At 52.8% G+C, this 70,363-nt stretch overlaps 2 protein-coding genes and 1 long non-coding RNA gene across 3 annotated transcripts in view; 2 read left to right on the plus strand and 1 right to left on the minus strand.

The window, feature by feature from the left end:
- AEN (apoptosis enhancing nuclease) overlaps positions 1-1,967 on the plus strand; it is a 10,275-nt gene extending 8,308 nt beyond the window's left edge. The window contains exon 4 of the mRNA XM_027571077.2: positions 40-1,967. Coding sequence (XP_027426878.1) covers positions 40-276 — 237 coding nt within the window. The 3' untranslated portion in view covers positions 277-1,967. The remainder of the gene's footprint in view (positions 1-39) is intronic.
- Positions 1,968-6,340: 4,373 nt separating this feature from the next.
- Positions 6,341-17,657, plus strand: ISG20 (interferon stimulated exonuclease gene 20). The gene is made up of 4 exons (XM_027571078.2): positions 6,341-6,579; positions 6,829-7,080; positions 16,081-16,281; positions 17,439-17,657. The coding sequence occupies exons 2-4, from the start codon at positions 6,853-6,855 to the stop codon at positions 17,523-17,525; spliced, it is 516 nt and encodes a 171-aa protein (XP_027426879.1). The 5' UTR covers positions 6,341-6,579; positions 6,829-6,852; the 3' UTR covers positions 17,526-17,657.
- Positions 17,658-23,298: 5,641 nt separating this feature from the next.
- Positions 23,299-24,559, minus strand: LOC113908700. Its single transcript, XR_003515575.2, has 3 exons — positions 24,446-24,559; positions 24,006-24,321; positions 23,299-23,431 (listed from the first exon to the last, which is right to left on the minus strand). It is a non-coding gene; the product is annotated as an uncharacterized LOC113908700 (long non-coding RNA).
- Positions 24,560-70,363: the final 45,804 nt, after the last annotated feature.

The following is a 70,363-nucleotide window of genomic DNA, read 5'->3' on the forward strand; positions in this document are numbered from 1 at the left end:
CCGAGAGGACGCGTTCGGTGATGAGGGCTGTCGTCGCAGGCCGGCCAGCACGGGCACTCGTCCGTGGAAGACGCCGTGACGGCCATGGAGCTCTACCGGCTGGTGGAGGCGCAGTGGGAGCAGCAGGAGGCCGTCAGCCTCCCGCCCCAGCCCGAGGACCGAGAGCCGGACAGCAGCACGGACATGGAGCAGTACATGGAGGACCAGTACTGGCCCGAGGACCTGGCCCAGGGCGCCCGCGGGGGGACGGGGGAGGCAGGGGACAGAAGGGAGTGAGGCGGGAGAGGCCCCCAGGCAGCCTCCGAGCGGAGGAGTGGGGCGCGGGGGGGCCAGCAGAGCCCTGGGCATGGCACCGCGGGCAGGGCAGGATGTGGCCAGTCGGCTGCTGGCGTCCAGGGAGTTGGGACCATCTGCCCTCTTGGCTCCCTCTGCCCAGGGCCGTTGTGGGCACTTACCCCCCACCCCACCCCCAGCCCTGTGGTTTGCTAATGGCACTTTACAGACACTGTGAAAATGTCAGGGCGGCAAGCTTGGAGGACCCAGTGGGAGGAGGCCGTGCTGGCAGGCCTTCCCCACCCCCGTGCTGTGCTGTCCTGGCGGGTGGTGTCTCCTCCCTGTGGTGGTCACTCAGCTCCGTGACTTGGGGTAAAGCTCTCTGCTCTTACTTTTCCTCTGCCTCTTCCTCCACAGGCGTTGTCAGGTTCAGAATGAATATGTCCCTGAACCTGTAGAGTTGAGGCCACTCTGTGGGACATTCCCTTCCTTTCTGTCTGAACTAGAACTCTGGCTGTCGCCATAGTAGGAACCCAGCTAGGCTGTGACGGACAGCAGAGCGCCCAGGCTCGTGGGGAGGTGGCACCAGGACTCACCAGGCACTGTTGTGAGCGGGGGAAGGCGGATGGGAACTTTGGGTGGAGAGGGTGGCGTATTAATTTTGACCCAACTCAGGCACAAGCCTGAGAAACAAGACAGAAGTTTGAGTTCTGGGACCCCTCTGCAAGGCCACCAGTGTGTAGGGGGCGCCAAGGACGTGTCCGCGGGGCGAGGGCCAGGCCAGGGCAGCCATGTCCACACACGGGCTGGTGTCCCCTCAGGCACTTTGACCCACAGTTGCTGTGGTCACTGGGTTTTCTCCCAACTTTCTGGATAGGTTCTCTGTCAGGATCTCATCTGCCACCCCTTTTTCCTTCTTTCCCAAGGGGCAATTTGGGAGTATTGAGGTTAACCAAGAGCTCAGGTCCACACTGACCTTTGAGCCCCATCTTTGCTTGCCACTTAATAGCTTTGAGACCTTGAGCGAAGTCTCACTCTTGAGCCCGTTTCCTCCTCTGTAAAATGGGGATGATGCTACAGCCTACCTCATAGGGTTGTCCTGGGGATCAAGTGCTGAGTGCTCAGCACCGTGCCTGGCACGCTGTGTTTTCTTTAGGGATCCGTTTCAGCCTCTTCTGGGTATAACATCTGAACCACGCCCCTGGAGTTGAGTGACTTTGCGACAAGGCTGTCCTCACTTGGCTGCTCCAGTGGGGGCGGGCTGATGACATAGCATGGAGGTTCCCGGTCCTCGCTGTGCCCTGCAGCTGGGCGACCTGTGTACACTCAGCATCTCCCTCCTCTGTGTGCAGGAAATGACAAGGGTTCTTATGTCAGTCTGACCCCAGCAGCAGGGCCAGGAACTGAGAGACACTACTGAAACCACACTACTTCCAAGTTGTCTGTCACCAGCTCCCTCCCCGACTGCAGGGCAGGGAGCCGCCTGAGGCATTGACCTCTGCTGGCCTGGCTCCACGCTTTGTTCTGGAGTCCTTCAAAGTGTGTAGTCGGCGCCAAACTCCCAGCCCAGCCATGCCATAGTTTCTTTGGGCTATGGGTTGAAGGGAGTTGGAGCTATTACCAGTGGGAAAATGTACTGGGTTTAAAATCAGCTTTTTTGTAAAACCCATTTGTTCTGGAATAAAACTCAATTAGAAAAGTGGGTGAAGGGGCGTTTTCTGGATTCTCAGGCTGCAGTGGGCTGGCTTGGTGGAGGGATGTGGGGTGCTGGGGCACTGAGTCTTGCTGGGTGCTTTGGCCTTTGAGGTGGGAGCTTTCAAGATGATGCTTTGGGATGTGACAAGAACATTCTAGAATTGCTACAGAATTTATGTTGTTTATTTTTAAAAGTTTTATAACTGCCTTATTGTAGAGCCAAAGTTTGTTTCTCCTGAAGCTATGTACTCACTTTTCAAGAAAATGTTTAGTTCTAATTGTGATAAAATACACATAACATACAAGTTACCATCTTAACCATTTCTAAGTGGTGTTAAATATATTTACACTGTCGTACAGCCAAATTCCTGAGCTTTTTCATCCTGTGAAACTAAAACTGCTCATTAAACACTGTCTACCCTCTCCTCCCTCCAGCCCCTGGCCGCCACCATTCTACTTTCTGTTTCTCTGAATTTGACTAGATACCCCATATAAGTAGAATCATACAGTATGTATCTTTGTGATTAGCTTATTTCACTTAGCCTACGGCCCGCAAAGTGCATTCATGTGTATGTGTCAGAATTTCCTTCCTTTTTAAGGCTGAATAATCATTTGGCTGCATAGACCACATTTTGTTGATCTCAGTGAACACTTGGGTTACTTCCCCTTTTTGGTTGTGAATAATGTTGCTGTGAATGTGGATGTACAGTATCTTTGGAATTCTGCTTTCGGTTCCATGGGTGTAGACCCAGAAGTAAGATTGCTGGGTCATATATGGTGGTTCTGTGTTGTAAGTTTTGGAGGAACTGCCATACCGTCTTTCACAGTGGCTGTACCAGTTTGCCTTCCCACCAACAGCCCATAAGCTTTCCAGTGTCTCCACATCCTCACCCACACTTACTTTTTTTGTTTTGTTTTGTTTTTTTTGGTAGGGTATCCTAGTGGGTGTGGGGTGATACCTCATTCTGGTTTTAATTTGCATTTCCCTAACAAGTAGATTTTGAACTTCTTTTTGCATGTTTATTGATATATAGTTCATTTTTCATTTTTTATGTCTTTTAAAAAATGTATCCCATTAGCAATTTTGCATGACCCACATGAAATTGCTGACGTTTGACTGGGACGCTTCTGCCTGCCACCCAGGATTGAGAAATTTACACATCACATTTTGGAGCATAGGCCTAGCAGAGACAGATGGCTGGACAGGAATTCAAAGGTCAGGGTGCCCGTAGGGAGTGGTGTCTGACCCACTGTTATGAATCATCCACCCAGCCTGTGCCCTGTGCCCTGTGCCCTGTGCCTGGGGCCATACACTGGCAGCCTCTGAACCTTGTACAATCACAGGTGGGCCAACTGAGGCAGGACGTGTGTCTTGTAAGGCTGAGAGGTTTGCCCTGAGTGACTCACCTGACCTGGGATTTGCCGGCATGGTCTGGCCAAAGGGTGACACCTGTTAAACTGGGGAAGCATCCCCTCTAGGAGCAGCCCCTCCCCCACCTGCCCCCTCCCCCCTGGCTGGGGTCAGGGCTTCCCACCCTGGGCTTTCACACTGCCTGTGTCTAACCTCAGTGCACAATACCTGGGAAAAAATTCAGTAGGTCCCAGGCAGGGCTCCAGGTGCTGGGGGCCTTGCAGCAAACCAAACAAATGCGAGCCGGAAAAGTAAATGAACAAGATACACGGTTATTTCCGATGATGCTAATTATTCCTACAGAAGAAATCCAGAAGGGAGAAGAGGTACAGTTTGTTTTGTTTTAAATTTTATATTATTATGTTAATCGCCATACATTACATCATTGGTTTTTGATGTAGTGTTCCATGACTCATTGTTTGTGTATAACACCCAGTGCTCCATTCAATACGTGCCCTCTTTATTTTTTTTTAAAGATTTTATTTATTTATTTGAGAGAGAAAACATGAGCAAGAGAGCACAAGCAGGGGGAGCAGCAGAGGGAGAGGGAGAAGCAGACTCTCCGCTGAGCAGGGAGCCTGACGTGGGGCTCGATCCCGGGACCCTGGGATCATGACCTGAGCTGAAGGCAGACGCTCAATGACTGAGCCACCCAGGCGCCCCAGTATGTGCCCTCTTCAATACCCATCACCAGGCTAACCCATCCCCCCACCCCTCCCCTCTAGAACCCTCAGTTTGTTTCTCAGAGTCCATAGTCTCTTATGGTTCCTCTCCCCCTCTGATTCCCCCCCTTCATTTTTCCCTTCCTACTATCTTTTTTTTTTTTTTTAACATATAATGTATTTGTTCCAGGGGTACAGCTCTGTGATTTGTCAGTCTTAGACAATTCACAGCGCTCACCATAGCACATACCCTCCCCAATGTCTATCACGCAGCCACCCCATCCCTCCCACCCCCCACCACTCCAGCATCCCTCAGTTTGTTTCCTGAGATTAAGAATGAGGAGGGGCGCCTGGGTGGCTCAGTTGGTTAAGCGGCTGCCTTCGGCTCAGGTCATGATCCCAGGGTCCTGGGATCGAGCCCCACATCGGGCTCCCTGCTCGGCGGGAAGCCTGCTTCTCCCTCTCCCACTCCCCCTGCTTGTGTTCCCTCTCTCTCTGTCAAATAAATAAAATCTTTAAAAAAAAAAAAAAAAGAATGAGGAGGTACAGTTTTAAATAGAGGCCAGAAAAGGCCTCAGTGGGAGGCCTGGGGGAGAGGGAGCAAACTGGGTAGGTAACCTGGAGGCAGAGCTTTTGAGATCCGGGTAGCACATGCCCAGGCCCTCTGGAACAGACAAAGCCAGTGTGATGGAAGGAGGTGAGAAGGGGTGGTGAAGGCGTGGAGAGGGGCTGACCTTTGCAGCATGACCGGAGACCTGATCCTGCCCTACTGGCCCTAGGACCCAGAATGGGAGGATGCGGGCTCGGTGGGGGGGGGGGGGGGGCGTTGCCTGGGCGGAGGCACCATGTGAATAACACAGAGACCTCAGGTTTAGGTGTAAACAGTGATGGAAGATGAGATTGGAAAGGCTGGTGGGGCAGGTGACAGGGTCTTGGAAACTGCACGGGAGCTGAGGTTTGCTTTCTTTTTTGGACAACAGGAAACCACTGTAGGTTCTTGAGCAAGAACCTACTGTCCCAAACAGTGCAAGAGATTAGATGTGGGGAAACGAAAGTCTTCGGATTTGAAGGACATTCAGAGCAGGGCACGAAGGCGGCAGGAAGACCCGGGAGCTGATGGGCAGGTGGGGATGGGGCAAAGGGGAAATGCGGGGCAAAGAACAGGAGGGGTGGGCATATGTTCTGTCTGAGACCTGAGGAGGCCAGCAGGGTGAAGGGTTGAGATGCGTGGGGTCCTAGGGGGGGTTGTAGAAGCAGAAACCTCACCCACCATTGGATCTTCAGGGGGTTACTTTTTCAATGCACATTCACATCAAGTAACACATTTTGCTTCATCTCCCTAAATCAGGGTCACAATCCTTTATGCATCTGAGAAACAAAAAGTCCCCAAACAGTCTGAATTCAAGCAAAAGTTGCTCATTCAGGATGGGAACCCAAAATAATCTCGTATCTCAAATTTGAACCAATTGAACAACAAACATGAGCAATGCCTTACCATTTAGACATACTTCAGGACTTGATTTTATTTTTGAGGCCTCTTCACGTCAGATGTCACTTGGTGAAAACACCAGGGACCTGGGGGGAATTCCTTTCCAAGCCACACATCTTGGTGACATCTAGGGGCAGTCAGATCCCACCACTCAAAGCTTACTCCTTGTGGGCCTGGGGCTGGAGGCAAGAATCTCACTGCAGTCCATGGTGACGCCTTCCTTATTGAAAGCTGGTTCTGTTTTTGTCCCAGCTGTAACTCATTCCTCTATTCAGTAAGTACCGAGTGCTCTATGTGTCAGACCCTGTCTTAAGAGGTAAGAGTTCTAGCCTGGGAGGGGGTCGTGTAGTTCCTGGGAAGTGTAGCCAGGCTGGTGGGGGCTCCTTCCGGGCTTTCTTGTCATCGTCCTCCAACAGTATCAGCCCAGCTGGAGGCAGAACCTGTTGAGGGCAGACAGATGGTGGATTCTGAGACACCCCTGAAGCCCTGGAGACCCTAGGGGCTCCCTCCCGGCCTCCTCGCCTTCCCTGGGTGGGGGTGGGCTAGCCCCACTCTCAGCCTTCTCGTGCCCTGCCTATTAATAGCCGCAATGTCCCAAGAGCCCCCCCCCCCCCCGCCCCCTGAGTGTCAGGTTGGTAGTGGTCCCGGAAGTTGTGGGACATTCTGTGGTCTCTGATCCTGGGGATGTTTATTCTCCAGGTAGGCGGAGGGTGAGAAAGGGAAGGGGAAGGTGTGGCAATCCGCTCGATTCCTATCAGCCACATCATCTGAGAAGGGGAAGGCTCTGAGAACTTGGTGGGGGGGGTGGCGCAGGGGCGAAGGTGAGCCACCAGCACAGGGAGGCTGCGGGCAGCCCGAGGAGCTGGAACGGCCCAGCCCGTGTACCCGGCCTCCTGCCCCTGACTTCGCCTGATAACAAAACAGAAACTGAAACAGGGTCGGGATTCCCGGCGTGAAGTCAGAGATGAGTCACAGCTCAGAGTGACTGCACTAGCGGAGAAGTGGTACCAGACAGACAGACGTGAGCTGAGGGCAGCAGAGGCAGGCAGGTGAGTGGGAGCTGGGGCGGTGTGGGGGGTGTGGGGGGAGAGGGCGTGGGGGGCGGCCCTTCCTGTCTCGAGGACCCGGGACTGCTGGGCTCGGGAAGCCGGGCGGGATGGGCAAGAGGCCAGCTTTGCCTGTTGCTGGGTGGTGTTCATGACAAACGGGCAGAGGGCACAGGCTGGTGGGGTGGTGGCCGAAGACACCTGGGGCCATGGTTGGCCCTTGGGTGATGCCCCCCTGCCTCCCCTCTCCAGTACGTCTGAGGGTCCCGCTGAAGCATGGCAAGCGGCATCGAGGTGGTGGCCATGGACTGCGAGATGGTGGGGCTGGGGCCCAGCCGGCAGAGCGGCTTGGCTCGCTGCAGCCTTGTGGACTTCCATGGCACCGTGCTCTACGACAAGTTCATCCGGCCCGAGGGGGAGATCACTGATTACAGGACCCCGGTCAGCGGGATCACGCCTCAGCTCATGGAGGCGGCCACGCCATTTGCCGTGGCCCGGCAGGAGGTGAGTGGAGGGCTGTCCGCCGGTCAGGCCAGCGCGGCGGGGAGGCCGCGGCCCGCCCGCCCGCCCCCGCCACACATCCACATGCACACTTCCCTGGCACCTTCCCCAGATGCCAAATCTGTGACCTGTGACCCCAGATGTGGCAGATTCCCCCCACCTCTACATGAGGGTGCACTAGGGCATCCCTGCGAAGGCCTTCTGCCCTCAGACAGCCTTAAACTCACACCTGGGGAAACTTCAGGGCATCTGGTCCACCCTGCTGGCCTTGTGATGGGGCAACTGGGTTCCACCCGATGTTCCCCACGGTGGGATTCTTTTCTCTCCCCTGGCTGCCCCTGGTCAGCCCCACGAGGAAATGAGGAAACAGGGCTCTCACTGGCTGGGCCCTTGGTAGGGGGCTCCTGGTCTTGGAGAATAGGCTGGAGCCCCTGGACGGAGGGGAGAGCTTGTGCCCAGACCCATGGTAGGCCTTCCATCAGCTTGAGGTCAGTATGTGGCCCCAAGATTTCCCACCCTCCCGGTTCACCTAGTTGTGATAACTTGTTCAGGTCCCAGTTTCTTTCTAAAGATTTTATTTTATTTATTTGAGAGAGTGAGAGAGAAAGCACAAGAGGGGGTAGGGTCAGAGGGAGAAGCAGACTCCCCGCTGAGCAAGGAGCCTGATGCGGGGACTCGATCCCAGGACTCCGGGATCATGACCTGAGCCGAAGGCAGTCGCTTAACCAACTGAGCCACCCAGGTGCCCGGTCCCGGTTTCTGTTTCTGTTTCTCTGAATCACTAGATGGAAAGCAAACTCAGCCTCTCTTGCACCAGCTTTAGTCACTTCTGGGAAGATTAGAAGGGCAAGTAAATTCACCAGTTTCTAGGCTGCCTGGGCTTGGGGGAAGTCCCGGAGGAACAGAGGACCAAGGTTTGGCCCAGGTGCACACACCACATGCCCGATTTAAACGCAAAACATAAGCAACCATAGCTCCTGTTTCCCAAGCACCGGTGGTCTGGAGCTCGCTCACACCTCACGGGACAACCACCAGGAGGGTTCTCAGGAGCTGTAAACCCAGAGTTAAAAGGGCCAGTCTTGAATCCTGGCTGGTGACTTAGCAGCTGAGTTACCTTGGGCAAGTTGCTTGGGCAGCCTCTCTGTGTACCCAGTTTCCAGCCCCTGAAACAGAAACTGAGTGTAATAATAGTAGCAATTTCATAGGATTATCGTGAGGACTGAGAAAGTGCCTAGAGAGAGTGCCTCTATAAGGACTCCTTAGCTGTTACAATCGTCTGTTATCCCCATATTACAGATGTGCAAACTGAGGCCTGATTGAACTAAGTGTATTAGTTTGCTGGGGCCACCGTAGCGAAGTACCACAGACTGGGGGCTCAAACAACAGAAATTTATTGTCCCACAGTCATGGAGCCTGGAAGTCCGAGCTCAGGGTGTCGGCAGGCTTGCTTCCTTCTGCGGCTGTGCGGGAGAGTCCATGCTGCGTCTCTCTCCCAGCATCTGGGGGTCGGCCGCCAGTCCTGGGTGTGTCTTGGCTTGTAGAAGCGTCAGCTCAACCTCTGCTTTCATGTTCGCCTGTGTTCTCCTTGTGTGCGTGTTTTATGCCCCTGTTCTCGTTTATAAGGACAGCAGTCCTGTCGTATTAGGGCCCTGATGGCCTCCACCAATTACATCTGCAATGACCCTATTTCCGAATAAGTCACATTTTGAGGTACTAGGGGTTAGGATTTCAACGTATGAATTCAACCCATAACACTAAGTGACTCGCAAAGGTTCACATAATGAAAGGTGGTCAGGATTTAGAGCTTAGGCTCAGACCTCTAGGGCTGTGTGTCCAGTAGGGGGCCGCCGAGCCCCATGTGGCTATGAGCGCCCCAAAAGTGACTGGTCTGAACCGTGATGTGCTGTAAGTGTAACATACACATGGGATTGCAAAGACTTGTATTAAAAAATTCATAAAATACCTCAATACTTTTTTATATCACTTACATGTTAAAATGATAGTATTTTGGAATATTAGGTTCAATGAAACATATTAAAACTAAATTCCCCTCTTTTTACCTTTTTAAATATGGTGATTAGATGATTTAAAATTACACATGTGGCTCCCATTATATGTCTACTGGACAGCACTGTCCTGTAGGTACTAAGAGGAGGCCAGGGAGCCCTGAGCTGGGGATGCGGTACGTCCGCAGGGCTCTGGAAAGACTCCGTGAGGCTGGTGGTATTCACAAGGGGTTTTTGGAGCCTGTGTCTGCAACCCAGTGGGCCGCAGAGAGCCATGGAAGATTCTTGAGCAAGAGCATGGCAGGATCAAACCCAAGTTTCGAGAAGACTAGACTGGGGCTTGCTGTGGAGGACAGACAGTAGTGAGCAGAGATGGCAGTAGGGGGCGAGTCAGAAGCCCTGGGAAGGCGTCAGCGGACAGTGGACTGGGAAGAAAAAACATGTCAGGATGGAGGTGGCCAAAGTCACCAAGCAAGGGAGGGCAACATAAGGAAGGGTGGGTTGGATGTTCAGGGGTCAGCAGGAGGCCCGGGGACACGGCAGGAGCTCCCCACACTCAGCTCCCCACTGAGCAGTCAGGTGTCTCCATCCTTCACCGTCTTCCTCTCCCCAGCCCTCCACTGCCTCCCTGGCAGAGCGGCAGAAAGGCTGGAGAGCCCAGAGTTGGCGGGGGGGAGAGGAGGCAGCAGGGAAATGCTGCTCACATTCCCTGGTCTCGACATGCAACCAAGTCCCTGCATGCCTTTGAGCACCGGCCTGGGCATCGGGCTGCCTAGGTCCCCATCCACATTCGGTGCAGAATGCTTCGAATCTCAGCTGAGATCGGGCCAGGCACGAGGCTTCCCGTGTGTAGCTCAGAGCCCTGCCCAGAGAGGGAGCCAAGAATCTAGAGACCAGGCAGACCTTTGAACCACACCTGGGGTTTACATCTCCTGCTCCATCACTCACTGCTTGGCGTGACCTTTGGCAAGTTCTCGAACCTTTCTGAATCTGTTTGCTCATCAGTGACAGGGGGTGCTAATGCCTCCTCCCTGGCCTCCAGTAGGTTGCATGCAGTGCCACGGCCTGTAGCCCAAAGCACAATGCCGGGCCCGCGGCTGATGGTCACTAGCTGTGCCCATGGAGAAAGAAGGGCAGACGCTCACATGATAGGTCTGAGTCCCCTTTCTGACTTCCCTTGAGAACCGTGGTCTTAGATTTGGGCTCTCATTTTCTGCCTGAACAGCAGGGATGCTGCTCCAGAGAAACTTTCCCAGGCCTGGCTCAGATCACAGCCTCCCCATACCACTGTTCAAATACCTCCCATGGCTCCCCATTGCCCAAGGTCCCCCAGCACAACACTCGTGGACCTCCAAACCCTACCGACCTGCCTTTCCTGCCTTCCTTCCTAGCTCAGCCACTCTCCAGCCACACCCCTACTCTCCCCCAGCCCCCATCCCTGCCCCTGAGTCAGCTACCACGCTGGCAGGCTCAGGCCAGAGGAGTCCTTTGTGATGCGCTCCCCCACCCTGCCCACCATCCCCACCTCCCCAAGTGGGCCTCTAGTTCTCCTTGCTGTGGCCCCTGTACTTTAAAGCTTGCGCGTCCACACACCTGGTCTGCCTAGTTCCACATGGCTGCGATGTATTTTTTTCTGCCCCCAGACTGGATGGTGTGCTTTGCGCACAGAAGGTACCCTGAGAATGTTTGTGGGATTAGAGTCGAATTGATTTTCACAAAATACAGGAGTTCCGGCAGCTGTGTGGAACAAAATTGCCTCTGCCCTCATGCTGGCCTTGGCTGCCAGGAGGCAGGGATGCACACCCAGCCTGGGGCCGGAGGGCAAGCACACTGTCCTTAGACGTGTGTGGATGGGTCTGTGGCCTCTGGCTTGTTGCTAAACTTCTCTGTGCCGGTAGGAGCATCTGTGACACAGGGTGGGTGAAGCAGCACAGGGGAATCCAGCACCATGTCCTGGCTCTGTTCTAAGCACTCTCCACACACCACTGCCTTTGCTCCCCACAAGAGTCCTGGGAAGTCGTTAACCAGCATCGCTACCCCATTTTACAGAAGAGCAAACAGAGGCACAAGGCTGAGCAAACTGTCCAAGGAAGGCGTAGAGCAGAGACCCAAATCAGAATTTGCTCCAGAATTTGCTCTGGGATATTCAGTCCCATGATCGACATGTATAAATGTGCTCTCGGAATGCTAAGTGTCCAGTGTATATAAGGGACGGTGTCAGGCCCAGCCTGTGCGTGAAGATGTGGGACAACGCAACAGCAGTCATTTGTTTCCATGAATAAGGACACAGAGGCAGCTCGATCCACTCTATCACCCATAGGTTCTAATCCCAAAGTCAGAGACGGGGCTCACGGGTCCCAAGATGCGCTGGGGTGGGGGGGTCCCAAAAGGAAGAAGCCTATCAGCCATTTATCAGACCCCCCCCCCCCCCAGGGCTGGGTGACACCTCTCAGGTGAGTCTAGGGCTCGCCAGGCCTTGGTTTCACGCAGGCAACTTTCAAACGCTGCTCACCAGCCTGTCTTCCTCCGACGGGAGCCGCAAGTGGGCCCTGCTCCTGTTGAGCCATAGACTAGCCCATGGCGGCCAGCAGGGCCCTGGGGAGCCACGAAGCCCCACCCGGCCCACCCAGGAGGGTTGTACATGGGATCCTGCTACTCCTACTCCCTTCTCTCTTTATTTTTTTGAAATGTGGTCACATTACTTTTATAGTGGAAAGTGACTGCCTGTTATCTTCTGAAACCTCTAGGTCTGACCATCATCTAGAGCGGTGGTTCCCAATGTGGAGTGATTTTGCCCCCCCAAGGGACATTTAGCAGTATCTGGAGACATTTCTGGTTGTCATAAGTGGGGCAGGGGGTCTGCTACTGACATCTAGTGGGGAGAGGACAGGGATGGTGCTAAGCCATCCTATAATGCACAGGACAGCCCCTTCCCCGGCCACACAGACACCAAAGAAGTATCGACAGTGTCCAAGTTGAGAAACTGCTCTGTAGAGCCCCACAAATCAGGCTGTCAGCGCAGGAGAGAACCCATAAGGAGACAGGTCCGGAGAGGGGCAGCGACTTGCTTAAGGACACATAGCAAAGCTGTGATTCAACTCGATGTTCGGATTCAGGGCTCTCACCTGGTGGGTTAATGCGGTTGTTGTTGTTTTTCTAACAGTAATTTTTAATCGGTTATAGTTTATTTTTTGTAAGTTAATGCTCTCTTAATGTTAAGCCAGTCTGTTGAATAGCATCTACCCGTGACCGGGATTGGGGAGGAATAATTACATTTTTAGTTGGCACACAAACCAACTGAATCCCATGAAGCCTTCCGGTTTAGGAGGGAAATGCAGCAGAAGGGAGCCCTCCTACAGCTGTTTCCAGTATAGCCACCCTTGCCTGGGCCAAGCGCACTGTCGGGGCCCCGCCACTGGGCCGGTATCTCTGGGGCCTGGCCAGTTGGAGGAGGATGACTTCACCATCCAGGGTTCCCCCAGCAGAAGCAGCCTTGTGGGATGCAGGCACAAGCTGGGGTGGGCACACCTGCAGAGTGGGGCAGGGGACCGGAGGAAGGAGGGGACCGGGGCCACTCCAGAAGGTGACAGAAGGGCCTGGCCCTCCGGATTTTTAACAAGGGCCCCAGGTGATTTTTCTGATCAGGCACATCTGGGAAATACTTGGAACGAGAGTGGGAATGCGGTGGCATCAGGCTGTCACCCCCCTTCCGTGTGGCACCGGCACACGCCACCGTGTCCCCCTTTCCCCATCGGTAAGATGGCATGACGATTCCAGCCTCACAGGGGCCCCATTCCTGCTTCAGCAAATCCTCAGAGAGCTGACGCGGGTCCGTCACCACTCTCCCCCCGACATCATTACCGCTGAACTAGGTTCTCAGCAGGTGGTGACAAGGACAACTGTAATGATAGGGACGGGGTCAGGCAGATCCGGCCACCTCGCTGCAGCTCTCAAGTCACCATCTATGTCCCCTGGGCAAGCCTCTCCACCTCTCTGGCCCCCAGTCCCCTCCCCTGTGGCGGGGAAATCGGAATCCTCGTGCTGAGAGCTGCCCCGGGGGAGGTGAGAAAGTCCCCTGGCCCGGGGCCAGCGACGAGAGCAGGTGGGTGAATGGCCCTCCTCCAACCCACTGGGCTCTCTCCAGGAATTTGAGACTCTGCCTCTGTGTCTGACACACCTGCCTCCTGACGCTGACTCAGGGCAGGTCCCGCGGCCAAAGCAGGTCGCACAGCCCTGAGGTCCCGCCCCCGGGCTCCAGCAGGCCCCCCACTTCCCTCCCCAGTCCTGCCTCAGGAAGTCCGTGGAGCCCTGGCTGCGAAGGGGCCGCTGGAGCCTGACCTTTCCCGGCCTTCACCGTACAGCTGGGGAGCCGAAGCCCAGACGTGGTCTTTGACCTCTGAGAGCACACAGCCAGGACCTGCAGTCTCTCCCTGCCCCGCGCCCGGCATCCTTGGCCTGCACAGTTGTGGGCATCTCTCTGCCAAATAGATTCTTCTCTTTTCCCGGCTTCCTCTTCCTTCTGCTTGTCTTCCCCTTGTATTTTATCTGTCTCATCTTGAGTCCCGTGGTGCTGACTGTAGCCACCACCACACACCCTGCCCCCTAACCAGCCCCCAGACCCTCGGGCTCCGGAAGTGATTAAGTTCCCAGGAATCCACCTCCCAGGGACTCGTCATCTTGTGCCTGGGACCCAGTGGCTGCCGTTTCTGGGATGGCAAACAGTCCCTCGGGGCTCTGTGTGAACTGGGCCCCGAGCCAGCTCCTCATTGGGGGAAAACAGGCCACATTGTTCGGGAATGTTAAAGGATGTCTGCAAGAAAGGGCGCGTGACCCCCGGCCGCCAGCGCGGCCCTAGGGCTGGCCACTGCGCTCTCCTCCACACGCAGGCCTTGAGCTGCTGCTGAGGCCGTGTGCCCTCGCCACTCACGTGAGCCCTGGATCAGCAGTGGCGGCACCAGCTGTCGAAATGCAAAATCGGAGTCCTGGATGTCTGGGGCTTCACCGGGTGACGCCTCAGCCCAAGCGTGAGCAGCCCTGGTGTCCATCCGACCGGCCCAGCTCCATTCCTCAAGTGAGCCTCCCCAGTCCCTAGGCTGACTGTGGGCTCTGTGCAGCGGTGGCCCTGACAAACCGACAAAACCACGGGAACGGGGAGGGGGTGATGGGCAGGCTGGTGACACTGCCTGCTGACAGGAGATGGACAGACCCCATGGACAAGTCGCCTCGTGTCTCTGAGCCTTGGCTTCCCCTTCTGTAGAGTGGCCACAGGGATCCTGTGGTGGCCAAGGGAGAGCATGCAATGCCCCACGTGATGTCCCAGGAGGCCACTAGAAGCAGAAGCGGGGCACGGGAGGGTGTTAGCCCTGTAAGAAGTCTTCCCCCAGGCACAGAAGACAGCGCAGAAGCTATTGGAGAGCTGTCCAAAGGGGGGCCTGAGCCCCAAGCTGCCCCTCCAGCTCCGCCCGAGATCCCCCCTCCCATCCTCTCTGATGGCAGCCAAGGTAAAGAGAGGGGAGTGGCCCCTGTGGCTCGAGGTAGGAGGTTGTCCACTGGGCCACCATGGGAAAGGAGTCAGGATAGAGGCAAGACGGTGGGCTTGGGCACGTGTGAGGGTACTTCAGGGGTTGCTCCCCAAAGCTCAGCTGTGTGGCTGGTGGGGGCCTGGAGCAGCCTCTCTGGGAGTGTGGTGGAGATGAGCAGCCTGCTGGCTTTGAAGGCTGGCTCTCGCAGAGTCACTAACTAGCTCTGTGACTATCCCAGTGATCTAACGGTGCTTCGCGCATCACCTCCAAACAGAGTGGCTCGAACAAAGGTCAATATTTACTTCACTCGTGCATCTGCAATTTGGACAGGGCTTGGCTGATGGGGCCAGCTGGGAGGCTCAGGTGTCCCACAGGCCCGGAGCCGGAATCATCGGAGGTTCACTTGCCCACTCATCCGGTGGCTGGCGCCGGGGCCCCTCGGGCATGGCTCTCTGCCTGCCTGTGGTCGCTCCAGCAGGTGGCTTCGGGGTAGCTCGGGGCTGCTGGGGGACTGGCCCCCAGAGAAGTCAGAAGTCACACAGGCTGGCCCATATTCGTTTGAGGCAAGGGGGATTGAGCTCCATCTTCGGAGAGCAGAGGTGCCAAGGGATCCGCAAACTTGCTTTAAAATCCGCAGAGTAACCTGGGGCAAATTATTTCCCTTTCTTGGTGCTTCAGTTTTTCTCCTCTGCAAAATGTCAGTCAAATACAGGCCTCTCTCATCGCTGTGTTAGCTTTTTATGGTTCTGTAACAAAGCATAAGCTGAGTGGCATGTGTTAGCTCGCCGTTCCACAGTTCAGAAGTCTGGCACGGGTCTCAATGGCCGAAATCGAGGTGTGCGCCTGGCTGCGTTCCTTTCTGGAAGCTCTGCGGGAGGGTGCGTTTCCTTGCCTTTTCCAGCTTCTGGAGGCCGCCGTGTCCTGGACGCCTGGCCCCTTCCTCCCTTGTCAAGGCCAGCAGCTGCATGTCAAGTCCTCAGGGCAAATCACTGACATCCACATATAAGGGCCCTTGCGATTGTGTTGGGCCACACGGGTAATCCAGGTGATCTCCCTTATTGGGAGGTTGTCTTCTACCTGAAGCCCATCTGCAACTTTAACTCCCTTCTGCCAGGCAACGCGTCTGCATCTTTGGGAGGTCATTATTGTGCCTGCCACAGTAGGGTTGTTGAAAGGATTAGATGACATACTTAGCCTGGCACATGGGCCGTGCTCAGCAATGGCCACTGCTATTACACGTGGAAGCCACTGAAGGAGTTGGGGACACGCCTTTGGCATGGACCTCAACTACTGAGCGTGAGGAGGGGCCCGGTCCAGTCTCCTCATTTTATAGAGGATAGGCTGGAAGCCCAGAGAGGGGGGACAGTTTGCTCACAGTCACACAGCAAGCCGAGGAGGGGCTGCTTCCTACCAGTTGCCCCAGATCCACGCAGAGGACCCTGCGTGAGGCATGGGCTGTGTGTCTTCCCGGCCAGATCCTGCAGCTCCTGAGAGGCAAGCTGGTGGTGGGTCACGACCTGAAGCACGACTTCCAGGTGCTGAAAGAGAACATGAGCAACTACACCATCTACGACACATCCACCGACAGGCTGCTGTGGCAAGAAGCCAACCTGCTATCCTGCAAGCGGGTCTCCCTCCGGGTGCTCAGCAAGCGTCTCCTCGGGCGGCACATCCAGGTGAGCAACCCCCTGCCTTCCCGGGCTCCGGGGGGCCCCCTCCCCCCAGGGTCTCCAGAACCCCCACATTTGGCCCCAAAGATGCTCTGCCCACCACCTGCCCCCCCCCACAAAGTCCTGAGCAGCCGTGGGCTCGCGAGCAAGGAGGGGTGCTGGCTTCGGGCTTCCCCGGCCCCCGGCCCCAGACAAACACCAGAGTGCGGGAGGTTTATTCAAGAGGTGACCCCAGGTTGCACTGGGAGAGCGAGGATGTGAGGCAGGGAAGGGAAGGCATCCAATAAAGGTTTTGTTCATGTGTTTTTAAACTCAAGCCAGTTGCCCCGGGATGACTGAAGCTTAACCCCACTGCAGGCCTCTGGGAAATCCCACAGACCTCAGATTTATGCAGGGAGTGGAGGTATTGACAGCTCCCATCAGGCACAGCTACTGCTGCTCCCGGGGCCCCCCACTCCTCAGCACCTCCAGGCAAAGGCGCCTGGGTGCTGGTGCTTGGGAGGTCACCGAGCTGGCAGGGCCCAGGGCGGTGGGCCAGACACTAACAGTCGCAGCTCCACGTGGGGGCCTTCCCAGTCAACAGCCATTTATCAGCACCTACTCTGGGCCAGGCTGGACGGGGTACTGGAGACGCACGGCTCGGCAGGGCTGGACCCTGTGCTTGAGCAACTCTTGGTGGACGGGTGGGCCGGGAGGAGGGCAGGTGTGCACTGGTCCGAAGGGTGAGTCTTCGTGGAGGGGGACGGGGAGGGGGGAGCAGGAGCCCCAGCCTGAGGTGTGAGGCACGCTTGGCCGGGCAACCGGGGATTGTGTAGGTCACAGGGAAGGGACCTGAATTTGGGCCCCTCTGTTAGCCTTGTGGCACACAGGACCAAGGACAGAGTGGTCAGCACACGGATTCACTGAGGTAGCACTTTAGAAACATCGTTTTGACCTATTTTTTATATGGGCCTGGTGCCCTGGAGCTCCCCAAGTGTCTGACAGCAAGTCTGCAGCACCCCCTACCCCCACTGGCTGATTAGCACCTGGAGGGCACAGCCCGGCTCTCCCACTGACCCACATCCGGGCCCTGGAACCTGGGGTGTGAGCGGGGAAGGCCCGGGTCACACGGGGTCTCTGCCTTCACCCCCAGCCCACACCCCTGCCTGTACCTATGTCTACAGAACAGCCGCTTTGGACACAGCTCGGTGGAAGACGCCAGGGCGACCATGGAGCTCTACCGGATCTCCCAGCGCATTCGAGCCCGCTGAGGGCCCGCCTGGTGGAGCGGGACTGGAGCTCCGTCTTCGTCCCGAAGTCTTCGTCTCTTCAAGACAGCAACCCCCTTGCTTTTAGAAAATGCGTCTTTAGCAGTAAAATAGCTCTATTTTTTTCCTACTCCATCATTGGATACTCCTCTTGCCTTTTTCTGAGCCGGGTAAGGGTGATGGGCCCCAGTCCGTGTGGTGCTTAGAAGACCATCAAGACTGAGCTGGAACGGAGTTGGGGGGGGGGGTGAGTGGCGGGAGGGGGGGTCGGTTTCCTGAATAATCTTGAATCCTGTGTATCCAAGAAGCAGCTGGAGGAATCTAGGTGGCATGTAACTAAAGCCTTGCCCCTGCCTCCCTTTTCCTGTTGCATTTACGCCCAGGGCAGTGGCACAGAGGCTCAGAGGTCCATTCGTGCCATCTTGAAATGGGTGCCACGGCTGTGGCACAGAGGTACAGAGAATGTGCTGACCTTCAGCAAGTCATCCCTCCTCTTGTAAAATGAGGAAGCAAAGGTAGTGGATTTTGAAGTCAGAACTAAGTTGGAGTCTTGGTTCTGCCATTTAGTAGCTAGAGTTGAGTTACTTAATTTCCCCGTGCCTCAGTTTCTCCATGTGTAAAATGGGAAATTCTTTTCTTTTTAAAGATTTTATTTATTTGACAGAGAGAGCACAAGCAGGGGGAGCACCAGAGGGAGAGGGAGAAGCAGGCTCTCCCCTGAGCAGGGAGCCCAACATGGGGCTCCATCCCAGGACTCTGGGATCATGACCTGAGCCGAAGGCAGACGCTTAACTGACCGAGCCACCCAAGCATCCCCTAAAATGGGGAATTCTAACAATTGATAGGGTTCTTGTGCAATGTTGCACACAAAGCCCCTAGCACCATGCCTGTCAGAGCTTAAACACCCAGCAAATGTCAGTAACGGGTGGTTACTGTCTGCATCACTCTGATCTAGGAGACCCCAGGGAGAGCAGCTACACTCTGCCGCAGGGGCCGGACCTCTGAAGGAAGGGCATGCGTAGCTGTGGGGAGAAGAGTCCACATCAAAACAGTAACTGCTCATTGGAATCAGCTGTAGTCATTATTTTAATCTGTGCCCGGGTGCCTCTAAACCAGAATTAGTGTGTGTGGGTGTGTGTGTGGGTGTGTGTGTGTCGGGGGTTGTGGGGGCAGCTGATTCTGATCAGGACCTCCACCGGTGATTTCGATGCCCAGGACATTTGAATCACCTGAGATGCTTTTTAGGCAACCCCGGTCCCTAAGCACAGCATTCTCACACAGGACAGAGCATCAGCATCACCTGGAGGGTGCTGGACCCCAACCCAAGAATTGCCAACTCAGCAGGTCTGGGGTGGAGCCCCAGAATCTGCATTTCTCACAAGTTCCCCGTTGATTCTGCCGCTGCTGGTCTGGGACCATGCTTTGAGAGCCACAGTGAAGCATCAGCTGATTGTCATGTGCGGCCACGGTTGAGAGCCACCGGCTTGGGGTCTGAGTACCACCAGGGAAGACTCCTGCTGCCGGCCCGGCCTTGCCCCCTGCCGTCTCCCCCAGCCGCCTGCTCATGCAGAGAGAGGTCCACAGCCCTGAAAAACGTGACCTAAATAGCCGCACTACATAGATGAGGGACTTGAGATGAGGTTAAGGGATTCAAATCCAGGCCCCCCCGACCCCAAACTCGAGAGCTGTTCACCCAGACTGCATTATAGTGGCAGTGCCTCCCGTTTGCACACTGACCTCTGGGAACCCGGGGGGCTCCCTCCCTCACACGTCTGCGAGATCAGGGAGGTGCAGCTTGCTCCCTCACGGTTCTCTCCTGCCCCACCGCCCAGCCGACTTCAGGGCTGTGGCCGGGCCCTCTGCGGCTGCCTTGCCTGGCTGAGACTGGCCACCAGGCGGTGCCCTTGGGCCGTCTGCGGTCCCGGGGGCCTCCACGGCCAAAGCAGCCCAGGGAACACTTAGGAGGCATGAGGTGTGAGGGGCTGTGACTTTAAAAATGGCTAGGGGCTGTAGCAGGGACCCTCTAGGCCACCCTCCCTCAGCCACTGAGCTAGAGTGAGTTACAGCCGGGCCTGGAAGGTGAGCCCCAGCTCTCTCGGACTCCCAGGCCGAGGTCTTTTCCACCTTGAAAGGAGGGGTGAACTGGGGTTCCCCAAGGAAGTCTCTAACCCAGCTTTCCGCTTCTGGCTGTGGTGCTTGGATGTCCACAGTGGGGAGACACCCACCCTGCCTCCCAGGGGGGCACTGAGTGAGGGTCAGGACCTGGGGGGGGGCATGTGCCGTGGGCCCTGGCCCCACTCGCGAGACCCCCCACCTTCTGTATAGCCAGTAGAGAGCACCAGCTTCAGCGTCAGGCTGACTTGGCTTGTGTGTCTCACCTCCGAGAGAGCAGGTGACCCATCCATCAGGTGGGGGGAGAAGAAGCTGGAGATCTCATACGCACGGTGCCCAGCCCCAGCTGGTGGGGAATAGGGACCCACAAATGGCCCCTGGCACCACTGATCATAATCAAAATAAAGGCCTGCCTCTGGCCTGCGCCGCGGGACTCCCGACCCCCCTGGGTCCCAGCACAACCGGAGTCGTGGCCTGCAAGTGGTGGTGTCGTTGGCCGAGGGTGTAAAGCGCGGAGGAGAGGAAGGTGATGTTTGCTGGGACGGACGAGTCCTGTCGTCCACAGAAGACCCGCACCCAGCGGCCCAGACCTGGTGAATGCCCAGGAGGCCCCCTCCTACCCAGGGGCTAGACTCGGCCTTGCACAACTTCCGCCTCAGTCTCCTCATCCGTAAAATGGGACTATTGGTCCCAACTCCCACAGCTCTCGTGGGAGCAGATGGGGCCAGGGAAGCAAAACCGCCCTGCAATCTGCCCCAGCCTATATAGGCTGCAGGTGGAATCTCCTTGCCCAGGGAGCACACTCCCTCCTGCTCTCCAGCCCTGGCAAGGGCAGGTCGGGCTCCACCCCAGGCACATAGGGAGAGGGCCGAGCTGGGCTCCGCCTCGCCTTGTTTTCTGCTCTCTCCTTCCCGAGCCCTTTAGCTGCCCCACTTTGCTCCCCCGGTTAGTTTCTCATCTCCAACCCCCCCAACCCTGCCCCACCATCCTGCAGACCCACTCCTGCTGGCATTGTCCCCTGCGTCGCCCTCCTGGACCGGGGGCCAGGGGGTGCGCTTCCTCACTTGGTCCCTTCTATCTCAGTTCACAGTGCACCTGCCCTGGGTGCCCTTCCCAGACCCTAAATACCCTGGGGGACTATCTCTGCTCCAGGGCAGAAAGGCCAGGAGAGTAACTCTGCTGTCCCGGGTGGGAAGACCCAGTCCCCGAGACCATGATGGGTCCTGGCATAATGGCAGCCCGAGGAGAGCAGAGGAGGTGCCTGCCGTGGTGGTTTCTAGCAGCTGAAAGCTCTATCTGGCTCATGACATGTGGTCTCACCCGAGCCCATGGGAAGGTCCTGCCACCTCCTCCTGCTGCAGGTGGGCCTACAGGGTGAGCCTAGAGGAGAAGAAGGGCCTGGGCAGGGCCTCCTCTAAGGGGCCAGTGCAGGAAAAAAAGGAGTGCCTGGGGCCTGACGTGCCGTGGAGAACTGGGAATGCGTGCCCAGCTGGACGGGGCAGGTGCCACTCAGCCTCAGCCAATTGTGGCCGTGCAGAAATGCTGCCCAGTGGAAAGGCCTGTGTCTGGCCCGTGGGCCACCAGTTTGAGACCTGAGCTTTAGTCCACCTCCCACCTGACTCCTTTCAGCCAGGGGCCTGGATATGTCCCAAGGCAGAGACTTCACGGTCTTGAAAGCGCGGCTCGGTGGGGTGGGGCCCCTGATTTAGAAGTGCAGCGCTTGCCTCACTGAGGCTCCCTCCCAGGATAAATGCAATTCCACTTGTACGTCGTAAACTGTCACCCACCTTTAGATCATTTTCATGTCTCTCACCTCTACCCCGAGTCTTTGACTTTCCAGGTTAGATGCCCCCAGTTTCTTCAGCGGTTTCCCCTTCTGTGGAGCCCCTCCCGTTTCTCCTCTGTCCACCCCGCCCCAGCCCACCCACCACCCGGCCTGCCTATCCCTTCTCAGCCCACTCCCCTCCAGCCCCATTCTCAGCGGATTCTTAGATGGGGGCAAGGTGGAAAGGAAACCAGGGCTCCACTGGGACAAGGGAAGGAGTGGCATCCTCCAGCCCAGGGCTGGCTTTGGAAAGATCCGGCAGAATGAATGGAGGCACCGAGGATGGGGTCACTTTTTGCCACCTAACCCTGAGGCATGGAGGAGAACTTGGAGGTGGCTGGGAAGGGCCGTCTTGGAATGGCCCCACTTCTCTGAGCGTACCTGAGTCACCTCTGACTCAGGCCCATTCGCTGCTGGAGTGAGGGGATTGGAGAGCTCTCTAGCCCCCCTCAAACCCCTTGGCCTCCCTGCCCTCCTTCGCCCAACCCGGCCTGGCCTGAGTGGAGGAAAGTGCTTCTATTCAGGGAATGAGTTCTCTGGCCTGGCCGGCTAACTGTCTTCGGGCACTTGCCCAGGCCCTGCTCCCCACCAAAGGCCCCGTCCAGAGGCCCGCTGTCTTGGAGGATCAGGAGCCAGCCCGGGTCTGGTTCCAAGAGCGGTAAGAAGGCTGCCCACTTCCTGCCCGGCGTGCTGCGGGCTGGGCTGGGCTCCGCCGCCAAGAGGCTTACTCACTTGTGGAACAATTTCTCCTCTATATGGAAAGAACATATGCTTTTCCTGCTGGGGGAAGAGAGGGTTTGGAGTGGCTTTGCCGAGACGTGTAGGAAAAGGCAAATGTTGGCCCGGCCCCAGCACCCTGATTTCGAGCCATGTGCTGTGTGTTCGGTGGCAGAGCCCGTTGGCCTCTGTCCCCAGGTGCAAGGGGAGGAGGCCCAGGGGATGCTGGTCGGGACCTCGGTTTTAGGACACTGAGCTAGTCCCTTGCTCAGGGCTGGAGGTCCTCATCTCTTCATTTTTCCTGTTCTGTCCTCCATGGTTTAGGGCTCAGACAGAGGGAGAGGGACACAGCCTCAGCTCTGCCAGCCAGTCCCAGCTCAGCAACCCCTCCCCGCCACCGCTGTGTCCTCCAACGGGGTCTGCAGCAGCTCTGCTTGGCTGCCCCCCACCCAGGACCCTCAGTCTGAAGGAAGAGCTCGGGCCATGGGGGAGCAGGTAGGACCTGGCTGTTCAGATCTCGCCGCACCCAGAACCAGCTGGAGTCTAAAGAAAGGAGGGGCAGATTTAAAATAAAAATTCTTTCGATATGAGCTAGCATCTTCCCTCTAAGGGACAGGAAAAGGCTAGAAGCGAGAGACCAAGGCTGGCTCTCTTCAGCAGAGAGGAAACCCCAGGAGCCTGGACCGCAGCGCCACCACCGGAAGGGCAGGACCTGGCTGGCAGCAGGCTGGAGGCCAGCTCCGGCTCACTTGCTTCTGGCCTGGGTGCTCCTGAGCAGTAGTCCCTCCGAGGTTCTGGTTCCCGATCTGCAGATACAATCCCCACCTGGTGCAAGGATCAGAGACCAGGATGCCAAGTGCCGGGCACAGACAGGTGCTCCATGAAAGATGGCCTCAAACAAAGAAGCATCAGGGCTCTGAGTGTGGGTGGGGTGCTGGCAACGGTTGGGGGGCCCAGACCAGCTGTTTCTGGTCCTCTGAGAAGGAGGCACCTTTTGTCCAGCCCTGTGGGGTCTGCCCCTTAAGCTATGAAACACTCCAACGAAATCAATGGAGCCTCCTGGGGTCCTGCCAGGGTCTTAGCAGTCTGGGCTGCTATAGCAGAATACCACAGACTGGGGGCCTTAAACAACAGACTTTTATTTCTCACAGTTCTTCAGGCTGGGAAGTCCAAGCTCCAGGTGGCGGCAGATCTGACGTCTGGTGAGGGCTCTCTTCCTGGTTTGCAGACAGCCATCTTCTTGTCGTGTCCTCACCTGGGAGAGACAGAGGCCACCTCTCTGGTGTCTCTTCTAAGGACACATCCCCTTCCCGAGGCTCCACCCTCATGACCTGACTCCCTCCTAGAGGCCCCACCACCAACACCATGGCACTGGGGATGAGGTGAAGGGCGCTGACGAGCAAGCTGGGGCACAGGGAAGTTAGGTGGCCAGAGTCCCTCGGCGGTGCAGGGGTAGATCTGGGACTTGAATTCATCTCTGGGGAAAAGATGCGTGGGGTTCGTCACCCGTGGAGGAGAACAATAAGCCGATCTCTTCACATCTGTGAAGAAACCCCACGCTGATGTGGAGAGGAAAGTGTCCCAGGCCAAGCGGAGAGTGGGGTCAGGCCTCAGGGGTCCTGGCCTTCAGCACAGGACACTGGAAAATGGAACGGAACCAATATTGTTTGCACATATATTTGCAGGGCTTGCTGTAGCATCTCCCAGTTTAAAAGCCAACAAAAGAAAACCCTTGCTCCTCCGCCTTCCCAGCTATCGACCCAGGCACGCTCTCTGCCCCAAGTGTCTTGAACACCATCTACACCCCACCCCTCTTTCCTTTTTCTCACCTCTCATTTGCTCTAAACCCCAACTCCGCCTTCTCTTCCCACCTCTCCATGGAAACTGTGCCCATCAGATCACCAGTGAACTCCATATTGGCAACTTCAAGATATCTTTAGGTTCTCATCTTATTAGATCTCTCCACATAATTCAGCTTCTCTAGAGTGAGTTTCCCTCCTCCTCTGCAGTTCCTCAGGACATGGGCCTTGACCATCTCTTCTCTTTGCACCTTCTCTCTCTCATCCAGTCTGATGGCTTTAAGACTCCTTTCAGTCAACAAATACGCATTATGTACCTGTTATGTGCCAGGCACTGTTCTAGGCACTGGAGAGAAGAGACAACAAAATATTTGGTTCCTGCCCTCGTGGAGCTTACATTCTAGTACAGGAAATGGACAAAATACAAATAAATATATAGTGTCATGTCAGCTGGCGATAACTATACTTACAGAAATTGTTAAAGAGATGAGGAGGAGCAGATTAAGAACATGGAGGGGCTTTAGGTTTCAGACAAGATGGCGGCCTCGCATGGGCCCAGAGAGGACTCTTTAGCTGTGTCTTCTTTCTCTCACACATCCGAGGCAGAGTGTTGCTCATCCCATCATTGTTGGAGGGCAGGAAAACAGAACAAGGCAGGGGTACCATCCCAACCCCAGCTGGGGAGGGGCTTTCTACGAAAGAGGGTGGTTGCCTCTCACTGGGTAGAAACTTCACTGTAAGGGCTCAGGGTTGCCGGGAGGTGGGTAGACACAAGGGGACAGGGAGTAACGAGCCCAGCACTGCTAGAGACTCCACTCTGAGGTGGGCCCCCTCCTGGTTTACCTGAAGGAGTGTGTGCGGGGGACCGGTGTCCCATCCCCAGAAAGACAGAGCCAGCCAGGGCAGCTGATTGCTCCCAAGAAGGTCAACGATGAGCTTGCAGGAAAGAACACTGAGATATCTGTAGAACTTAACTCCTATGCCAAAGGCTGCAAAGCTGAACTAATGGGAAAAGACCAAATAGGAACTTTAATCAAAATAAAGATCTACCAGAGGCAAAGAATACCCACACACATATCAAAGGACTTGTATCTAGAATATATAAAGAACATTTGCAACTCAAGAAGAATGTTATTTTTTTTTAAGATTTTATTTCTTAAGTCATCTCTACACCCAACATGGGGCTTGAACTCACAACCCCGAGATCAAGAGTTGCACACTCCATCAGCTGAGCCAGACAGGCACCCCAGAATTTTACTCTTATTAAAAGCCCAATTTTAAAACGGGCAAGACTTGAATGAATGCTTCCCCCCCTTCCCCCACCAAAAGATACAAAAATGGCCAATGAGACCATGAAACATACAATGTTATCAGTCAGCAGGGACATGCAAATTAAAAACACAGGATACCACGACACAGCCATTAAAATACCTGAGATGTGCAAGTCTGACTGCCCCAAGTGTTGGAGAGGCTACAGCACAACTGGAAGAGTCTCATATTCCACTGGTGGAAAAATCAAGTGGTACGACCGCTTGAGGAAAACAGTCTGGCAATTTCTTTGAAAGTTGCACATCTGCCATTTGACCTAGCCATTCTCCTTCTAGGGGTTTACCTGGGAGAAATGAAAGCCTTTGTCCGTATAAAGACTTGAATGCAGGGGCGCCTGGGTGGCTCCATCGGTTAAGCATCTGCCTTCGGGTCAGGTCATGATCCCGGGGTCCCGGGATCGAGTCCAGCATCGGGCTCCTTGCTCAGCGAGAGTCTGCTTCTCCCTCTCCCTCTGCCTGCCGATCCCCCTGCTTGTGCTCTCTCTCTCTCTCTCTCTCTCAAATACATAAAATCTTTAAAAGAAAAAATAAAGACTTGTATGCAAACATTCATAGCAACTTTATTTGTAACAGCCCCAACCTGGAAACAGTGTCCATCAGTGTGTGAGTGGATAAATAACTTGTGATATACAGTTACAATAAACATGAATGAACTATGAGGGCACACAATAGAAAGAGATCTCAGAATGATCATGTTGAATAGATGAAGTCAGATGCGGAAAGAGTCCATCCACACTGTGTCCATGGAGTGGCTTGTAAACAACAGAAATTTGTTTCTCATGGTTCTGGAGGCTGGGCAGTCCAAGATGAAGATGCCAGCAGATGCAGGGTCTGGTTTGGAGACAACAGTCTTCTCATTGTGTCCTCACGTGGTGGAAGGGGTGAGCCAGCTCTCTGTGGCCTGTTTTATGAGGGCACTAACCCCATTTGGGTGGGCTCCCCATTCATGTCCTAATCACCTCCCGAAAAGCCCCACCTCCAAACACCGTCGTACCGGGGGTGAGGTTTCCACCCAGGAATTTTGGAGAGACACAAACATTCAGTCCATAGCAATAGATATGCCCAACTTGATCAAATTGCACCCCTTATGCCGAAGTTTGTTGTACACCCCAATAGAGCTGTTAGGGAAAAATTAGAACACGAATAAAGAAGTAATGGGCAGGAGTAAGCAGTAGGTTGCAAAACAGGAGGGTAGGCTGGAAATCGGAATATGGAGCAGTTAAATTCCTAGCACCCGTCCAAGGCGCTCACTCAACTGGTACAACCCCTTGAGGAAAACAGCCTGGCAATTTCTTTGAAAGTTGCACATCTGCCATTTGACCCAGGGTGGAAAGCGAGACACTCACCCTGGTGGGCTGGGAGCATTCTGAAGAGTGACGCCTCTCACCTTTGTCCACCTTCCCATGCTCTACCTCCAAAATGCTTTCGGTCAGGATTTCTCTCTGAGGAAACCGACCAAGCCAATGGCAAAGACCTACAGATATTGCCATGGGGGCTCCCAGGGAACCAGCTGGACCCCTGCTTTCGTTACCCTACAGTGTGGCCCACAGTCAACAAACAAGCGCTTCCCACTCAATAGAAAGCTCTCCCAGTGAGGATTTTAGCGCCTCACTCAGCAATCTGAGGAGCCCACAAAGGATGGATCACTAGGCCTTTGAAGAAAGTGTGTCTACCTGAAAGTTACCCAAATGAACAGAAGGTGAGAACCAAGAAGGAATAAACCACAACACAAGGTGGGGCGCCTGGCTGGCTGAGTGGGTAGCACACGTGACTCTTGATATCAGGGTTGTGAGTTCGAGTCCCACTTTGGGTGTAGAGATGACTTAAAAACAAAATCTTTAAATCACAAAACAAAAAAGCACAATACAAGGAGGAAACTTTAAAAATAAGCAATTAATATTCTCAGAAAACTAAGAGGAGGCATTGCATCCCCAAAGAACAATATTTTATGTTGTTTTTTTCTGGCTTTATTGAGATATAATTAGTACACTTGAGTAAGTTTAAAGTGTACAACATGATGATTTGATACAGGTATATATTGCAAAGTGATTACTATCTTTGTGATAGTGATTTGCTATCTTTGGCAAGAGTTACCAATTTTAGGGCGCCTGGGTGGCTCAGTTGGTTAAGCACCTGCCTTTGGCTCAGGTCATGATCCCACGGTCCTGGAACTGAGCCCCATGCTGGGCTCCCTGCTCAGCGGGGAGTCTGCTTCTCCCTCTGCCCCTCCCCCCGCTTGTGTTTTCTCTCTCTCACTTGCTCTCTCAAATAAGTAAAATCTTAAAAAAAAAAAAGACTTAAAAAAAAACACAGGAAGAATGAGGAGGAGAAACCAATCAAGCAATGGTAATAGTTGGAAATATGAATGTACTCCTCTCAGAAGTGGGCTGATGAAGCCACAGGGAGTGGCAGGTGGTCATAAGACCCTTTACCATTTTTGTCTTTATTTCCTGTTTTGAGTCCCCCCCCCACCAAAGTTGGACTGTTTTCGCTGTTTGATAACAAATAGACATATTCTACTATGTACATAACTGATGTCATCCACTGTCATCATGATTCATGTTTTGGGTGTTAAAAACCACTTCTCCCCTTTGGAACTCAGGGTCAATATTTGGATGATCCGTTGGGACGAGGGTAAGACGTAGTAAAGGACCCCCTGCACACTCATCATCTATGGTCCCTTGACCCCTGGGCTCCTCTCCAGCTACTACTGTACCTCTCCCTCCCTCCTGGCCAGTACTTGTCCCCAGAGAAGCATATATTCACCAAGAGTCTCCTCCTTCTTCCTCTCCAATGCACCGGCTTCTGTCCTAAGGACTTTGCTGGAAGAGCTCTAACCAACCCTCACAATGCCTTCAAATGGTTAAATCCAATGGATTGATTGATTTTCAGGGCTTATCCTCTGCGACTGCTCTGCAGCATTTGACCATGTTGGCTACCCGGTCCTGGAAGTCTGTTTTTTTTTTTAGGACACGAGCCTCTCCTGATTCTTTCCAGCTTGTTAACCTACTCCTCTGCAGGTTCTTTCTCTGCCCACCCCTTCGAGAGCAATGTTTCCTTCAGCTCTTCCTCCTCAGCCATGCCCCCTTCTCACTCTGCCTAGTCTTCTGGGCAATTTTACTTATGTCCATAACTTCAATTGTCCCTTTAGGGGATGACTCACTAGCCTCTTTCTTAAATTCTAAAGCTGTCCAATGGGACTCTCCACGGGCACTTCAAACCCAGCAGGTCCCCAAATTCTGCAGAGTGTCATCATTCCCTTTTACCTTTCTCATGTATTTTTATCTTGCTTTCATGATTCCATCCATCTGTCCGTCCATCCATCCATCGATCCATCCAGTCGCGTAAGCCAGAAACCGGGGTTTACCTCAGCCCCTCCTTCTCTCTCCCACTTCCAGGTCCAAACATTCTCCAAATCCTAAAGATTCCATTTTCCAAATATCTCCTGCATTCACCGGCATCCTCATTGCCTTAGCGCATGACCACACCATCACTCTCCTGGGCCATGTAAATTTTCCTCCACTGGGCCCTTACCTACAGTCTCGCTTAGCTTCACTCCTTATTTCTTTCTATTTTTTTTTTTTAAGATTTTATTTATTTATTTGAGAGAGGGAGAGAGAGAGCATGAGTAGAGGGGAGGGGCAGAGGGAGAGGGACAAGCAGACTCCCTGCTGAACGGAGAGCCCAACGCAGGACTCGATCCCAGGACTCTGAGATCATGACCTGAGCCGAAGGCAAACCCTTAACCAACGAGCCACCCAGGCGCCGCTCTCCAGAAGCTTTGGATCTCGTGGGGCTTGATTCAGGGCTGCAGGAATACTGCTTGCTGATTCTAGCAGTAGCCACAGCGGTAGCACTCTGACAAACCAGAAGCTCGCTCTAACTAGACTCTTGGCACCTCCTAGTCCCTGTTCTTTTCCAGACCTAATTCATGAGACTTTTTCTTTTTTCTTTTTTTCTTTCAGGTCTGTGAGTTACCGGCTATTCTTCGAATGAGTCCCTTTTCTGTTAAAATTAGCCCAAATCTATTTGTTACTTATGACTGGGAAGATGGCTCCAAAATCCAGACTCATTAATAAGGCAGTGAGTGGCCTCCACCTTCCCCTGCACCTCCTTCTGTCATGATCCCCCTGAACCATTCACTCCAGGCTGCAGGGTAACTCGCCATACCCCAAACACACCACACCTAGAAAATACCTCCTCTTCCTTCCCCTTTGAGTCACAACTTGTGCCAGTTCTTCTGTGAAGCCTCCCTTGCTGCCCCCAGGCACTCCACCTTCCGGGGTGGGGGGGCCCTGGTACCCTCATCACATTTTACTGAAACTGCCCCCTTACGTGTCTAACCCTCCAAAGTGGGACTCAGTACAGCCTGGCACACAGTAGTACTATGCTCAGTCAAAGCCCCTCTAAGCCTGGCTCCTCATCCCCAAAATGGGGATAATGACACCAAGTTTCTTTTTTTCTTTTTTTTTAAGATTTTATTCATTTATTTGAGAGAGAGAAAGCACAAGCGGTGGGGGGGGGGGGCGGGTGGGCAGGGATAGAGGGAGAGAGAGAAGCAGACTCCCCACTGAGCAAGGAGCCCGACGTGGGACTTGATCCCAGGACCCTGAGATCACGAACTGAGCTGAAGGCTGATGCTTAACTGACTGAGCCATCCAGGCGCCCTGACACCAAGGTTCTTGCTTACAACCTACAGACAACATTTCTTAAGCATAGATGCTAGAAGGATGCTGGGTAGCTCAGAGAATTGCCAGGGAAGGACCAGGCTCAGCTCGGGCTCCGACCAGGAAGGAGGGGCAGCCAGGGCACAGCCAAGGGCACCCTGGTCCAGGCTCCGTGGCACTGGCTCACACTGGTCCCAGCAGGGGGACCTCTGGTCTGATCTTGTATCTCTGTGACACCTACTGCTTAGGTGTGTGTCCAGTCCCACTTGTGGGGGCAGGTCAAACATTTACCTGGCTTTTTCAGCTTCTGATCGAGAGGGAGGCCCTGTCTCCCACCAAGACTCATACAACGGGGACATCCTCAAATATGGGGGGACAGTTCAGGTGCTCAAGGTTTTCCCCTCAGTGACGACGTTCCTTGTGCAAAGCCAGAGGGTTGTAAGGAGGATTAAATGAGATGATGCATGACCCAGTGATTCTCAAATACTTCCCCTAAAGGCAGAAATGATGCAAGGTTTCCCTGTCAGGAGGTCCAGCCCGGAGCCTCGGGCTGCATGCTTGTGTTATAGTCATTCAGCAAGCACTTGCCGTGGGCCAGGAAACACATCACTGAACAGAAGAGACAAAATCCCTACTTGGTGGATCTATATTCTAGTGTTTACCTTTGAAACCTCATGTCTTACTTGAAAGTGAGTGCCGACTTTTGCGTTCTGTTTCATAATGGGACCATAATAATGCACCCATAACATACAGGGCTTGTTTCAATACAGAAGTAAGGGCTTCTTACCAGTGGGCTGGTGGCCGCCCTGCTATTTGCTTGAAGATACAGAGAACCGTGTCTTTAGGTGCCCATGTTTGGGCAAGTTCTGGTTGACACCAAGAACAAAACTTAAGCCAAGTCTGTGGGGTGGGGGGGAGGGAAGGGAAGCTGGGGAGCCCAGGCCCCATGGGAGTGGGGCAGAGAGTGAGAGAGATGCTGGAGGGATCTGGGGCCTCGCCAACCTCTGCCAGGGTCCAGGAACCATCTGGAAGCCCCTCTGACCGCCTGAGGCACCAGAAAGAACCACATTTTCTTGTGTGGGGGTTCACGTAAAGAACAGTTCCAGTTCTTTGGCAACGAGAGTGCTCTTGTGGGCCAGTGGTTCGGGGCTGACGGGCAGCTGGTCCCTGCATCAGTGTGGACTTGGACCACCGCGGTCATCAAGCGGCCCTGGGGGAGGGTGAGCTGTGGGCAGCAGTGGGCAGCCGGGAGCCCGAGGGGTGGGCAGGTTACAGCCAGGACAAGGGGAGTGACCTTCTTTGGCAGCAGTGCCAAGAGGGTGGCAGTGGCCCTAAGGTTTGTCAGGGCCAGATGTAGGTGGGAAGGAGGCCCAGAGGGACCCGCCCACCCCATGAGCAGCCTGGTTGCCCAAATGGGTGGTTTTGGAGGGCTTTGCGGCCTAAGGAAACTCACTGTCCTTCCCAAGCAAACCACTGGAGGGATTTATGAAAAACAGATGGTGGTTGGCGTGGGGTGAGGGGATTGGAGTTGAACTGAGCTTTCCGTCCCCTCCCAGCCCGGGTCAGTAGCAGACCCGGGAAAGACCAACTGGGGTGAACTCTTCCCAGCCCAGCCTGGCTCCAGGAGAGACCCTCAGATTAGAGCTCCCACGTTTGGTCAGCTAAAACAGGGTCCCCGCGGACTTGCTGTGGTGGGGCAGTTGTGGACAAAACAGCGACAAGAGGTGACACGTAAAGCGCTCACTGCATGCCAGGCACTGCTCGGGATTCACTGTTCCTCCTCGCCGTCCTCTGGACGGTGTATGCATTGTCCCCGTTTTCACAGGCACGGAGAGATCAAGCAACTGGCCCAAGATCACAGAGCTAGAAAGTGGGCAGAGTTGGGATTTGAACCCAGGCAGTTGGGTTCAGGATCTTAAACCTTGCCTGGCATTGGCCTTGCACTTCATACTCAAGAGGGGGAGGGCGGCCAATACTTTTTTCAGCACCGACTATCTGACTAGTGTCATCCCCATTTTATAGATGATGAAGCTGAGGCTCAGAGAGTACATCATGGAACTTGCTCAAGGTCATATAGTTACTCCCCGACACATTAATGGATCTGAATACAAGCCTGTCTCACTGCAAAGCTCAGCACATAATAGCACCTCAATAAACGCTGAGCCCCTCCCCTCTTCTCTGAGTCCAGGAGTCTGTCCTGGACTCATGTCTGTCCCAGTCTCACTGCAGTGCCCCACCCAGGGGTCCTGCCCAGCGTCCCCATCTCAGCCAGGCCACTTCCTGTTGGTGAACCAGCCAGAAAAAGCCAGAATGAACGCAGACCTTAGACAGGGGCTGATTGGAGCCTCCGCAGCCCCCACTCAGCCCACCCGCCTCCTTACAGGGACCTTCGGACGGGAGCCAGGCACGGACAAGGGCCGCATGGATCAGCAGCCGGCGGCTGGCCCCCGGGGCGGGCAGCCAGGTGCCCACAGCCGCAGGAGAGAAGGGCCCCTCTTCTCGCCACTCAAAGGTGGATTGAGGAAGGCTGGCTCCGTGATTTTTCCAAGAAGCTTGTCCAGAGCCAGAGAATGGGAACATCTGTGCCCTGAGCTCTGTTCTGGATGCGGCTCAGGCCACAGTCTGGGGCTGACGTCTGCTGGAGACAGCCCTGCGTGGAGGAGGTTCTGGCTTGCTGGCTGGTGGGGGGGGGGGGTGCAGGGGCGTGCCGGTCTGGCTGGCCAGCTGATGAGGGCAGCCGCTGGCCTCCACCCCAGGAGACAGGGAGCCCAGACCAGGCAGGCGAGCAAGGATGGGGCGGGAGGCTTGGGCGTCAGGGGCCTTCTCCATTGACAGTTTGTGCAAAACCGCTGGGGAGGCCGTGGCATTCGAGCCGGTGGACCTGGGGCCACGGCTCCTCCTCCCCAGGCCTCGAGACCCAAGGCCCCTTCCTTTCCCCTTTGCCTTTCGAGACAGGCATTTGTGGGCACCTCTTAACTCTTCCATCTGCCTAACTTCTCGCCAACGGAGTCTCCCTCTAACTCCTAACTCCTGTTTTCCCATTTGGTATATTTTTAAAATTTAAATTATATTTCCTTGAAAATGTAATATATCAAAGTCAAGATGCTATAAAAAGCTATATAGATCTTCCCCGACTCCCAGTGGAGTTACATCCTGATGAACCCATTGTAAATTGAAAATATCATATAATGAAAATGCATTTAATACACCTAACCCACTGAACACCATTAGCTTAGCGTCGCCTACCTTACGCATGCTCAGAACGCTTACATTATTAGCCTACAGTTAGGCCACGTCGTTTAACACAGAGCCTATTTTGTAATAAAGTGTTGACTATCTCATGCAATTTATCGAGCAGTGTCCTGAGAGTGAAAACCAGCATGCTGTGTGGCCATAGAAGGGCTCTCAGTGTAGCAGCTGCTCACCCTTGTGGTTTGCGTGGCTGGCTGGGAGCTGCGACTCACGGCTCCTGCCCGGCATCGGGAGACAGGATCGTACCTGTGCTTTAAGAATATCACTGCTCCGGGCGTCTGCGGGGCTCGGTCGTTTAGGTGTCCGACTCTTGATTTCTGCTCGGGTCATGATCTCAGGGTCGTGAGGTCGAGCCCCACCTTGGGCTCTGCGCTCAGCAGGGAGTCAGCTTGAGATTTTCTCTCTCCCTCCGCCCCTCCCCCACTCTCTCACTCTGAAATAAATAAATCTTAAAAAAAAAAGAATATCACTTTTACCTGCGGCTGCAACCTCCTCCTCCCCAACACCAGGTGACTATTCCATTAGATCCACGTGTGTCTTTCTGGTGCTTCTTTATGCAAATCAAGCAGATGCAGATCTACTTCTTTCCTCCCCCTTTAATTATATTAAAAACGACATGCTCTACATCATTCTGTATCTTCCTGTTTTTACTTGATATATCCCGGAGATCTTGCCTTATCTTTGGCTTTTGACAGTATCCTCCTTACAGTACTCCGTCTCGTGGCTATTCTATAGTTTATTAACTGGCCTCCTAAAGAGGAGCACAGGGGTTGTTTCCAGTCTTTCCAACCTGATTTTCAAATGAGATCTTGGGTGAGAGTTTGATTCATGCCAGGCTGCTCTGGTTAGAGAAGGGGTAGGTGAGGCTGACGCCCTACAGGCAACCTCCACCACCCCTGCCGGGCCTTAGGAGATCTTCACCAGGACCTCAGCACTCGAGGGAACCGCCTAAGAACCACGGCTTCAGAATCCCAATCTGCTTATTTTATTTTTTAAAAAGATTTTTATTTATTCATTTGAGAGAGAGAGAGAGATTGAGATCACGAGCAAGGGGGAAGGGTAGAGGGAGAAGCAGGCTCCCCCGACGCAGGGCTCAATCCCAGGACGCTGGGATCATGACCGGAGCCGGAGGCAGGCAACTTAACTGACTGAGCCACCCAGGTGCCCCCAATCTGCTTATTTTATAAATGAGAAATAGGTTCAGCACCAGGACAAGGCTGATCCATGGTCACAAGTTACCCTGTGGCAGATCTGGAAATAGAAACCAGGTCTCTGGGGTTCTGCCCTCCACACTAGTCCTGTTCCTATCCCCAGGGGTAACGGACCAGGGCCCTGGGGCCACGTGACTGGAGTCAAAGGCAGATGTTCCTGTGGACCCAGCCGTGGACCTCAGGCCGGCCTCTCTCTTACCCTCAGTTTCCATTGTCTCTCCCACTGCTTGGGGTCAGCGCCTCACACCCCCAGCAGAAGGGACTCTGGACGCACTAGAGGGAAGATGAGCTACCCAAACAGGACGAGGGAATCGGGGCTACGGAGCCGGACCCTTAAGTGGAAAGTCAGGAGCGAGCAGGAGCGAGGAAGTCTGGGAGGCCTCCGACTTCCGAGGCACATGTAAGCAATTTGTGTCTTTGAAAAGAATCACCGGAGAGTTTGACTACTGGTAAGTGACTGAGAAAACATATTTTATGAAAGAGAACTATATTTATTGCCAAGCCGAGGTTGAGGGCAGGGAGGGTCTGTCGAACCAGAAAGGATTTAACCAATAGACAGGAGCCTAGGAAGCCAAGAGGAAAACAAGCAGAGGGTGGACGGAAGCGGAGGGAGGCCAGGTCACACCTGCAAGGCTGCATCTCCAAGATGGGCGCAGACCAGGGGCACCAGGGAGAGGCAGGGTTCAGAGGGGACCAGGGGTCTCTGGCACCACCTCCCCCCATCCTGGAGATGAGGAAACGGGCTCCGTCAGCACAGGTTTGTGGCAGAACTGGGGAGGATGTGGCCTAGTTCCAGCCCCGAGGATGCTGCCGCCACCCTTGTCATAAGCAGGGTGTGGCAGTGGAAATGGAACCAGCCTGGGAGCCAGGAAATACGGGTCCTCTCTTTGACTCTGCCACATGCTGGGTGACTCCAGGCAGGCCCCGCCACCTCCCTGGGGGTCAGCGGTAGCTTCTCTGTGACCGGATGGTAGGGCTGAACGGGGGTGTGTGTGTGTGTGTGTGTGCGGCTTTTAAACTTTCTTTTGAGCTCCAAAGTGAGGAGACTGGACCTCGCCTTGGAGTTGTGACAAGTGGCCCTTACTCCCCATCAGCGGGGAGGGACGGAGAGCCACCATCACGAAGCATGAGCCCTTGGACAGAGAGCACCCCCCCTGAGCCCATTCCTCCGCAGTGCTCTTGCTGAACCCGGGGATGGCCTCAGATGGAATTCCTCATCATCCTGGGAAGCCAGACCCAGGGTTGCGTTCAATGTGATTTAGGAAAATAGAGGAACGTGAGATTGCTTGCACCCAGGCTCGTGGAATGAAATGTGTCCTAAAAGGCCAGTACGATCTTGCTTAAGATTTGCCCACCATGGGGCGCCTGGGTGGCTCAGTCGGTTAAGCATCTGCCTTTGGCCCGGGTCATGATCCCAGGGTCCTTGGATCAAGCCCCGCATCCGCATCGGGCCTCCTTGCTCAGCGGGGAGTCTGCTTCTCCCTCTCCCTCTGCCCCTCCTCCCTGCTCATGCGCTCTCACTCTCTCTCTGGCTCATGCTATCTCTCAAATAATTAAAATCTTTAGAAACAATTAAATTAAAAAAAAAATTGTCCACCATGGGGGCACCTCCCGTAAGCCCTCCCCATCCGCCCAGCCTGCCCTCCGTGTGAAGAATGCATGCCTCCTCCCAGTAGAAAGATAAGTGGCAGCAGGTGGGTCCGTTCCGGGCCCCTCACCCACGGTTCTGCTTGCGTCTGGTGACGCAAAGGACACAGTGCTCTGAGGCTTTGTGACTGGGAGTTAGGAAGAGGCTTGCAGCTCTTTCCTGGCTACCAGTCACTGTACAGGGCCTTTGGTCTCACTGAACATGCGCGCGCAGCCCTCCAGGGCTCTGAAAACTGAAAAAGAACTTTTAACACATGCATTTGGTAACAAAATGTGACCTGAACAGACGTGGGGCAATGTATAGTCTTTCTGTATTTCACTTAGTGTGAACGTTCAAGAGTTCAGCTGAAGAAACACTAATGCGTTTGATTACAAAGTGCTTGCAGACCCCGCCGGGGTGTTAACATGATGGAGAGTACGTGCACCATACTCCCCGTGTGGAGCAGAAGCATTCTGATTTCTGAAACACAGCTGACCTCGAGGGGTTTCGGAAAAGGGACTGTGGATTGTACTGCTAACCCCATTTTACAGATGAGGAAACGAAGGCTCCGGGGATTTAAGTGCCTTCCCAGAGAGCACACAGATAATGAGGTCACAGCTGCGGCCCTGAGGCCGGCATTTCAGCAGGCCCGCTGCCTGGGAGCCCAGGACCAAAGCTGGAGGCTGTGGGGACCCAGGACGCGCCGCAGAGCCCACGGCCTCCTTCCACAGTGAAGAGACACGGCTCTGGGCCTCTCCTCCCTACAGCCAACAGCAGAAAAAGCTGCCATCTGAAGTGATGCAGCCCCGCCTGGAGGACAGGCTCCAGGGTGAGCGGGGCTATGCCTCCGAGTAAAAGCAATGCAGTGGTGACAAGATGCGATGTGAAGTAGTAACTGTTTGAAAATTTCCCCCCCCTAATTTTGCCTTAACATATGACCTTTCCTCCTCTGGGAGGGGAGACAGGAAGCCAGCATTACCCCAAGGTGGAGTGTCTCGGAGGAAGCAAAGAATAGAAGACAATGATGCTTGACGTTAAGTTTCAAAGCTGTCGTCCAGGGGCTCGTCTGAAAAGGGCTAGGAGCAGTGCTTACCTGGGTGAGAGGATTTTTCTGGCCCAAGAGGCTGATGAGTAGCTTCCAATCCAGGGAGAAGGAGGGGGTTGGACGTGAACAATGGGGTGGTGCCTAGATGCTGATGTGGGAGGCTTTCCAGGGCATCCCAGGGGAAGGGGGGGTGCATGGAGGGACCATAGCCTCCCACTCCCCACCTTTAAGCACAGGATCTAAAAGAGGAGGACACCTGTAGCTAGGCCTTCGGGAGGTGGTAGCCCCGAGGATGGAGCCAGGACGGGGCTGGGAGGGGGCAGCAGAGCGGAGATGCCTGGGTGGATTCTGGGGTCTGAGTGGCCCTGAGGCTGCCCAGCAGATAGATGTCTCATCATCCCGGAGGGATGGTGCAGGAATGGATGCATAGCGTCCTTATGATGCAGGAATGTAACCAACTTTCCCAGTGCTGTGAGTGGGCCTGGAACATAGAGAGGGAGAACCACGGGCCTGACGGGTTTTCAAGTCATGACAGGGGACTCCATGGTATTGCTCAGGCTACTTGCCCACGAGAGTCCACCCGCCCCGGGGTGCAGCTAGACCTCACACAGGGGCCTCCTCCAAGGGGTGGGGGGATGGGAGTGCCTCCCCCAGCCCTGCTCCCTCCTCAGGAAATGCTGCCTGGTTCCAAAGGAGCTATTTGCTGAGAGGCGCCTGCAGGGCTTAAGGGCCAGCCTCCAGCCATCCGGGGCTTTGTGATTTTTGCTAATAATAAACCCTGGGGAAAAGCTGCGGCTGGAAAGAGAAACACAGAGCAAACCCTGAGAATCTGCCTGCGCTTCACAGAGCTCCTTCAGCCCCCAGTTGCTAGTGGGGGCCTGGAGCCGCCTGGCCTTCTAGTGGGCATTGTGAGGGAGGTGGAGGGGGTCACCCTCTCTGTCCCCCAGTCCGTTCCCCACTAACCTCCTTGAACTCGCCCTGTGACTCCCTGCTGAGGCTTAAAGACAACTCTGGATCCATTTAATAATGCCCCAGAGGGAAGGCTTGGGGAAGACGAGGCAGGGGGTTTCCAGCTGTGTGACCCTGGGCAAGGCTTGCCCCCCTCTGGGCTTTAATTCTCCCAACCAAAAAGCAAGAGGTTCGCCTGAGCTTCCAGAGCAGCCCCTTGTCCATGCTTATCTATGAGTCGATAAATGGTGCCCCCATCAAAGCACAACCTGGGTTTGGCTAAGCCCTGCCCAGCCCAGCTGCCGTGCCTGTTGGACCAGGAAGAAGTGAGCCTGGGACATAATGGTGGGGGAGGGGGAAGGGAAGAAGTGGAAGGCCGGTAGAGAGGGGGAAGGTGAGGTGGGACACTCTGAGTTACAAGGAGGCCGTGGGGCACGGAGGAGACACTTACTAGCTGGATGATCCAGGGCAAGTTACTCAACAGAGCCTCAGTCTCACCATCTGTGCAATGGGCTTAATACTTACTCGGTGTCAATTACATTAATAAAAGCATATAAAGGGGCGCCTGGGTGGCTCAGTTGTTCAGCGTCTGCCTTCGGCTCAGGTCATGATCCCAGCGTCCTGGGATCGAGCCCCGCATCGGGCTCCCTGCTCCGCGGGAAGCCTGCTTCTCCCTCTCCCACTCCCCCCTGCTTGTGTTCCTGCTCTCGCTGTGTCTGTCAAATAAAATCTTTAAAAATATATAAATAAAAGCATGTAAAGGGCTTATCGGAGGGCCCGGCACATGGCACGCTCAGGACATGTCCCTCCTGCTCCCCCTCACTTCTCAAAGACGAATCAGAAGGCCTCAGCCCAGCTCTAGCCCCAAGCACGTGCAGGCTCAATCTGCTGCAGGTCAGGGGGTGCAAACCTGTGTGTGCTGGAGGTGGCCCCAGATGGGTTTGGTTCTCCTCCATGGTGTTCTCCAGAAGAGATGATATAGAATTGGCTTTATTTCTTCCTTAAGTGTTTGGTAGCTGCTCAGTGTTTCAATTCCGCGTGCAAATCCCAATTTCTAGCTGCTTTTGCAGCATCTGGAGATCTGATAACACAGGGCCTGCGTTCCCTTAGGACGGTGGCTGGCTGGAGCCGAGCAGCTTCTCCGTGCCTGTACCTTATGTTGCTTGTAATTCTTTGTCTTGGCTTGTTTTTCTATTTTTTTCCTTCTTTACATGCATAATTTGACATGAAACAGGAACAGGATCGTGTCACACATGCTCGGTTTCCCCTCCGGCGGGCTCGGCCTCCCGCCCACTCACAGGAGCGCCCACCCCCCTCCATCCAGGGAACACCCACGCCATCCACCTGCGACACAGCCTTCGACCTGTCCCACATGCTCTGGAGTCATATTTTGACATACGTGTCTGTACAGAGGCACATGTTTGTAGGGGATATCTGCAGATTTTTCCCCCGTTTCATAAATATGAGGTTATGTTATGGAGGCGTTTCTGCGTTTAGCTTTTTGACCGTCCCCCCACAGGTGCAGCCTATCCCCCCAGATTGGGCTCGGTTCCTCAGCGCCTTTACTAATTCCATTCCCTCGGTGGCTCCTGCAGGCCTCTCCGCTGACGCCCCATTCTCTAGATCAGTGGGCCTTACATACCGAGGGACCACATGTTAGGATGAGGGGCCCTTGGATCCAGCTGACCGCCATACGTGAGAACAGGGGTCTGTGAACTTTTCTCTAAACTTTCAAAAAAAATACGATGAAGACTAGACTTTTCATTTTGCGGTATTCATCTCGACTTCTTTAGAGCAACTACCACACATTACTATAAACGTGGTCGCTTAAGACAACCAGAATGTATTCTCTTGCCGTTCTGGGGACTACAAGTCTGAATCAAGGAAGCGGCAGTTCTGGGCTCTCTCTGCAGGTGGTAGGGGGGGGTCCTGCCTTGCCCCTCTTAGCCCCTGGCAGCCCTGGGCTTGCAGCTGCTGAACCCCAATCCCCACCTCCATCTGTGCATCCAGGTTTCTCCTTCCTGCCCCTGTCAGATTTAGGGCCCACCCTCAATCCAGAGTGATTTCCATCTCAAGATCCTTAACTCCTTCCCTCTGCAGAGGCCCCCTTTCCGAATAAGATCAGATTCTGAGGCTCAGAGTAGGTATGAATTTGGGGGGGGGGGTGGCGCTCTTCAACCCACAATGGTTCTCTTTCAAATCTTACTTTTTTTTTTTTGTACAGTGTCTTTATCCAATGTGTTGATCTACTAAGTGTATTTGTTTGCTCTCTCTTTCACGTTGGTGTCTGTTCGTTGGTTTTCTTACGCCCCAGTCCCTTGACCATCACTCACGGTGAATCGTATCTTACCAACATTTAACATTCTTTAAACTCCGTTTTGGCAGAACTCCTTTCTCCTGTGAGAATCCCTGGCTGCCCGGGTGTGGGGAGTATTCATCTAGAATAACTGCATCTGCTCCCCACTGCAGAAGGCCCTCCAGGCCAATCGACTACTGGGCACTAGCCTTGATCATTTCTTAGGCTGGGAGTGACTGCCGCTCAGAGCTCACGTATCTTCGGGCCTCAAGCCATAAGGAGAGCAGACTCTTCTTCTAAAGCGGTCCTGGCTTTATGGAAGTGTCTTGGCTCCAACTCCTTCCCTTGTGCCAGCCCAAAGACTCCTCATTTCCTGACGCTAGTGGACATAAAGATTGGCCTCCAGAGTGCCATGTTCTGTTCTCTCTTCCACTCCCCCACACCATTCCCCCCAACCCCACCCAAGCAAGCAGAAACATCAACTTTGCCACTTAAGATCCATGAAATCCTGGAGCAAAGGATTTAATCCTAAAACTCCTCCCCCTCTTCTTTGCCTTGTTAATGCTAACTTTCCCTTTAAGACTTAGCTTCCAATCACCTCCTCCAGGGAGCCTTCCTAGATTTCACCAGCTCCATCTGCCCATTGTTCCCAGACTGACACTTCTGAGCCTTTGCCCTACTGTGAAGCAACATGGTGTGGGCAGCACACTGCAAGCTCCTGGGTCCTACAGGTCGGTGTCAAGGAGAGACAGGGTGTCGGCAAGGGAGGTGTGGCAGGAGCATAGATGGGCGGGATGCAGCAGCATCAAGTGTGGACAGGCCTGAGCCCCAGGGAAGAAGTCGGATTTTAGCGGTCAGCGATGATGGCTCCAAGGAGGCTCAATCAGATGCCCACTTTGGAAGTGCCACTGCGGTGGCTAGGAATAAGAGTGGAGGCTGGCCAAGAAGCTGGACGGCCAGTTTGGAGGCAGCCAAATTCCCCAGCCCAGGTGGGTGATGATGGCCCTTGAGCAAAGGCTGTTCAGGGGCGGAGGGTGGGGACAGATTTATGAAATATTTAGGGAGCAAACATTCAACAAGTCTTGATGATGTGGAGGGGTGAGAGTGCCAGACGTCTGAGGTTCCCCCAGGGCAGCCATGGCCTCCCCCTCTCTCTCCTGCTCCCTTACCCACCTCGGACCCCCTCCTGGGTGCTCCCCCTCTCTCCGCCCCCCCCTCCCCTGGGCACTGATACACCAGGTGCTTTGGGTAGGAAGTCTAAAAGGGTTTCAGAGGGGCAGAGTGGGCTCCTGCCTTCCACAGTCTCCCCGAGGAGCCTCCCAAATAAATGTATTCATCCTTCCCCTACCTTCTCCTGGACACTTGGCTTGTGTGTTTCAGGATGGTTTGAATTTTTTCAAAAAAATTAAAATTCTCGGCCGGGCGAGCCAATTCCAGTGAATGACCACACAGTAAAACGTGACAAGGGCCCCATTCACAGGCCCCGACTGCGCGGAGCTGGCCAGGCGGCTGGAGGTGGCTCTTGATGAATCAACTTATGTTAGAAGGTCAGTGACTCAAAACCCCTGGGAGTTGGGCTGAATGGCGACCCGAGCATTTGTGATGTACTTGGAAGTCAGTCTGTGTTGTCTTGGATGACAAGACCCCCATGATTTCTGATTGATTGACTGATTGATTTTTTTTTTAGTAATACAATCATGTTTTTCTTTGTAATTTGGGTCCACATAAAAACTTATTTTTACATTATTATAATTGTAATATCTGATTTTGTCTTTTTAAATGTTTATAATCACTTTTCCACATTACCATGGTAGTGTACATAATTACCTTTTTATTTTATGTTTTTAAAACCACGTTACTGAGGTGTAACTGACATGTAAAAAGCTGTAAATGTCTAACGTAGATGACAAACGGGATAAATATACACCATGAAACCATCACCACCATGAAGGCCATGTACATATATACCACCTCCAAAAGTTTCCTCCCACGCTTTTTATAATTATTATTTTGTGTGTGTGTGTGTGTGTGGCAAGAATACTCTCCCAATGCCATGACTGCTAATTTCAAGTTGTTCATTCAACCAAAATTTATGGGGTCCATGCTGTGCCAGGGACTGTCCAAGGCCCAGAAACCCAGTGGTAAATGCCAGACCCTTGCTCTCACAGAGCTCCCCTTGAGTGGGGGAGTCAGACAACAAACCCATAAACTTGTTAAATACTTTAATGAGATAACTTTGAGCAGTGATGAGCACAAGGAAGAAGACAAAACAGGGTCACGGGATGGAGCATGAAGGGCAGACGCTACTTTTAGAAGATCCCTCTACGCAAGTGACGTCTTTTGAGAACAGGAGAACAAGAAAGAGGTGATCATGTCCCAGAGGGAAGAGCTGTGCCAAGGCCTTGAGGTGGGAACAAGGTGGCTATCATGAGATTGTGTGCATCAGAGTTGTAGGATCTGGAGGGTTAAGAGCGTCCAAAGATCAGCGAGCACTTGAGATGGAAGGTCACAGAAAATGAGCGAGCCAACGTGTGGCTGGATGGCTCACCAGCAAAGGCGGTGAACATACAACCACTCTAGGAGCCAACAATTCTACTCCTCAGTATGCTCTGATTAGAAACGAAAGCATACTCTGCAAGACGTATGCAAGAATGTCCATAGCAGCTTTTTCATAACGATCAAAAGCTGGCAACAGCCAATACATTGATCACCAGGAAACCAGCTCAACAAAGGGTGATGTATTCAGACACAGAATGTTAACAATACAAGGAAATGAAGCATGTACACACACAACCTAGATGCATCTCAAAAACCTATGCTGGGTGAAAGAAACCAGACACAAAAGAATATATACTGTAGGATTCCAGAATAGGCTAGACTAATTTAAGGTGGGAAAAAAATCAGGACAGTGGTCGCCTCTTGCGGTGGGGGGCGTCGATCAACTCAGAAAGGGTATGAGGAAACTTTCGGGGGTGATGATATTGCTGCAAATTTTCGTAGGTTTGCAACATGGAGGTTTTCACCTTTCCCAAAACTCACCGCTTAGAACTCTCAAGACTTGCACATATTGCTGTATAGAAATTTTACCTCAAAGAATAGAGAAGAATCATAAACAAATATTGAACTCTGGAATGCTAGAATATTTAGGACTGGAGTGAAGTGCACTGATGTTTCAAGTACATAAGAAAAACGGTACGTGACAGAGGGATTGTGTAGGTTAATTGAAGAATCTAGGCAGTGGGTGGATGGGTGTTCTTGTATCATTCTTTCAAATTAGAAAATTTTCACTCCCCGTGTTAACCCCCAATACACACATTTTGAACAAAAATCTTATATATTTAGGTTGGATCGATGACAATGCGAGTCACAGAAGACAATGTGCCTCTAACTTGTTTCTGTGTTTTGTTTTAACAAAGTCCATTGTACAGAAATCAGTCTCACAAAAGTATAGGGATGGACAGAGATTTTTAAAAAGTTTCATCAAGCTCGGGATATTTATTTTGTTAACTTTTATCCAAAACAAGATAAATGGTGAAGTTTAAAACATTAATTTTCAGGGCTTCTTCGGTAGCCAGTTTCAACAATTATCCTGAAAAATTGTAGTTAAATTTAAATAATCTTTCAATGAAAAAAATGGATTCTGGACCCAGGAATTTTTTATGCATTGATTTTTTTGGATGGAAAATAAATTCCAGTCAAATTCAAAATTCCATTCCACTCCAATTTATTCAAAATTCAAAGTGTTTCATCGTTCTGTAAACTGGTAAGTTTTACAAATATGCAACATCAAGATATGTGTATACTACCTTGTTAAGTGTTTTAAATTATGGAACACATTTTTTAAAGGTTTTATTTTTAAGTCATTTCTACACCCAACGTGGGGGCTCACACTTACAACCCCAAGATCAAGAGTTGCATACTCTACTGACTGAGCCAGCCAGGTGCCCCAAATTATGGAACACATTATAACAATCTGCTGAAATTCTATTTTTTCCAAATTTCTAATTTTTTGTTTTTGTCCTTTGATCTTATCTGATATTAGAAAGCATGGTGATATGGAACCATATTGTGTCCACCGATGGGTGAATGGATAAAGAAATTTATACACACACATACACATACATAGACGCACAGAGATATCATTCAGCCCCCCGAAAGGAGACCCTGCCATTTGCAACCACATGGATGAACTTGGAGGACATTATGCTGCATGAAATATGCCAGACACAGTAAAAAACCCTGCATGACCTCACTTATATGTGAAATCTAACAAAATCATAGAAGCAGGAAGTAGAATGAACAGTGCTTACCACGGGGCAGGTGATGGGAGATGTTGGTCAAAGGGCACAACGCTGCAGTTATGTAGGATGATTAAGTCCAGAGGTCTAATGTACCGCATGGTGACTATAGTTAAGACTGAATTGAATCTTGGCAATTTATTAAGAGAGCAGATTTCAGGTGCTCTCAGCGCACACACACATACAAAGGTAACTGGGAAGGGATGATACGCTAATGATAGCTTGATCATAGCAATCACGTCACTGTGTATCTGTACAGCAAATGATCACATTTACCGCTTATATATATGCAATTTTTATTTTTAAAGAAAGTAGCAAGGACTGGAAACACGAGTCAGTGCCCAGTGACAGGGGATCTTAACTGTCCCATGGAGAAGCTTGGATTTTTCACCTTTTCTGAAAATGTCTGGGATTTTTGAAAAGGGTAATGACATGATTTAAAAAATAAAGTTTCTGGAAGATTCATCTGACATGTGTGCACAGGATGGCTAATTTAGTAAAAATGATATAACCATGAAAAAAATTTTAATAAAAAGCATGGCACAATTCTTTCCTGGCAGGAAGTATTCAGGTCATCAAAAATAACTGAGTATATTGCATAAATACACAAATCTGGTTGTCCAATTGACATATTTTAAAAAGTTGGGACAAACTTATGTTGCAGAAATTCCAAGAGTTTGTTCCATAGCTTGAATAGTTCCACAGGACCTTCCCCTTCATGACCATTTTACCTCGTAGAGAATAATGGCTGTTCGCAGGTAGCTCCCGTACTATGCCATGGTAAAGACAATCATTTTCAGCTTAGCATGTTAGCTTTCTGTAGTTCACACTTTTTCCCTCTTCACTAAGCCTACTGTTTAGTTTTGCTACTTTTTTTTTTGGAAAGACATTCTCGATGAAGGGAAGCAGTGCATGGATTCACATTCTGGCCCAATCCCCTTAATCTGGGGAATTACTTTTCCTATCATAGCAACTTTGCCACCAAACACTCCTACGCAAAGCTAAACTCCAAGCCACATTTGCTGACTCTGATCATTCTCTTGGATCTTTCGACAATGTCAAGTTGCTATAAAAGTTTCAAATGCCGACTCTCACTCTCTATACTAACCTCACTGTGGACCAGTATTAGCACGAATCCACAAAACCCACTTTGACCGACCCCATACAGAGCCCTCTCTGGGAAATGATGGGGTGATCCAGGATGGGGTGTAAATCAGATGCTCTGAATCTGTAGTCTAGGAAGGAGACAGTCTGGGCAAACTAAATGCTCAGCCAGGCTACCAAATGTTTCTGAACACGCTTCTCCTAATACTGAGGGAGGTCATTGATCCAGATGGCCAACCCAGAGAGAATCTTAAACCCATGCTCCGTGACTTAGTCTGTTTGGTTCAGCAACACTGGGAAACCCTGATCCTTTGGGAGTTATGAGAAGGCCCCTTGGAAGCTCCTACCTTCTATTGTTCTCAAAATGGCTTTGAGAATATAACTATGGCCCCTCATTCCAGAAATATGCGTGCACATATCCCAAAATATTGTTGCAGGGCCTTTATAGACCTCCTATAATCCATCCCAGGACATTCAAGGGATCCTAGGAAGCTTGCCTTGGAGGAATAAGTCAGCCGGTCCCTGTACGACCTTCCCCTCAGGTGTGGGTATACCGAGTCTTGGGCTCATACTCAGGGCTCCCTCTTGTGGTGCCCCCCAAGTGCCGGAGTTCTCCAAGTAGGCAAGAGAGTCCTCGTGAGGCATGGCAAGGAGTCCAGATCCGCCCAATGATGTCTCCCATTCATCATCATGATCCTGCCTTCCTGATGTGCCTCAGGGAGTTTGGGGAAGCCCACTGTATGACCCTCCAGAAGGCAACTATTGAAACCTTTGGGGAAGGTGGGTTGCTGTTTTATTCTTCAATATTTGGATCAAAACACTTCCCAGAGAGTTAACCGTGGTCTGTTGTGTGGATCCTGGGGCTCCACTGGGGGCCACTTGCCACAATAGGCCATGAAAGCAAAGGGCAGGGAGAACTGGGCAATGTTGGGGAAGGGGGAGAGAGAGAGACGGGGGGGGTGAGAGAGAGGGAGATCAAGGTGCAGAATCTGGCAGGGACAGGCCATTCTCAGCCTATGTACTATATTAAGCTTGACTTAGTGGGAAGTCATGGTTGAGTTGTAATCAGGACAGCAACATTCACTTAGAAGCCTCTGGGATTGTTCTCCAGTATAAGCAAATGGCAGCTATCCAAGGAGAGCTGTTCTAAAAAGTGAGAGAGGGATCCTGAGCTCAAACACTAAACACTCGTCTATTGCAACCAGGTCGTGTATCTAGCTGTTGTCAGTAGGGACAACCTGAGAAACAAGAGTGACCCATTTCAACTTTTACAATGACATCTCTTAAGGGAGTTGAGGATGTTCTGAGGGAGATTTAACCTGTGTGTGCGTGTGTGTGTGTGTTTCTGTTCTGGAGATAGAGGACGTTATCTTGGCCACCCTTGGGAGATCATCTAAGAAGCAATGTATAGAGTGCGCATGTAGGGTCCCCCCAAAACAGGTTACTCAGGGGTACGACAGTGGCTCAAGAGCCCTACTCTCCTGGAAAAGTGGTGTTTCAAAGGTCAGAAAGGAAAGGTGACTGAGCCCCAGTGTGGGAGACCCCAGGGTAGGGAAGAGTCCATTCCCGAGCTCCCGGGCAGCCCACCCCGAGAAGGCCTGCTTGAATCCACTCTGCCCAAATGGATTTCATGAAGCCTGGCTGATGTGTCGCAACCTTCAGCATTTGAGGATACAGGCTGGGTCCTGCCCCATCCTTTTTGGCGGGATTGAATGACTTGCTCAAAAGGACACAGCCACTTAATGGCAGACTTGGGACGAGAACCCAGGCCTCCAGCCTCCAGCATCCAGCCCTACTGCTCCTCCAACTTTTGCACCTCTCGGAGCTCCAGAAACGACCCTCTTCTCTCCCGGGGAGCTGATGTCCTGGCATGGGTAGGGAAGAGGCACCTGAACGAATCATGACTGAAAAAGCAATCCCATCACAACCACACACGCAGAGACAGAGCACACTCAACCCCTCTGCAGACACAGTGGCTAGAGTAGATGCTCAGGGATCCCACCAGCCTCCGGCTCAACCCAGGACAGCTGGATGCAAGACGAGGGTGCCCTCAAGGAATAAGGACATTTATGGCGTCCTTCTATGCATTGAGATCTGCTTGAGTAATAAGATAGCTCAAGCATTTGCAGGGTAGAGAATTTACACCTGAGAGAAGGCCCTGCAGGTCTGATACGCTACAAGCCCATGGACATGTCCTTCCTCGGTGAAAGGTCATCTTAACCATCTCACGAAGTTTCGTCCCTTGGCCTTGCTGCCAAGGACCCCCAGAATACCACATGCCCTTGGGATATCCCTCTCAGGGCATGACAGAGCCAGCCTGGCCTCCGGGACAAAGTGTGGTGTCAAGGACTCATGCCAGGCCATTACTCAAACCAACCACCAATCTGAGGGCCGGAATAACAGCAATTATTTAAGTTTTCTTGGAAACCCTGAAATTTTCTTTCTTTTAGTCTGTACTAAGTTTTTCCTCTGGGCTTCAGAACAGACTTGCAATTGTCAGCACAAGAGCTCACTCTCCCTCCTTCCATACTCCCTTCTCCCCAAACACCACACACACACACACACACACACACACACACACTCATGGATGAGAAACCCATGCAGGCAGGGTCTTCTGTGGGTTGATAGACAGCCTGTGATTCCAGGCAATTTGAGCCCTTCCTCTGTGACACCTAGTCAGTGTAATAGAACCTAGTGTCTCAGCAAGACTCAGCAGGTGGATGCGCCCCGGTGGGCGAAAAGGATGATGGTGTTGGGGATGTGGCTGGTAAAAAGGCCCCTCTTCCAACAGCTTAAACCCCCAGAGAAGGGGCCCAGCAAATTAAGCAACATACAGTTCCTTTGCCCCCAGTGGATCCAACCAGGGAGCCCCTTGATCTCTGCAGCCAGTAGGCGGCGCCCTTGTGTCCGTTACCCAGCGTGGTGGAGCCAGAAGCTCCCACCTCTACCTGAGCCTTGTCACTGACGTGCCTCTCCCAGAGTGGCCCCTGATGACCTGCAGCTACCACCTAGAACCAGCTGCTCCAGAAACAGCACCCCGCGGCTCCCTCCATCGCTAACTGCACGAGCAAGGGCTCTGCTGGCCTCTCTTGTCCTGTTGTCGTCATTGCCCAGACTCTACCTGGGGTCCCCAGTGACATCACTTCCTCAACCCTCAACGCACCCATTTTCCAGTAGTTGCGCCCAGAGCACCGGAGCTAACTGAAACAAGACTGGGACTTACATGTTAAAGTAGCCTTCGGTTGGGAGGCGAGGGCTGCTTCTGGAAAATGTTAACGCTTTCCTGTTGGACGCCAAGCCCGCTTGGAACTAAGCTTCAAACGAAACCTCATCTGTAAAATGAGGGGGTTGGACGATCCCAGAGAGCCATTCTGACTCTGACAGTTTATGCTACTATGAAAAGTAAACCCAACAGAGCCCCGGGTGGGGGAGCCAAGGGCTACTTCTGGTTGGCGTGGTATTGTCACAAATAACGCGGTTGTGAATCAGTTTTTATTTTCAGCCCTGCAGCTGATAGATTAATTTCTCTTTTATGGGCCACACTCTGCATAATTCCAAGAAAATCATCACCAACCACCACCAGATAGGAGGACCCTGATGTACAAACCTCAGGCTGAGTAGCCGTTGGAAGGCTTGGCTCCAGGTGAAAAGAGGCTGTCATGGTTGCCCCCCTCCCTGTGGAGTTGCCATGGAGACCACCCTTCTCCCTCTCCATCCATAGTCAGGAGGTCTGTGGGTAGGTCCCACCTACCCGTTCCCCAGATGTGAATTTCATGAGTCCAATCCCGGGTCAGACAAATCCATCATCCTTGAAGAGATCTCAAAGATGGACAGACAGAAGCTCTGTCTTCTGGATGGCTGGGCAAATTTAATTTGGCCACGTAATTTTGGCTTGGGGGTTTACTGTTTATTTGTTTAATTATTTAATGATTTTTTATGGCATTCCTCCATTTGGGTACAGTCTTCCTGAGACCTCCTAAGCTCTTTATTTGGAAAAGAAAAAGATCTCTTTATTTTTATTTATTTATTTATTTTAAAGACAGAAAGGAGAGAGGTTTATAGTCATTTCAGTTGGAAGGCCAAAACCGCCAAACAGAGAAATGTGTTTAGAGGACACCAGCCAGGAATGAGATGAACTGCAGCTAAGACCAGAGGACGGTTTCTAAATTGACAAAGCAAGGAGCTTTCTCTTTACCCCAGTGTGAAATTCTCTAGGATCCTGGAATCTCCACACTGAAAGGGACCTCAGAAGTCACCTCGTGCAACCACCCAGCCGATGACAATCTCCGGTCCTTCATTCTTGGCAATTGTCACCCATTCTCTACTTCCCTGGGTGGCCCGTTCTATGTTCTTATACCTCAGAGGGGAAAAAATCTTCTGGAGTTCTGAAGTGGAGTTGAAATTGGCCTCCCTGTAACCTGACGTCTGCCAGGGGCAGGTCTGTTCTCAGGAGGTCCATGCGGGGATGAACTACTCTAGTCCAAGCTGGCTTGGACAACACCCTTTGTAACAACCCTTCAAATATTCTCGGCAGCTCTCACGTCTCCATCTCTTCCAGCCTTATTCTCCCAGTTCTTTTCATCACTCCTCACTTCATGGTCCTTTCCAGACTCTTCACCCTCCTGGCCACTTGCCTCCGGATGCTTTCCAAGTGGTCAGCGTCCCTTTTCCACTGTGGCTAGGGCCTGGCCGCGATGTCTCCTGATGCTGTGCTGATGAGCTGATGGATGTCGGGACAAGCCCAAACTTGAAGTTGCAAAGCCACATGCTGATATCACACCAGAAACTGACCCCAGGACACATCCCTCCCTGTCTTCAGGATTGATCAGCTGGCAACATGTGGTGTGTTGTCCACCATGAGAACCACATCCTTAAATGTGTTTCTAGGGGATCAAAGTGTAGCTGGAAGTGATTTACTTTTTCGTTCAATGAATGCTTAGCATTTATCTGCTAAGATCTTGTTACTGGTCATAGAAGTTAGCCTTTGGAGCTATGACAATAAATGCCATGGTCTCTATCCTCAAGGAGGTTAAATTAAATAATCTACAAAAGCCCAATTGGACCAGATGGGCCAACTCTAAGCAACTTTGGAGGAACACTGTTTATGACAAATATATATGCAGTCATAAATGACTGGAGATGGAAGGAACCTCAGGAAGCTTGAATTCATATCCCCTGGTTTATAGATGGGCAAACTGAGCTCCAGAACTTGTTCATCCACCTGGCCATCCATCCACCCCTCCCCACAACCAGTGTATTCATTGAACAGCCACCCTATGCAAAGTAATATATTTGTCCAATGCGAACAGCAATAGCACATAAGGAGGGATAAGTAACTTCGCTGGTGCCTGGATAAAGAGCTCCAGTTGAATGATCTGGCCAAGGAAATCCACTTGGTTGGCATCAGAGGCAGGATCAGAAACCAGATCTTCTGACATCGGGCCCTGGGCTTTTCCCAACGCACCATGCTATCACTCATAAATGACGAGATGGTAGACAATGGAGCATATGCTCTATTTTGGGGAACTCTGCCCAGATGGACTCCTATTTGGACATTGCAGGCAATATGTCTGTAACGGGTGAATGTGCTGGCTGTACAGAAATAATGTTTCACCTCTGCAAAGCCAGAGGCATTCCTGTCTGTCTGCCAGGAGCACAGATAATCCCTCCTTAGCCCTTGCCAACAGTCTACCAGAATTCTCTCCCAGGATCCATCAAAGAGAAAATCCAACTTGCTTTCCCAATCTTTGGGCCCCACGGGATTGGATGTTCCTGGTTTTTCTAAAAATTTTCTAAAATGTCCTCCTTCCTTGGTTCCCAGGGTGCATCTCTCTCCACCACCCCCTTGAGTCCTCTTTCCCCAACCCTGACCAGCATCCATTCTCTTAGTCCATCCGTCTTAGTCCATCTGGTTCAAAACACAGAGATAAAATTTCCTCTTTTGTAGAAGTTAGTCATCTATAGAAGATCCTTAGGGATTCCTCCCCTAGACTGGTTTGAACTGATCCACTCATCTAGCCATGAATCCATCCTTCATCCTTCAAGAACACTCCAGCTTACTCCGGGATGGCTAGGTCATGTTCCGGGGAAGCCAGAGCCCTGTTCCCCAAGCCCCAGGTGGTATCACATCTCAGCTAAGGCTTCTGGCATATGCATTCACCAGGCGTTCAAGCCATGCCCAGCCAGCGCGATCCAGCAAAGCAGCCCTACTACCCGCTGCCCCGACGCTTGCCGGGGACTTAGGCACCCTGCCCACTCACCTCATCCATACTGTCCAGACCTGCTCAAGATACAGGCTCCCTTTGCCAAGGGCCCTCCACTCCAGAACCCACAGCCCCTCACTTTCCTTTCACCTTTGAGTATAAGATCAAGGCCAAGCGCGTGTGCCAGGCTACCCTACGCATGGAGATGCTTTCCCATCAGAAGGCCTTGCTGGACAGCAAATGGCCATCTTGCTCCTCTAGGAGGGAGGCCTCTCTCTCCTGAGACTGGGCCATAACCGGAAATCAGGGCCTATTTTAGGATAGGCAGCTGGGTGCTCAGGGCTCCCCAGAGCTGAGCAAAGCCCCTCTGTGCAGCTCACTTCCAATGCCTTCCCTCCTTAGCCTCCTCTCTACACTATCCACCTCTGTTCCAAATGCCAGTGTCACGCCCTCCTCTATGGCTCTTTTCAAAGAGGAGAAGGGAAGAAGAGGCGCTGAGCCTTCCCAGGAGCATGGATGCAAATGGCCAGGAGAAAACCCCTTTCAGGCTGTGTTGAAGCACACAGAGCTACCAGCATCCCGGCGTGATCTTCCAGGTGTCCATGTAAAGATTTTCCATCTGATCCCATTTATATCTGCACCCGGCTTCCAAGGCTTATGGAAAATCAGAGCTGAGAGGGCCCTCAGAGACCAACCCATGCAATACCCCGCTGTGCAGATGGGAAAACCAAAGCTCGGGGAATTCCTGAGGTCACTCAGTGGGGCTGAGACAGAGCCAGAACTAGAGGCAGAGGGCCAGTCCACTGGGCAGGAAGGAGACAGTGAGCTACCTTCTCACTGACATAAGACCCCCTGATGGCTGGGGGTTCTGGGTTCTGCCCCTGAAACTTGAGATCACACAAGTGCCCATGCCTGACTTGGGAGCCTGCAGAATGGGACAGGCTAGGAACAGCCCAGCAAGGACTTGAACTTCATGTTCCCTACCAAGGGCCTGACCACCTGGGTAACCAGCCAATTTCGAGGAAGGACCCTCTTCCTGGCCGTTCTGCCTACTGCAGGTACAGGATACCTGGCCAGGAGGCAGCCCTACTACCCGCTCGCTGCCCCAATGGTTGCCGGGGACTTAGGCAACCCTGCCGGCTCACCTCATCCCTCGTGTCCAGACCTGCTCGAGATATAGGCTCCCTTTGCCAAGGGCCCTCTACTCCAGAGAATCCAGGTCCGTTTTCAGGGACTGAGCTCCCAGTGTACTAAAAAATACAGAAATGCCAGAATAGGGTTACAAAAATCAAGGTGTGTTTAAAACATTTCCTGTGAACAAATTAATAGTCCACACACACACACACACACACACACACACACACACCAAACATAATGCAACTATTAGTCGTGCTATTCACAAAGTAATCATAGAGATTATATAAATATAAATTCAGAGCATGATGAAGCCCTCCTTCAGCAAATCCCTGTGAGCGGGAGTGAAACCTCCCTCCATAGTAACATCTCAAGTAGAAATGCGAAAACTTTCCGGGATGTGAGACAGGGACCAAACAGCAATCTTGTGTCCCAGGCCCACCTCCTTGACTGGCCCGACCTCGGATGGGCACAGCATGAGGGATCCCACCTGAAGGTGAACGGGGTGGGGGCTCAGAGACTGGGCCTCAGACGGCTGCCTCCCAGCCCCCCACCCCACCCCCAGCCCCCAGCCCCTACCTCAGGGAGAAAGAGGGAAACCAGGCTGCCCCCAGGGACAGCTCAGGAGTCTAGGGCTGCTGGTGGGCAGCCATCCCTGACTGAATGGGGCCTTTTTATATCACACCACCTGGGGGGGGGGACGTAATCCCTCCCCAACTACACAGAGCACTGTTCACACGGCTCAGGAAACAAAATAAATATATTCTCCCTCAAAGACCCCACAACGGGGCTTTTTCATGGCAGAGAATCAAGAAGAGCCCCTTCCCTCGACGTGGCTGAGGGGCTGCTCATCCCTGCAGGCTTTGCCCGACTCTTCCTGGGACTCAGGGTTCATGACCAGGGACACCTGGTCATGGCCTGGTATGGACAGGGGCCTGTGGGTAGGTCTTGAACCTAGCCTGTAAGTGTCCGGGGAAAGGAAAGAGGCAAGAGAGAAACCCAACATTTATTGATTTCCTACTGTGCGTCGGGCAGGTTAGAGACCCAGTGAGGGCACTCTTGATGGATGAAAGTATCTGCAAATTAGATTCCTCAGGACTGAAGGTGGGGGCACTCACTTCAGGTTACTGTTGAGACTCTGGTCACCCATGCAAAGTTCCAGGCCAAATGTATACTTGGGGGGAGCTGTCATTACAACTGGCCCAGAACTGTCTTGTGCCCCCATGTCTTTGGGGCACTTAGTTTCAGGGGATGTCAACCAGCCCCCAAAAGACTTCTCTCTAATTTGACCTATTCCCTGGTCACAGCCAAACCAAATCAACAGGCCCACCTCCACCTCTCCCACACATCCACCCACCAGGGCCCTCTTCCTGGAACCACCTTTTCCTTTCTGCTTTCCTTTCTCTAAGATTGTGGGGAGCCATAATAATACAGATAATACTCAGGAAATGTTTACTCTGGCCCAAACACCTCTGAACTCAAGCATCACCTCTTACAGGAAGCCTTCCCTGATTTCACCTAGCTTTGTGACTATCTGTCCAAGTGTCTCTCCCCAACTGGGTGGGAGGACCTAGAGGGCAGGGCCTTGTCCCCCATCTCTGAGTGCCCAGTGCCCTTCTGAGAGATGACCCTAGGGCTTGGGTGAATGCCCCCACCAAATCCAGGTGCTTGTAGTGCACCTTGAACTAGACACACAGTGTCATTGTGACAACGTAGGGATCAGCATCCTGGCTGCGAGTCGTGGGCCATGCCATTTAACCATCTAAGCTTTCTTTTTTGCTTTATTCATTTTTGGTTTTTGCTAGCTTTAACTTCAAGGGCAACAAGTTGGGTGAATCACATCCTTTAGTTTCAGGTATATTATCAACATCAGTTAATGCAAAGCCCTCTTTTTATTTCATCTCTTTTTTTGCAGCTTCAATTGACATTAAACACACTGCACATATTTAAAGTGCAATCTGATGAGTTTCGGCATGTGTATACACCTGAGAAGCAAGTGCCGTAATCAAGATAAGGCACCAATCTGTCTCATCCCCAAGTTTCCTTGAACCCTTTAGTAATCCCTCCCACCCACCTCTCCCCTCTCCCAACCCCCCACTCTGGAGGCAACCACTCATCTGCTTTCCATCACTCTAGACTACTTTGCATTTTCTAGGAGTTTATGTTAAGTGGAATCACACAGTCTGGATTCTGTCATTCAGCATAATTATTTTTGGAGTCATTCATATTGCTGTGTGTATCGGTGTTTTTTTTCCTCTTTAATTGTTGAGTGGTATTCCATTGTATGCTTAGGGTATAATCTGTTCATCCATTTATCTGTTGATGGACATGTGGGTTGTTTCCAGCTTGGAGCTATTACAAATAAAGCTTCTATGATCATGCATATAGACATCTCGGTGTAGACATATGCTTTCATTTCTCTCTTGAAGTAGAATGGCTGGGTCGTATTTTATTTTATAATAGTCTTTCTTTCCCAACATTTACTTTCTATCTCCCTTAAGTATCCGCTCTGATGTTTACCATATGCTCTTAAATATGCACATATTCTCATAAAATGTGCACAGCTATTTTATGTGTGTGTTTGGAGGGGGGGATGTTAACTTACATACACGGTACCATGCTGGAAATCTAGTTCTGTTTCTTACTTGTTTCAGTTGATTCTATTTTTCGAGGTCCACAAATGCACATCCTGCAATTAGAAGTGCAACATCCCATAGTATGTCCCACCACCTGATTTAGCCCTCCCTCTGATGAACACCACGGGGGAGTCCAAGGCAGCATTCCCGTAAGTAATGCCCCAGGGAACATGTAATCCTTCCGGCCCCCTTGCCAACCTGCAGACGCCCCGAGTGTTGGATCTCTGGGCCCCGAGTTGTGCACTTACATGCTATTACCAAGGGCTTCTGGCTCTCCTGCTGTTGCAGTGCCTGAAGCAGCTCATGACATGCCCTCCGCCAGTGCCCCAGCCCGCGCCCCCTCACATCCTGGCCAGCGCTTGGTACTGTCCACTTTGCTAATCTTCGTCATTCTCATGGTTGTCGAGCGATAGGGTGCTTCCAGATATATTTGTCTAATTACTAATGAGATTGAGCCTCTTTTCAAATACTTGTTAGCTCTGAGGACTTCTCTTTCTGTGAATTACCAATTCATAGTCTTCACTCAGAAACATTTGCATTTCCCAGCTTTTCCTTATTGATTGGCAGGAGCTCTTTTTTTTTTAATTTGAATTGAGATATAACTTACATCACATGAAGTGCCCAGATCTTCAGTGTGGAGCTTCAGGGTGGAGCATGCTTACACTAGTGTGACCACTGCTCAGATCAGGGTTTAGAGCATTTCCAGCTCCCACAAAGGCTCCCTGTGTCCCCACAGTCAGTAATCTCTTAAAGGGACCACTACTCTGATCTCTGTCACTTTAGGTCAGTTTTCCTGCCCTAAAACCTCATATGGATGGAGTCATAAGGTATGTTCCCCTTTGTGTCTGGCTCTTTTCACACAATATTATCTGTGACATCCATTTATGTTGTGTCCGCAGCACTAGGGTATGCTTTTTCATTGCTGCATAATATTCTACTGCATGCCTATACCATAATTTATTTATTTCTTTGTTAATGGACATTTGGGTTGTTTCCAGGTTGGGGCTAGTATATATGAATAAGGCTTCTATGACTATGAACATTACTGAATAAGTCTTTTGGTGGATAGAAGCACTCAGTCCAGTCAGGAGTGGAACTGTTGCACCATGGGGATTTTGTAGGCTTAGCTTTAATGGGCACTGCCAAACATTTTTCTAAAGTGTTTGCACCCTGTTCTACCAGCAGTGTATGAAAATTCCAGTTGTTCCTTGTCTCTGCCAATACTTGATATTTTCAATTTTTTAAACTGTAGCCACACTGGTGGGTTTTGTAAACAATCTGTATATCCTACGAGATTTACCTCTTTAAGGTTTTATACATTGTAAATGTAAATTTCATCTACATCTTTGTCCACCGTGTATGGTATCTGTCTCCTCATACCTAAATGGGGATAATACTACCTACCTTCAAAATCCTGGCAAACAATGGGTACTGAATTCATACCACTATACATTTCTTGTCTCCACCACCAGAATTTTGCTCTAACACGGCAGGGACTGGACTTTAATTTGTGTTAGGGCCTCAGCTTGGAGCCAGCAAGGAGCAGTTTTTCGATAAAGTTTTTCGATTGAATAAATGATGGAGCCTTCCAGAAGCGATCTCCAGATTGCAATTCAAGGATCTGTGTGAGGGAATGAGGGGTTGTGGCAACGAAGTGGGGAGCGGGGTTGGGGGCGGGGAACATTTCTCTACAGGAGGCCAACCGGTGTCCAGTTGGTGGGGGGAGGCCTCTCCTCCAGGCATCCAGCCCTGGACTCCAGGAGCAAGGACCCGGGTGGGTGGGAGCGGGGACACCGAGAGGTGGCAGCTTTCCTCTTGAGCACCGGTCTGCCCTGCTGTCTGCTCCAGTGCTGTACACTTTATGGGCCACTCTTGCGGGGGGGGGGGGGGGGGGGGGGGGAAGGAACAGGAGGAAGAAAGAGGGAGTGAGGGGGGAAGGGGGAGGGGGAGGGGAGAAGAGGGGAAAGAAGATGGGGGAGGGTAAGGGAAGGAGATGATAAGAGGATGGAGGGGGGAGAGAGAGAGAAGGGGGAGGGCAGAGGAGGGGGATGGGAGAGGGGAAGGAGGAGGGGGAGGAGGGGGAATGGGGGAAGGAGGGGGTGGCTGACGCTAGCCCCGCCCCCGCGCGCCCGCGGGAGCCTCCCCCCCTCTCCCCCGGGTCCCACTGCCCTGGGCGGGCGCCTCTGGCCGCCCAGCGGAGGCGCCTCGCCGCCTCGCCGCCTCGCCACCTGGCCGGCCCGGCCGCCGCCGCCGCCCCTCCGCCCTCAGAGCGGTCCGCAGGCCCGGCTGGGCAGCCACAGGGGCGCCCGCCGCCTGCGGCCTCGCCTCCCCCGACAAACAGCACTTCTCTCAGCCACTGGGATCGCCGGTCCCGCACCGAACTCTTACAGACTCTCAGTTAAGAGTCAGTCCACCCCTCCCTCCCTCCCTTTACCCACCCGAGCCCCAGAGAAGGCAAGCAGTCGGCCCAAGGTCACACGGTGAATTAGGAACCGTCAGCCCTGGGATCCGGGTCCTGCCACGCCTCTGCTGCGTGTCCAGCGCGCGGGCAAGTCACTCGATTATGCCTCCCCAGTGCCCCTCGGCGTGCTCGTGCTCAGAGTCAGAGACTCGCGGCTGGGTTCACCGACCCTCACGGGTCCTCTGCCTTCCCTCTGCTTCTCCTAACATCCCATTCTCCATCCAGCAGCCAAAGTGAACTTGTAGAAGAGAGATCTGATCCCCGCACCCCCTGTTTCAAAGCCCCCGAGTACAGACGAAAGCCAGCCACATGGCCACGGGCCCCTGCTTTCACTCCCCTCTGCCCACTGAGCTCGGACCCCTAGCCTGTCTTGTCCCCCAACCTGCCAAATTCATTTCCACCCTAGGGACTTCACACCCATTGTTCCCTCTTCCCCAAACACTGCTTCCCTAGGGGCTCTTAAGCAGGGGCATCTATGGATTGAGCTGGAGTTCAATTTCATCACTGTCCCGTGTAACCCCTCTGTGTATGACGTTATGAGTTTAAAAACATCACTTTGGGAAGGGTTCCATAGGCTTCACTACGTGGCCCAGTGCCTGAGGCACAGAAGAGTTTAGAAACCCCTAGACCTTTGCACGACTGGCTCTTCCTCGTCATTGTCATCTCCTGGGGGGGGGGGGGGGCTTCCTTGGCTATGTCAGCCAACGCTGCTCCCCTTCTCATCCAGTCACGGCCTAGCACAACGGCTCTCAAAGTGTAGTCCCTGACCAGCAGCATTAGCCTTGCTTGGGAACTTGTCCAAAATTATGTGCTTAGGACTCACCCCAGACCTACTGAATCAGAAACTCTGGAGGTAGGGCCCAGCCCTGGGTTTTAACAACCCGTCCAGGTGATGCTGACGTTGGATTCTCAAGGAGGGGAGAAAACGCTGGGCCGGCATTGTCTCCCTAGGCTATCACAGCTATGGCAGCCCCCTGAGGAAAGCTGGAAGCCCAGGGGCCTTGGAAAGGGGAAGTGCTGTGGGGGCAACGGTGGAGGGGGGAGGCGGGCTGAGTCATAAGGTGGAGCTGCCTTAGACGGAGAGCCCACAGAGGACTGGGCTGTCTTGAAAGGGCCCAGTTGAACTTCAGTGGGTGCGGGGCTTGGGGAGCCCTGTGGGCTGGCAGGGGTCAGCACTGAGGTGGAGAGGAGAAGCACGTCTTCCTCTCTGCATTTCCCATGTGGCAGGAGAGGGGCTGGCATTCCCCTGGGCACTCCTACTCCTGGCCGGGTCTGAACATTAACCTGTGTCCCTGAGGTCCCATTTGGAACCGGCCACAGTCGCTCCCAGCTCATAACCAGCCTGTTCTCCTGACTTCTGCCCCATTGCCCACAGGAAGGGCCAGGGCAATCCCAGGGCCTCCCATCCTGAGCTCTTTCCTGTGCATTTTCCAGGAGGACCAGATGTTTCTGCAACCTGAGCCTGAGCCCATTCTGCAGACCAGAGAGCTGGGTTCTTGTTGCCAGTCCCTGGGAGCTGCCCGACACAGCCTACAGAGTGGCTAGGTGCAGCCTGCAGCCTCTGGCTTTGGTGGAGTCGTCAAGGGGAACTTTTGGCCCAGTTCCTGTGGGTCCCTGGTCTCTGGCTTCCGTGCAGTTCCCAGGTGCCCCCCCCCCCCAGGGGGAAAAACGAGACACTTTTAATTGACTTCCTCAATCTGATGATAGAGTATTGAGTATCAATAGACCGCAGGCAAGCTATTTTCAGTCATGATTTCAGACGGGAGCAGAAGCCCGGCTGCCACCACCGTCCTGCCACGCCGCCTCAGGGGATGAGCTCACCCCTGTCTGCTAGCATAGCATCATTTGCTGCGGCCAGGCAGCCTGATTCAGGATCTCCCGAGGGAAAGTTCTAGGATGTGGGGGCGGGGGAGGGGGGTGTAAGCAGTTCCAGCAGTGTGCCTGAACCAGAGCCTGCCAGAGGCCAGCCTGGAGTCAGCAGACCTGGCCACTCTCCTAGCTCAGCCTCTTCCTGGCTGGGGAACACTGAGCAGGTGACTTGACCAACCCATGCCTCAGTTGCCTTGCCTTCAAGAGAAAGTTGAAGCAGATGGCGACATTGGCTCTGGAATTCTACAATGAGGCCTGGGCACCTTTCTCCCTCTGTCTTATCTTAGAGTCCTGAGCCTTAACTTTGTGTGCCGTGGTCAAGATACGGATCACCAACTTGATGACATTCATGGGTCCTGGGTTTGGTTACAACTTCCCCACTTGCATGTCCTTCCTGACCTCAGCCAACCATCCTGGCCACAGGATTAGAGACATCATCTCCAAACTGTTGAGGGCACCTCATAGGCATGTCTACACTCTGGCTCTAGTGTGAGCAACATAAATTGAAGGTGGAGATGTGTCCAGGATGCTGTGGGCACTTCTCGTCCTCACAACTCCCTGCCAGACCACTACCCTAGACCTTTCACTCAGCATCATCCTATCTGACCTACGTGCCACCCCTCCCCTAGTAGTCCATGAGTTCAAGGGCAGGGAGGGGATCCTATGTCCTGTGCATCTACAGGACCCAGTCGGAGCTCAGTGAGCCGTCATGGAACAAATGAATGAGGAAGTGAATGAATGGATGGGTGGCTGGATGCATGGATGAATGAAAGCAAGCAAGCAAGCCCCGTGAGGCACGCTTGCTTGCTACCCTGCGTGTATGTGTGTGTCGTTGCTAGGTGAGGGAGAGGCCAGGATTAGTCACAGCCAACCAGGAGGGGGCTTGAGGGCTTTGCCTGGAAACCTTCTCTCTCAGTCACGGTCTGCAGACTCAAGAACAGGGAGAAGCTTTCCTCCAGGAGAAAAGCCATAGAATCATGGAATGTTGGCTCCAAGCAAAAACCACAGGTCACTTAATCCGCACCCCTCCAATGGGGAGACCAAGGCCCAGACAGGTTCAGTTCCTGCCTCCACACTGAGCTCATCATGGAAACTGTTGTTTTTCCATGAAAAAGGAGCCTGGGGGTAGGGGAGAAGGGGCAGGGGGAGGAGTCAGTATTAAACAGACCAATTGTTAATCACAGAGAAAGCCCGTGCCTTCCCAAGGGCCTGACCGGCCCAGGGCAGGGGGCTCACAGAGTAAAGGGGGCTCGCCAAGTTCCAGGGGTGCCAGCTCTCCCGGGCTGGGCCACCGGGCGTTATGTAACCAAGCCAGAGGCTCCAAGAAACACCTAAGCTGGCCTGGTGCTCATCTTGGACCGCGGTTTCCAGCTATTTCCTACAGAGGGAGGTTTTGCTGAGCACAGGGTTTTCTGCATTTTCCATCCGTTTGCTATTAAAGAAAAGCAGGAGACAAAATATGAAATCTTTCCCTGAGGTTGCCAGAAATCTCCCAGTTCTGAAGAAGGAAGAGCTTAAGCTCTGTCCCGTGGTCCCTAGACGCCTGGTCCCTAGGTGCGTCTGAGGCAGCAGGAGCTGATCCCAAGGTGAAATGTGCTCCAACCAGCAGCTCCCCTGGGGCCTGGCAGGGAGCGGGTGCTGAGCCCTCGTCCTGTGGCTGGGCTGGAGCTTACAGTGCTCCAGGAGGAAAGGTGGGGAGAGGATGGGGCAGACCAGCTCCGAAGCATCAAGAGCTCTGGAGGAAGGAGCTCTAGTTAGAAGGCTTAAGTCAACTCTGGGGTGATCGAAACAAGGCCCTATGAAAATTTCATTTGCACCAAAAAATTCATCATTAAAATTCTCACCTCAGTCTTAATGCCGTATCTCCACAAAGCCCCACATGGGGAAAAAGGACAGATGTCGTTAATACATTCCTGTGGGGAGAGCACCTTGGGAAGCCAGAGGGGCCCTGGCAGGGGTGGACGATGGGTCAAGAAAGGTCTGGAGCACAGGACCTTCATAGGAGGGCAAGCCTAGAGGATATCAGCTCCCAGGTCCCACGAGATCGGTGTCAGCGAGGTCTGCCTGGACCCCCACCCAAGGATGGGAGCAGAAAGACCTCATGGGAAGATGCCCACATTCTGGATGCAGAGTGAGCTGAACATGAGGAGGTAGAGCTATGTCCAGGATGTCCTCATATCTTTGCGTCCCAAGTCCGTCCATCCCCAGGCCCTCGGGCCACTCCCCTGCACAGGTGGGAGGCAGCTGAGAAAGCCTGATGCCCCAGAGTCAACCACCTGCCGTCAGGGTCAGCGCCACCCCTGCAGAGTCTGGGTGATGGGGGCAGTAGCTGACTTCTCTCTCTGCCTCTGTTACTTCATCTGTGAAATGGAAATAATGGCGGCATCTCCAGGCAAGGGGTGGGGTGGAGGGGGTAGGCAGCGGATATGAGGGTTGAGATAAAGCAACAAAGCGAATAATACGGCTCCGGGGGCATGTCCAGTGCTCAGTAAATGTTAGCTGCTAGGAAACGGATGCTTGGGAGCTGAATAAGGACAGCTCTGGGGCATCTGCAGGCAGCGTGTGGGGCCCAGCAGTGGGGTGAGGCAGGGCACTACAGAAAGGGGTGAGGAAAGAGCCCTGCCCCCAGAGCTGTCTGGTAAAGCGTGGGCCTAATGGAAGGACAACTGCCTTAAGGGCGGAGGCAGGAGGTTCCGTGAAGCTTCTTGGGAGCTCCCAAACCCCTGTGCCCACAAAGTACCTCATCCTTAAGCGTCTCCACACCATGCCTCGCAGTGCACTGGGTGCTGAGTTCTGGCGTCCCCCCTGGACTGAGTTCCCTGAGGCAGGGAGGGCGTCGTCCCATGCTGGCTCAGCCTCTTAGCACACCAGCACAGCAGGGGTGCACACACACCGAAGATTTTTTTCTGAAAAAAAGCTGGAGTTCTGATATTTCTAAGAGAAGCATCCAAGTCCCCATCACAGGAAAAATCAGAATTTTGCCGGACTCCCTTCCACTTCCATTGTTTCAGTGTGCCCTTCATATTGATTTACATATGGGGGCATATTCTTTTAGGTCCATCACAACTTTCAAAGTCTTTTTCACCCAGCAGCCCTGCTTATGAAACACGTGCTTCTCCATTTTGGTTTCTCGAAGTAGCACCTGGAAAATTTGGCGTTAGCGGTTTGCCAAGCAACGAGCCCCACCACAGACTTCTTTCAGAGTTTTGTCATTTAAAAATACATATATATGTATGTTTATTTATACACATACATATACACAGTAACATAATGGTTAAATACATCATTTCTTAAGAGGAAACCCATGATTAAGAAGAGCATTTTGGAGATCTGGGTTTGAGTCCTGGCTCACCACTCAACCAAATGAGTGCTTGAGCAAATCACAGTACTTAATATACTTAATACAGTGCAACTCCCAGGAGCCCTTTGCTTCTTCATCTAGTGATTCTTTCATTCATTTATGAGCTCAGTACTTCTTGAGTGCTTGCTGTGTGCAAGCACCTGGTGGAGGTTACATTCACTAAGGAGACAATAGACAGTAGAGACAACCAATAAGCAAAGTATGTGGTATGTTGGAGGAAAAGCCATAGAGAAAAAAAAAAAAGAATAAAGGGAATGGGGCACTGAGGGCAAGGCAGGGGGCAAGCTGCTGTCTTCAGTGTTTTGCATATAAAACGTCGGACATGATGGTTAAGAGCATGGATTCTGGAGCCAGACCTGGGTTGAAATCCTAGCATGTGCTAGCTGTGTGATAGGGGGTAAGTCATTTAACCTCTCTGGGCAGCGGGTTCCTTATCTGTAAAATGGGGATGATACTCATAGTAGCTACCTCCTAGGGGATTATTGTAAGAACTGAGTTAATACACGTAAAATGCTTGGCGAGGCGCCGGCACATTGTGAAAGCTGTGTAAGCATCGAATATAAGCGACAGGAAGTATTGGCTACGTGTCAGTGTTAGAAAAACCCAGAATCCTAGGACTGCCCTTATGTCCCCGGGCCCCCCGAGGTTGTGGGCATGGGAAAGGGCGGGCAGGCTGCCTGTCAGCTTCTTCAGCTCAGGAACCAGCTGGAAGGCCCTTCCTCCGCGTGGCTGTGCAGGGTGGGATGAGCTGGTCTGGGCTTGAATCCTGTCTCCACTGTGGACTGGCTGTGTGACCTTGGGCAAGTCTCACTACCTCTGCAAGCCCCGGTTCTTCCTCTCTAATGTGGGAATAGCAATAATTGATCGTTTGTCAAGACCCAGGCACTGTTCTAACTTCTTTGCAAACATCCCATTTCATCCTTGCCACAACCCTCTGAGTTGGGTCTTCTGTTATCCTCTCGTACAGGCAGGAAAACTGAGGCACAGACGGGTAAGAAGTTGGCCTGGTACCACTAGGACTCCAACGCCTATCTGCCTGACTGTAGAGCTCCCCTCGTCCCTCGCTATCGTGCCACCCAGGATGGGTGCCTAACACACACCAGCCAGGCTCAGAGCCTGACCCCTGGGGCTCTGTCCCTGTCATCACGGGTGCCTTCCCCATGAGTGGCTGGATGGAAGGCGGGCAGCTGGGACCCAGGGGTCATTTTGCTCTCCTCTGTGCTTTCAGAAGTTCTTTCCCCCAGGTACAGAGCAATCATCACGTGCTCTAAGTTCGCAGGTGGCCTGCGTTTCACACCCTGCACCTGCCCCGCTACTCCCCCACCCCCAAATCCCAGTCTCTGCTACTTGGTGACATCAAAACAATTAAATTTTAAACATCCATAATTGGCCCAGACTCAGACCTCTCAGAGAGACCGGGCTGAACAATGTTTCAGAAGGAAATAACAACAAAAGCCCTAATAGACTAGGTTGTTTTGTTTGTTTTAATGAAAAGACCCAGAGAGACTAAAATGTCTGTGGTTGGGTGGGCGTGGGGAGCGTTATTTTGGGTCAACAGGGAAGCAGAGTCACTCTTCAGGGAGAATCCCAGAGGGCCATGTGGACCATCAGAAATAAACCTACCTGTGCTTATTCCAGTGTGTGGATCTTTAAATACAGGCCCCCGGGGAGCATTTCTGCAAATGCGGGACGAGGTGTCCCTTCTGCAGGCTGTTTATGGGACTGGGTAGTTCCAGCCTTCAGGGGGCTGCTTTGTTCTGGGCGTGCTTGTGCTGCCGGACAGCGTGCGGTTCCAGGGCTCACGCTCCTTCGGCCACTTCCCTTAAACAAACTCCAGGAGCAACAGTCAGCCTGAGAGTGAGGATTGCGGAAGAGCGGATGGAGCCCTGGCTGTGGTACCAGGGACCTTGCAAGGCTCCCCAGGGAGGACTGCCCTCCAGGGCCTCTGAAGGGTTCCAGAGCAACTGTGTGTGTGTTTGGGGGGGACCCAAGGAAAAGCCTGGACTCCTTGGTCCCTGAGTTCCCTGCCCTTCGGGGACTCACCTTGTTCCTTGACTCCTAACACAGTGCCCTTACTGCGGTGGGAAGATAGTACATGGGGCCCCCTGCTGAAGGTTGTGATGAGTGCAGCCCGGCCAGGCAGGGGACAGAAAGATGTCTGTCTCCATTCCTTCAGTTACTCACAGTGTGTTAGGCATTGCCGCCAAAGTCACAGTCACAGTGCTCCATCCATGGGACATGCACTGTGCACCCGGGCTTGTGCTGAGCACCACACGTGTGTTCTTGCCTTAATCCCCACAACTTCGAGTGGGATTAGCCTCACTTTATTATCCCCATTTCACAGATGAGCAAACTGAGACTCTGGGAGGCCAAGTTCCTGCCGTTAATCAAGAGCAGGCGGGGACTGGGACCCAGGCGTGCGTGATCCCTAAGCACACGTTCTGCACCACTAAACGCTCCCACCTGGATGATGCAGGAAGCACCACCCCTGCCCTCTGGGAGCTCAGCCTGGGAGGAAAGAGCAGCAAGAAAACAGACCATCACAGAAAAGCCTTAGGGAACACGAGCTCAGGCGAGAAGGGGCAGTTGGTCTAGCCCAAATAGAGCAGGAAGGTTATAAAGAACTTAGAAGAGATCATCTCTGAGATCAGTCTTTTAAGAAAAGGTAAAAGCCAGAGAGATGGTTGATATAGGGAACAGTGAGGCAAGGCTTGACACTCGAGCCTGTGGGCCTTCAGTAGAAGTCGGGGTCTTGCCATTGGTATCATCAACTACTGACCCTGCTAATTTCACAGCCACACGTATGTACTGAGAACCTATGTTCCTGATACCTTCTGTGTTAGTACACCCTTGAGCCTGTCAAAGCTCATTTGGTCTCCACAATGATGCGGCCTAGACCAAGTTCAGGTTTTCAGATGGGGAAACTGAGGCTCGGTGATATGGAAACCCTTGCCAGGGTGCATGTCAAAGACACAGTTTCTAAGACTCAAAGGCTTTAAGGATGGGCCCTTCAAGAATATCTGTTTCGGCCAGCCAGCCAGTTGGCCACTCCCCTCCAGACGTCCCTCCTAAGTGACTGCCCTAGCTTTTGCTAGAGCACATTTAGTAGGAGATAACTCATGACCTTCTAAAACCCATCATCTGTCCGCAGAGAGATTTCACAGTTACTAACAAGTTCTTCCTTATTTTGAATGTAGCTCTTTCTCCATTACCCCAGTTCCCTCTGAGGACCACTGAGATCAGCATCACTCTCTCCAGAGGCCAGCCCTCCAAAAATTTGGAAAAGACCCCAGAGTCCCGTAGCCAGGTGGCCTCAGACATACAGTGAGGCTGCCCGTGGGGGCTCCTGTCTCACTACCCTGTGGTCCTGCCCTGGCATTAGGCCATCTCGTGCCTGGTCCAGCACGCAAGGGTCGGGGGCACTGTTTGCAGACCCCAGGGCCTCTGCCTAGTGACCAGCCCGGGCTTTTGCCCAACCAGATCCACAGACTTGCTTCAGCCCCGTGGGCTCCCCAACCCTGGTGCCAACTTTGTCTGCAGCGAGTTCTGCTCTCCTCTCTTTCCCGGTGCCGGAGAGACGGTTGGTAGTGAGAAGGCAGCAAAATGCCCTACTGTTCCCGCCTGCGACGCGCTGGCGTGCATCTCTCCCAGGACGCGCGGCCCCCTGACTCACCCAGGGTCCGCCCTGGGTAAACGTCCCGTGCTGGGCTGTCCTTTCAGAGCGTACATTTCCATGAGGCCCAGGTTTGGTTCCCAGAACAGCAATAAAGGGAGGACCCACACATTCCCTCAGCCCCCCTTGCTCAGCCAGTGTTGACAGAAGGGCCACGTGACACAGGAGTGAGTAAGGCAGGGGCCTGGGACGAGCGGGAGAGAGAGAAGGAGCAGGAGGGCAGGGTCCCGTGGCTGCTCGTCACCTGGGACAAAGCCTGGCACTGTCCGCATGCCCCTTCCCCGGCTGCCCCTCATGGGACTGTGGGCTTCCAAGCCAAGTTGGATCGAGTTGGGTTGAACCCTCCTCACCAAACCCTGCCCCCCCCATAAGGGCCTGTCCCCAGGGAAGCAGCTCCTGCTTGGGCTCAGGGGGCAGCAGGTAAAGAATACCCAGCCCTGGTGCTTTCCTTCCCTCCTTCCCTCGGCCAGGCCCCTTGGACAGAGCGTGGCGGTGGAGGGAGGCCTCTGCATCTGGAATCTTCCAGCCCTCCTGTTCCCTTGGCTGGGTATATTTGTCTTGGCTGCCTTCACCTGGGCTTTTTACAACAGATTTTCTTTCCTTTGCTCCCCCCGCCGCCCGGCAGCTGCCTCGGCGGCCCGGCACACAGAGCAGGGCTTGTTTTCGAGGAGCCACAGAACCCCACTCTGCAGACCAGCCCACCCGTGTCTGAGCCCCCAGCTGCCAGTTCCCTTGAGGGCTGCTCTCCGCAGCCCTGGACCCCGGCAGGGCCGGGGACCAGAGCGCCAGGAAGGGGGGCCCGGGGAGGCCCGAGGTAGCAGGGGCAGGAAGAGCTGGACCAACACACACACACACACACACACACACACACACACACACACACACACACACACACACACACACACACACACACACACACACACACACACACACACACACACACACACACACGGCTCAAGGCGCCCTTACACAGAGACTTGCTGGAGAAAATCAGGGGTCGGATGGAGAGAGTCAGATCCCAAAACCAAGTGGAGAGAAGAAAGTAGAACCGAGCCAGGCTAGAGGGGACCCTAGGAAGAGGGGGCCTGCATTCGAGTCCCCACCTGCCCCTTCTTATCTGCCAGCTTCGGGCCCCCTGCACCCTGCTCCTAATCTGTAACGTGGAAATGATAATATTTTACTTGCTCCAAGATAAGGAACGGGACTTATTGAGGTACTTTCCAGTTTGAAAACCTATGACTTAATAGTTTTCTTTTTTAATGCCAATAAAAGGTTACTTGTGTGCAAACAGAACGTTGACATAACAAGATGTGCCTGGGGTGGGGGAGGGAAGCCGCGTTCTGCCTGGTGACTTCCAGATCGGTGGTGAGGAGTAAATCCCATTCTAAATCATGGCCCATCTTCCTTGGGGGATGGTTTCTGAACAGAAAGGTCCTTTAGGGCCCCCTCTCCACTGCCCCTCCTGCGGCCGACTTTCCCCTTGAAGCCCCCAGCCTTGGCCGGGCTTTCGGCCCCCCCCCCCTGCTCTGCTAAGGCCCCCCTGTCCCTGACCTTGTCCACGGCCATCTGGCCCACCGGGCAGGCCAGGCACCCAGGGCAGGGCTCCTCTCCTCCAAGGGCAATTCGGGCACATGCTGCAGGTGTGCGCCTTCATGAGCACCCACGCCTGGTTCAAGAGGCCTGGTGTGCGCTGAAAGGTCCTGCCCATTCTGTATCCCACACCGTGGAGAGCTGGACAGACGGCCTCTCGTCCTCAAGGCATCTCCCCACTGCACCTTGGAGTCAGAGAATTCCCTCGCAAGTGTGCCTGCCCCATCCCACATCCCAGCTGGGTCACCATTTCTTATGCCTCTCTGTGGGCTCGGGTCCTTCTCTGTGTGGGTCCCTGGTCCTTGCTGTGGCCTCTGAGAGTGCTGGCATCCCAATGGCTGTCCTCAGGGCCCCACGGCTGCTGGCGCTGACACATCCCAAAGAATCCCGGCTCCTTGCCACAATCCAGTCTCCATCTTGCATCTTCATCCCACACTGTGTCTCTCTTGTCTCGGTCAGTTTGAACAGACTTTGTCTATTCCTTGCCACTTACTTGATCTGTAGGGAATTCTTGTCCTTCTCCAGTGGTTATGTTTTATTAAGTTGCCGTGACCACCGAATTAGCAAACACCCTACCGTCATTCTCAGGAGAGAACGGGGTGAGTTCCTGTGAGCCTCTGGTCACAACATTCTCACCATCCCATCAATGCACAACTTTGTCTTTCGCGTGTTTCCATTTGCAGACATCTTAGTTGGTCCGTTAACATTGAACTATGAGTCCTGTCTGAACAAAGCTTATCTAACCTGTATTTCCTCCATGAGGCACATGTCTACTAGCCAGCACTTCAGAACTTGGCTTGAGGGCCACTTTCTTTTCTTTTTTTCTTTCTTTTTTATTTTTTTTTAAGAAATTTTATTTTTTTTAAAGATTTTATTTATTTATTTGAGAGAGAGAGAATGAGAGATAGAGAGCACAAGAGGGAAGAGGGTCAGAGGGAGAAGCAGACTCCCTGCTGAACAGGGAGCCCGATGTGGGACTCGATCCCGGGACTCCAGGATCATGACCTGAGCTGAAGGCAGTCGCTTAACCAACTGAGCCACCCAGGCGCCCCTTCTTTCTTTTTTAAAAAAAGATTTTATTTATTCATTTGAGACACAGAGAAACAGAGAGAGAAAGAGAGTGCATGAGCAGGGGGAGAGGCAGAGGGAGAGGGAGAAGCAGGCTCCCCGCTGAGTCAGGAGCCCGATGCGGGACTCCATGCCAGGACGCTGGGATCATGACCTGAGCCGAAGGCAGACGCTTAACCATCTGAGCCACCCAGGCGCCCCTTGAGGGCCATTTTCAACAGGGAAAACACCCACAAAAAGCATTAACATGTAAAAAAACGTGGCACTAAACAGACCCCAAGAAGGACATTTGTGAACAGGGTGAGAGCAGAAACAAGCAGGCAGAGTATCGCCTTGCTCAACCTCAGTGGGAACAAGTGCATTTAGAGTTGTCACTGACCTGTGCGTGTCCATGAGACACTGTGTCCACAGTGTCAGTTCTGGATTGCAGATAAATTTTAGCAAGTGGGTAAATTCACAAAAATGTAATCTACGAATAGCGAGGGTTGATCGCGTGCCTCTTGCTCTCCCCACCCTTCCGCCTTTCCTTCACCAAATCCTTCTGGATCCTCTCTGCCACGTGCCACCTTTGTCCACACTGTCCCCACGCAGGTACTTCCTTACCTGTTCACACAGCA

Source organism: Zalophus californianus, chromosome 6 (assembly GCF_009762305.2).
Source record: "Zalophus californianus isolate mZalCal1 chromosome 6, mZalCal1.pri.v2, whole genome shotgun sequence".
Classification (NCBI taxonomy): domain Eukaryota; kingdom Metazoa; phylum Chordata; class Mammalia; order Carnivora; family Otariidae; genus Zalophus; species Zalophus californianus.

Bases quoted from the DNA above. Each gene is read 5' to 3' on its own strand.
- ISG20 (XM_027571078.2), top strand. From the start codon at position 6,853: ATGGCAAGCGGCATCGAGGTGGTGGCCATGGACTGCGAGATGGTGGGG. The intron at 7,081-16,080 runs GTGAGTGGAGGG...CTTCCCGGCCAG, and splicing joins TTGCCGTGGCCCGGCAGGAG to ATCCTGCAGCTCCTGAGAGG. The intron at 16,282-17,438 runs GTGAGCAACCCC...CTATGTCTACAG, and splicing joins TCCTCGGGCGGCACATCCAG to AACAGCCGCTTTGGACACAG.